This window comes from Phyllobates terribilis, unplaced genomic scaffold (genome assembly GCF_046119375.1).
Source record: "Phyllobates terribilis strain yellow unplaced genomic scaffold, ASM4611937v1 Scaffold_10__3_contigs__length_209671492, whole genome shotgun sequence".
NCBI lineage: Eukaryota > Metazoa > Chordata > Amphibia > Anura > Dendrobatidae > Phyllobates > Phyllobates terribilis.
This window is the reverse complement of record NW_027362770.1, coordinates 24,113,301-24,185,389: the sequence shown is the minus strand read 5'-3', so window position 1 is coordinate 24,185,389 and position 72,089 is coordinate 24,113,301.

Genomic DNA, 72,089 nt, shown 5'->3' with positions numbered 1-72,089 from the left:
TAACCCTAGTTGTCCTGACGGTAACCCTAGTTGTCCTGACGCTAACCCTAGTTGTCCTGACGCTAACCCTAGTTGTCCTGACGCTAACCCTAGTTGTCGTGACGCTAACCCTAGTTGTCCTGACGCTAACCCTAGTTGTCCTGACGCTAACCCTAGTTGTCCTGACGCTAACCCTAGTTGTCCTGATGCTAACCCTAGTTGTCGTGATGCCAACCCTAGTTGTCCTGATGCTAACCCTAGTTGTCGTGACGCTAACCCTAGTTGTCCTGACGCTAACCCTAGTTGTCCTGACGCTAACCCTACTTGTCCTGACGCTAACCCTAGTTGTCCTGACGCTAACCCTACTTGTCCTGACGCTAACCCTAGTTGTCCTGACGCTAACCCTAGTTGTCCTGACGCTAACCCTACTTGTCCTGACGCTAACCCTAGTCGTCCTGACGCTAACCCTAGTTGTCCTGACGCTAACCCTAGTTGTCCTGACGCTAACCTTAGTTGTCCTGACGCTAACCCTAGTTGTCCTGACGCTAACCCTAGTTGTCCTGACGCTAACCCTAGTTGTCCTGACGCAAACCCTAGTTGTCCTGACGCTAACCCTACTTGTCCTGACGCTAACCCTACTTGTCCTGACGCTAACCCTACTTGTCCTGACGCTAACCCTACTTGTCCTGACGCTAACCCTAGTTGTCCTGACGCTAACCGTAGTTGTCCTGACGCTAACCCTACTTGTCCTGACGCTAACCCTAGTTGTCCTGACGCTAACCCTACTTGTCCTGACGCTAACCCTACTTGTCCTGACGCTAACCCTAGTTGTCCTGACGCTAACCCTACTTGTCCTGACGCTAACCCTAGTTGTCCTGAAGCTAACCCTAGTTGTCCTGACGCTAACCCTAGTTGTCCTGACGCTAACCCTACTTGTCCTGACGCTAACCCTAGTTGTCCTGACGCTAACCCTAGTTGTCCTGACGCTAACCCTACTTGTCCTGACGCTAACCCTAGTTGTCCTGACGCTAACCCGAGTTGTCCTGACGCTAACCCGAGTTGTCCTGACGCTAATCCTAGTTGTCCTGACGCTAAGCCTAGTTGTCCTGACGCTAACCCTAGTTGTCCTGACGCTAACCCTAGTTGTCGTGACGCTAACCCTAGTTGTCCTGACGCTAACCCTAGTTGTCCTGACGCTAACCCTAGTTGTCGTGACGCTAACCCTAGTTGTCCTGACGCTAACCCTAGTTGTCCTGACGCTAACCCTAGTTGTCGTGACGCTAACCCTAGTTGTCCTGACGCTAACCCTAGTTGTCGTGACGCTAACCCTAGTTGTCCTGACGCTAACCCTCGTTGTCCTGACGCTAACCCTAGTTGTCCTGACGCTAACCTTAGTTGTCCTGACGGTAACCCTAGTTGTCCTGACGCTAACCCTAGTTGTCCTGACGCTAACCCTAGTTGTCCTGACGCTAACCCTAGTTGTCATGACGCTAACCCTAGTTGTCGTTACGCTAACCCTAGTTGTCCTGACGCTAACCCTAGTTGTCGTGACGCTAACCCTAGTTGTCGTGACGCTAACCCTAGTTGTCCTGACGCTAACCCTAGTTGTTGTGACGCTAACCCTACTTGTCCTGACGCTAACCCTAGTTGTCCTGACGCTAACCCTAGTTGTCGTGACGCTAACCCTACTTGTCCTGACGCTAACCCTACTTGTCCTGACACTAACCCTAGTTGTCCTGACGCTAACCCTAGTTGTCCTGACGCTAACCCTACTTGTCCTAACGCTAACCCTAGTTGTCCTGACGCTAACCCTAGTTGTCCTGACGATAACCCTAGTTGTCCTGACGCTAACCCTAGTTGTCCTGACACTAACCCGAGTTGTCCTGACGCTAACCCGAGTTGTCCTGACGCTAGCCCTAGTTGTCCTGACGCTAACCCTAGTTGTCCTGACGCTAACCCTAGTTGTCCTGACGCTAACCCTAGTTGTCCTGATGCTAACCCTAGTTGTCCTGACGCTAACCCTAGTTGTCCTGACACTAACCCTACTTGTCCTGATGCTAACCCTACTTGTCCTGACGCTAACCCTACTTGTCCTGACGCTAACCCTACTTGTCCTGACGCTAACCCTAGTTGTCCTGACGCTAACCGTAGTTGTCCTGACGCTAACCCTACTTGTCCTGACGCTAACCCTAGTTGTCCTGACGCTAACCCTACTTGTCCTGACGCTAACCCTACTTGTCCTGACGCTAACCCTAGTTGTCCTGACGCTAACCCTACTTGTCCTGACGCTAACCCTAGTTGTCCTGAAGCTAACCCTAGTTGTCCTGACGCTAACCCTAGTTGTCCTGATGCTAACCCTAGTTGTCCTGACGCTAACCCTAGTTGTCCTGACGCTAACCCTAGATGTCCTGACGCTAACCCTACTTGTCCTGACGCTAACCCTAGTTGTCCTGACGCTAACCCTAGTTGTCCTGACGCTAACCCTAGTTGTCCTGACGCTAACCCTAGTTGTCCTGACGCTAACCCTAGTTGTCGTGACGCTAACCCTAGTTGTCCTGACGCTAACCCTAGTTGTCGTGTCGCTAAACCTAGTTGTCCTGACGCTAACCCTAGTTGTCCTGACGCTAACCCTAGTTGTCCTGACGCTAACCCTAGTTGTCGTGACGCTAACCCTAGTTGTCCTGATGCTAACCCTAGTTGTCGTGACGCTAACCCTAGTTGTCGTGACGCTAACCCTAGTTGTCGTGAGGCTAACCCTAGTTGTCCTGACGCTAACCCTAGTTGTCCTGACGCTAAACCTAGTTGTCCTGACGCTAACCCTAGTTGTCCTGACGGTAACCCTAGTTGTCCTGACGCTAACCCTAGTTGTCCTGACGCTAACCCTAGTTGTCATGACGCTAACCCTAGTTGTCCTGACGCTAACCCTAGTTGTCGTGACGCTAACCCTAGTTGTCCTGACGCTAACCCTAGTTGTCCTGACGCTAACCCTAGTTGTCGTGACGCTAACTCTAGTTTTCCTGATGCTAACCCTAGTTGTCGTGACGCTATCCCTAGTTTTCCTGACGCTAACCCTAGTTGTAGTGACGCTAACCCGAGTTGTCCTGACACTAACCCTACTTGTCCTGACGCTAACCCGAGTTGTCCTGACGCTAACCCGAGTTGTCCTGATGCTAACCCGAGTTGTCCTGACGCTAACCCTACTTGTCCAGACGCTAACCCTAGTTGTCCTGACGCTAACCCTAGTTGTCCTGATGCTAACCCTAGTTGTCGTGATGCCAACCCTAGTTGTCCTGATGCTAACCCTAGTTGTCGTGACGCTAACCCTAGTTGTCCTGACGCTAACCCTAGTTGTCCTGACGCTAACCCTAGTTGTCCTGATGCTAACCCTAGTTGTCCTGACGCTAAACCTAGTTGTCCTGACGCTAACCCTAGTTGTCCTGACGCTAACCCTAGTTGTCCTGACGCTAACCTTAGTTGTCCTGACGCTAACCCTAGTTGTCCTGACGCTAACCCTAGTTGTCCTGACGCTAACCCTAGTTGTCCTGATGCAAACCCTAGTTGTCCTGACGCTAACCCTAGTTGTCCTGAAGCTAACCCTAGTTGTCCTGACGCTAACCCTAGTTGTCCTGACGCTAACCCTAGTTGTCCTGACGCTAACCCTAGTTGTCCTGACGCTAACCTTAGTTGTCCTGACGGTAACCCTAGTTGTCCTGACGCTAACCATAGTTGTCCTGACGCTAACCCTAGTTGTCCTGACGCTAACCCTAGTTGTCCTGACGCTAACCCTAGTTGTCCTGACGCTAAACCTAGTTGTCCTGACGCTATCCCTAGTTGTCCTGACGCTAACCCTAGTTGTCCTGACGGTAACCCTAGTTGTCCTGACGCTAACCCTAGTTGTCCTGACGCTAACCCTAGTTGTCCTGACGCTAACCCTAGTTGTCGTGACGCTAACCCTAGTTGTCCTGACGCTAACCCTAGTTGTCGTGACGCTAACCCTAGTTGTCCTGACGCTAACCCTAGTTGTCCTGACGCTAACCCTAGTTGTCGTGACACTAACCCTAGTTGTCCTGACGCTAACCCTAGTTGTCCTGACGCTAACCCTAGTTGTCCAGACGCTAACCCTAGTTGTCCTGACGCTAACCCTAGTTGTCCTGATGCTAACCCTAGTTGTCGTGATGCCAACCCTAGTTGTCCTGATGCTAACCCTAGTTGTCGTGACGCTAACCCTAGTTGTCCTGACGCTAACCCTAGTTGTCCTGACGCTAACCCTAGTTGTCCTGATGCTAACCCTAGTTGTCCTGACGCTAAACCTAGTTGTCCTGACGCTAACCCTAGTTGTCCTGACGCTAACCCTAGTTGTCCTGACGCTAACCCTAGTTGTCCTGACGGTAACCCTAGTTGTCCTGACGCTAACCCTAGTTGTCCTGACGCTAACCCTAGTTGTCGTGACGCTAACCCTAGTTGTCCTGACGCTAACCCTAGTTGTCCTGACGCTAACCCTAGTTGTCCTGACGCTAACCCTAGTTGTCCTGATGCTAACCCTAGTTGTCGTGATGCCAACCCTAGTTGTCCTGATGCTAACCCTAGTTGTCGTGACGCTAACCCTAGTTGTCCTGACGCTAACCCTAGTTGTCCTGACGCTAACCCTAGTTGTCCTGACGCTAACCCTAGATGTCCTGACGCTAACCCTAGTTGTCCTGACGCTAACCCTAGTTGTCCTGACGCTAACCCTAGTTGTCCTGACGCTAACCCTAGTTGTCCTGACGCTAACCCTAGTTGTCCTGACGCTAACCCTAGTTGTCATGACGCTAACCCTAGTTGTCCTGACGCTAACCCTAGTTGTCGTGACGCTAACCCTAGTTGTCCTGACGCTAACCCTAGTTGTCCTGACGCTAACCCTAGTTGTCCTGACGCTAACCCTAGTTGTCGTGACGCTAACTCTAGTTTTCCTGATGCTAACCCTAGTTGTCGTGACGCTATCCCTAGTTGTCCTGACGCTAACCCTAGTTGTAGTGACGCTAACCCGAGTTGTCCTGACACTAACCCTACTTGTCCTGACGCTAACCCGAGTTGTCCTGACGCTAACCCGAGTTGTCCTGATGCTAACTCTAGTTGTCCTGACGCTAACCCTAGTTGTCCTGACGCTAACCCTAGTTGTCCTGACGCTAACCCTAGTTGTCCTGACGCTAACCTTAGTTGTCCTGACGGTAACCCTAGTTGTCCTGACGCTAACCATAGTTGTCCTGACGCTAACCCTAGTTGTCCTGATGCTAACCCTAGTTGTCCTGACGCTAACCCTAGTTGTCCTGACGCTAAACCTAGTTGTCCTGACGCTATCCCTAGTTGTCCTGACGCTAACCCTAGTTGTCCTGACGCTAACCCTAGTTGTCCTGACGCTAACCCTAGTTGTCCTGATGCTAACCCTAGTTGTCCTGACGCTAACCCTAGTTGTCGTGACGCTAACCCTAGTTGTCCTGACGCTAACCCTAGTTGTCGTGGCGCTAACCCTAGTTGTCCTGACCCTAACCCTAGTTGTCCTGACGCTAACCCTAGTTGTCGTGACGCTAACCCTAGTTGTCCTGACGCTAACCCTAGTTGTCCTGACGCTAACCCTAGTTGTCCTGACGCTAACCCTAGTTGTCGTGACGCTAACTCTAGTTGTCCTGACGCTAACCCTAGTTGTCGTGACGCTATCCCTAGTTGTCCTGACGCTAACCCTAGTTGTCCTGACGCTAACCCTAGTTGTCGTGACGCTAACCCTAGTTGTCCTGACGCTAACCCTAGTTGTCCTGATGCTAACCCTAGTTGTCCTGACGCTAACCCTAGTTGTCATGATGCTAACCCTAGTTGTCCTGACGCTAAACCTAGTTGTCCTGACGCTAACCCTAGTTGTCCTGACGCTAACCCTAGTTGTCCTGACGCTAACCCTACTTGTCCTGACGCTAACCCTAGTTGTCCTGACGCTAACCCTAGTTGTCCTGACGCTAACCCTACTTGTCCTGACGCTAACCCTAGTTGTCCTGACGCTAACCCTACTTGTCCTGACGCTAACCCTAGTTGTCCTGACGCTAACCCTAGTTGTCCTGACGCTAACCCTACTTGTCCTGACGCTAACCCTAGTCGTCCTGACGCTAACCCTAGTTGTCCTGACGCTAACCCTAGTTGTCCTGACGCTAACCTTAGTTGTCCTGACGCTAACCCTAGTTGTCCTGACGCTAACCCTAGTTGTCCTGACGCTAACCCTAGTTGTCCTGACGCAAACCCTAGTTGTCCTGACGCTAACCCTACTTGTCCTGACGCTAACCCTACTTGTCCTGACGCTAACCCTACTTGTCCTGACGCTAACCCTACTTGTCCTGACGCTAACCCTAGTTGTCCTGACGCTAACCGTAGTTGTCCTGACGCTAACCCTACTTGTCCTGACGCTAACCCTAGTTGTCCTGACGCTAACCCTACTTGTCCTGACGCTAACCCTACTTGTCCTGACGCTAACCCTAGTTGTCCTGAAGCTAACCCTAGTTGTCCTGACGCTAACCCTAGTTGTCCTGACGCTAACCCTACTTGTCCTGACGCTAACCCTAGTTGTCCTGACGCTAACCCTAGATGTCCTGACGCTAACCCTACTTGTCCTGACGCTAACCCTAGTTGTCCTGACGCTAACCCGAGTTGTCCTGACGCTAACCCGAGTTGTCCTGACGCTAACCCTAGTTGTCCTGACGCTAAGCCTAGTTGTCCTGACGCTAACCCTAGTTGTCCTGACGCTAACCCTAGTTGTCGTGACGCTAACCCTAGTTGTCCTGACGCTAACCCTAGTTGTCCTGACGCTAACCCTAGTTGTCGTGACGCTAACCCTAGTTGTCCTGACGCTAACCCTAGTTGTCCTGACGCTAACCCTAGTTGTCGTGACGCTAACCCTAGTTGTCCTGACGCTAACCCTAGTTGTCGTGACGCTAACCCTAGTTGTCCTGACGCTAACCCTCGTTGTCCTGACGCTAACCCTAGTTGTCCTGACGCTAACCTTAGTTGTCCTGACGGTAACCCTAGTTGTCCTGACGCTAACCATAGTTGTCCTGACGCTAACCCTAGTTGTCCTGACGCTAACCCTAGTTGTCATGACGCTAACCCTAGTTGTCGTTACGCTAACCCTAGTTGTCCTGACGCTAACCCTAGTTGTCGTGACGCTAACCCTAGTTGTCGTGACGCTAACCCTAGTTGTCCTGACGCTAACCCTAGTTGTTGTGACGCTAACCCTACTTGTCCTGACGCTAACCCTAGTTGTCCTGACGCTAACCCTAGTTGTCGTGACGCTAACCCTACTTGTCCTGACGCTAACCCTACTTGTCCTGACACTAACCCTAGTTGTCCTGACGCTAACCCTAGTTGTCCTGACGCTAACCCTACTTGTCCTAACGCTAACCCTAGTTGTCCTGACGCTAACCCTAGTTGTCCTGACGATAACCCTAGTTGTCCTGACGCTAACCCTAGTTGTCCTGACACTAACCCGAGTTGTCCTGACGCTAACCCGAGTTGTCCTGACGCTAGCCCTAGTTGTCCTGACGCTAACCCTAGTTGTCCTGACGCTAACCCTACTTGTCCTGACGCTAACCCTAGTTGTCCTGATGCTAACCCTAGTTGTCCTGACGCTAACCCTAGTTGTCCTGACACTAACCCTACTTGTCCTGATGCTAACCCTACTTGTCCTGACGCTAACCCTACTTGTCCTGACGCTAACCCTACTTGTCCTGACGCTAACCCTAGTTGTCCTGACGCTAACCGTAGTTGTCCTGACGCTAACCCTACTTGTCCTGACGCTAACCCTAGTTGTCCTGACGCTAACCCTACTTGTCCTGACGCTAACCCTACTTGTCCTGACGCTAACCCTAGTTGTCCTGACGCTAACCCTACTTGTCCTGACGCTAACCCTAGTTGTCCTGAAGCTAACCCTAGTTGTCCTGACGCTAACCCTAGTTGTCCTGATGCTAACCCTAGTTGTCCTGACGCTAACCCTAGTTGTCCTGACGCTAACCCTAGATGTCCTGACGCTAACCCTACTTGTCCTGACGCTAACCCTAGTTGTCCTGACGCTAACCCTAGTTGTCCTGACGCTAACCCTAGTTGTCCTGACGCTAACCCTAGTTGTCGTGACGCTAACCCTAGTTGTCCTGACGCTAACCCTAGTTGTCGTGACGCTAAACCTAGTTGTCCTGACGCTAACCCTAGTTGTCCTGACGCTAACCCTAGTTGTCCTGACGCTAACCCTAGTTGTCGTGACGCCAACCCTAGTTGTCCTGATGCTAACCCTAGTTGTCGTGACGCTAACCCTAGTTGTCCTGATGCTAACCCTAGTTGTCCTGACGCTAACCCTAGTTGTCCTGACGCTAAACCTAGTTGTCCTGACGCTAACCCTAGTTGTCCTGACGGTAACCCTAGTTGTCCTGACGCTAACCCTAGTTGTCCTGACGCTAACCCTAGTTGTCGTGACGCTAACCCTAGTTGTCGTGACGCTAACCCTAGTTGTCGTGACGCTAACCCTAGTTGTCGTGAGGCTAACCCTAGTTGTCCTGACGCTAACCCTAGTTGTCCTGACGCTAACTCTAGTTGTCCTGACGCTAACCCTAGTTGTCGTGACGCTAACCCTAGTTGTCCTGACGCTAACCCTAGTTGTCCTGACGCTAACCCTAGATGTCCTGACGCTAACCCTAGTTGTCGTGACGCTAACCCTAGTTGTCCTGACGCTAACCCTAGTTGTCGTGACGCTAACCCTAGTTGTCCTGACGCTAACCCTACTTGTCCTGATGCTAACCCTAGTTGTCCTGACGCTAACCCTACTTGTCCTGACGCTAACCCTAGTTGTCCTGACGCTAACCCTAGTTGTCCTGACGATAACCCTAGTTGTCCTGACGCTAACCCTAGTTGTCCTGACACTAACCCGAGTTGTCCTGACGCTAACCCGAGTTGTCCTGACGCTAACCCGAGTTGTCCTGACGCTAGCCCTAGTTGTCCTGATGCTAACCCTACTTGTCCTGACGCTAACCCTAGTTGTCCTGACGCTAACCCTACTTCTCCTGACGCTAACCCTACTTGTCCTGACGCTAACCCTACTTGTCCTGACGCTAACCCTAGTTGTCCTGACGCTAACCCTAGTTGTCCTGACGCTAACCCTACTTGTCCTGACGCTAACCCTAGTTGTCCTGACGCTAACCCTACTTGTCCTGACGCTAACCCTACTTGTCCTGACGCTAACCCTAGTTGTTCTGACGCTAACCCTACTTGTCCTGACGCTAACCCTAGTTGTCCTGAAGCTAACCCTAGTTGTCCTGACGCTAACCCTAGTTGTCCTGACGCTAACCCTACTTGTCCTGACGCTAACCCTACTTGTCCTGACGCTAACCCTAGATGTCCTGACGCTAACCCCACTTGTCCTGACGCTAACCCTAGTTGTCCTGACGCTAACCCTAGTTGTCCTGAAGCTAACCCTAGTTGTCCTGACGCTAATCCTAGTTGTCCTGACGCTAACCCTAGTTGTCCTGACGCTAACCCTAGTTGTCCTGACGCTAACCCTACTTGTCCTGACGCTAACCCTAGTTGTCCTGACGCTAACCCTACTTGTCCTGACGCTAACCCTAGTTGTCCTGACGCTAACCCTAGTTGTCCTGACGCTAACCCTACTTGTCCTAACGCTAACCCTAGTTGTCCTGATGCTAACCCTACTTGTCCTGACGCTAACCCTACTTGTCCAGACGCTAACCCTAGTTGTCCTGACGCTAACCCTAGTTGTCCTTACGCTAACCCTACTTGTCCTAACGCTAACCCTAGTTGTCCTGACGCTAACCCTAGTTGTCCTGACGCTAACCCTACTTGTCCTGACGCTAACGCTAGTTGTCCTGACGCTAACCCTACTTGTCCAGACACTAACCCTAGTTGTCCTGACGCTAACCCTAGTTGTTCTGACGCTAACAATACTTGTCCTAACGCTAACCCTAGTTGTCCTGACGCTAACCCTAGTTGTCCTGACGCTAACCCTACTTGTCCTGACGCTAACCCTAGTTGTCCTGACGCTAACCCTACTTGTCCTGACGCTAACCCTAGTTGTCCTGACGCTAACCCTACTTGTCCTGACGCTAACCCTAGTTGTCCTGACGCTAACCCTAGTTGTCCTGACGATAACCCTAGTTGTCCTGACGCTAACCCTAGTTGTCCTGACGCTAACCCGAGTTGTCCTGACGCTAACCCGAGTTGTCCTGACGCTAGCCCTAGTTGTCCTGACGCTAACCCTAGTTGTCCTGACGCTAACCCTAGTTGTCCTGACGCTAACCCTAGTTGTCCTGATGCTAACCCTAGTTGTCCTGATGCTAACCCTAGTTGTCCTGACGCTAACCCTACTTGTCCTGACGCTAACCCTAGTTGTCCTGACGCTAACCGTACTTGTCCTGACGCTAACCCTACTTGTCCTGACGCTAACCCTACTTGTCCTGACGCTAACCCTAGTTGTCCTGACGCTAACCCTAGTTGTCCTGACTCTAACCCTACTTGTCCTGACGCTAACCCTACTTGTCCTGACGCTAACCCTACTTGTCCTGACGCTAACCCTAGTTGTCCTGACGCTAACCCTACTTGTCCTGACGCTAACCCTAGTTGTCCTGAAGCTAACCTTAGTTGTCCTGACGCTAACCCTAGTTGTCCTGACGCTAACCCTACTTGTCCTGACGCTAACCCTAGTTGTCCTGACGCTAACCCTAGATGTCCTGACGCTAACCCCACTTGTCCTGACGCTAACCCTAGTTGTCCTGACGCTAACCCGAGTTGTCCTGACGCTAACCCGAGTTGTCCTGACGCTAACCCTAGTTGTCCTGACGCTAACCCTAGTTGTCCTGACGCTAACCCGATTTGTCCTGACGCTAACCCTAGTTGTCCTGACGCTAACCCTAGTTGTCCTGACGCTAACCCGAGTTGTCCTGACGTTAACCCGAGTTGTCCTGACGCTAACCCGAGTTGTCCTGACGCTAACCCTAGTTGTCGTGACGCTAACCCTACTTGTCCTGACGCTAACCCTACTTGTCCTGACACTAACCCTAGTTGTCTTGACGCTAACCCTAGTTGTCCTGACGCTAATCCTACTTGTCCTAACGCTAACCCTAGTTGTCCTGACGCTAACCCTAGTTGTCCTGACGCTAACCCTACTTGTCCTGACGCTAACCCTAGTTGTCCTGACGCTAACCCTACTTGTCCTGACGCTAACCCGAGTTGTCCTGACGCTAACCCTAGTTGTCCTGACGCTAACCCTAGTTGTCCTGACGCTAACCCGATTTGTCCTGACGCTAACCCTAGTTGTCCTGACGCTAACCCTAGTTGTCCTGACGCTAACCCAAGTTGTCCTGACGTTAACCCGAGTTGTCCTGACGCTAACCCGAGTTGTCCTGACGCTAACCCTAGTTGTCGTGACGCTAACCCTACTTGTCCTGACGCTAACCCTACTTGTCCTGACACTAACCCTAGTTGTCCTGACGCTAACCCTAGTTGTCCTGACGCTAATCCTACTTGTCCTAACGCTAACCCTAGTTGTCCTGACGCTAACCCTAGTTGTCCTGACGCTAACCCTACTTGTCCTGACGCTAACCCTAGTTGTCCTGACGCTAACCCTACTTGTCCTGACGCTAACCCTAGTTGTCCTGACGCTAACCCTACTTGTCCTGACGCTAACCCTAGTTGTCCTGACGCTAACCCTAGTTGTCCTGACGATAACCCTAGTTGTCCTGACGCTAACCCTAGTTGTCCTGACACTAACCCGAGTTGTCCTGACGCTAACCCGAGTTGTCCTGACGCTAACCCGAGTTGTCCTGACGCTAACCCTAGTTGTCCTGACGCTAACCCTTCTTGTCCTGACGCTAACCCTAGTTGTCCTGACGCTAACCCTAGATGTCCTGACGCTAACCCTACTTGTCCTGACGCTAACCCTACTTGTCCTGAAGCTAACCCGAGTTGTCCTGACGCTAACCCGAGTTGTCCTGACGCTAACCCTAGTTGTCCTGACGCTAACCCTAGTTGTCCAGACGCTAACCCGATTTGTCCTGACGCTAACCCTAGTTGTCCTAACGCTAACCCTAGTTGTCCTGACGCTAACCCGAGTTGTCCTGACGTTAACCCGAGTTGTCCTGACGCTAACCCGAGTTGTCCTGACGCTAACCCGAGTTGTCCTGACGCTAACCCTAGTTGTCCTGACGCTAACCCTAGTTGTCCTGACGCTAACCCTACTTGTCCTGACGCTAACCCTAGTTGTCCTGACGCTAACCCTACTTGTCCTGACGCTAACCCTAGTTGTCCTGAAGCTAACCCTAGTTGTCCTGACGCTAACCCTAGTTGTCCTGACGCTAACCCTACTTGTCCTGACGTTAACCCTAGTTGTCCTGACGCTAACCCTAGATGTCCTGACGCTAACCCTACTTGTCCTGACGCTAACCCTAGTTGTCCTGACGCTAACCCGAGTTGTCCTGACGCTAACCCTAGTTGTCCTGACGCTAACCCTAGTTGTCCTGACGCTATCCCGATTTGTCCTGACGCTAACCCTAGTTGTCCTAACGCTAACCCTAGTTGTCCTGACGCTAACCCGAGTTGTCCTGACGTTAACCCGAGTTGTCCTGACGCTAACCCGAGTTGTCCTGACGCTAACCCTAGTTGTCGTGACGCTAACCCTACTTGTCCTGACGCTAACCCTACTTGTCCTGACACTAACCCTAGTTGTCCTGACGCTAACCCTAGTTGTCCTGACGCTAATCCTACTTGTCCTAACGCTAACCCTAGTTGTCCTGACGCTAACCCTAGTTGTCCTGACGCTAACCCTACTTGTCCTGACGCTAACCCTAGTTGTCCTGACGCTAACCCTACTTGTCCTGACGCTAACCCTAGTTGTCCTGACGCTAACCCTACTTGTCCTGACGCTAACCCTAGTTGTCCTGACGCTAACCCTAGTTGTCCTGACGATAACCCTAGTTGTCCTGACGCTAACCCTAGTTGTCCTGACACTAACCCGAGTTGTCCTGACGCTAACCCGAGTTGTCCTGACGCTAACCCGAGTTGTCCTGACGCTAACCCTAGTTGTCCTGACGCTAACCCTACTTGTCCTGACGCTAACCCTAGTTGTCCTGACGCTAACCCTAGATGTCCTGACGCTAACCCTACTTGTCCTGACGCTAACCCTAGTTGTCCTGAAGCTAACCCGAATTGTCCTGACGCTAACCCGAGTTGTCCTGACGCTAACCCTAGTTGTCCTGACGCTAACCCTAGTTGTCCTGACGCTAACCCGATTTGTCCTGACGCTAACCCTAGTTGTCCTAACGCTAACCCTAGTTGTCCTGACGCTAACCCGAGTTGTCCTGACGTTAACCCGAGTTGTCCTGACGCTAACCCGAGTTGTCCTGATGCTAACCCGAGTTGTCCTGACGCTAACCCTACTTGTCCTGACGCTAACCCTAGTTGTCCTGACGCTAACTCGATTTGTCCTGACGCTAACCCTACTTGTCCTGACGCTAACCCTACTTGTCCTGACGCTAACCCTAGTTGTCCTGACGCTAACCCTAGTTGTCCTGACGCTAACCCTAGTTGTCCTGACGCTAACCCTAGTTGTCCTGACGCTAACCCTAGTTGTCGTGACGCTAACCCTAGTTGTCGTGACGCTAACCCTAGTTGTCCTGACGCTAACCCTAGTTGTACTGATGCTAACCCTAGTTGTCCTGACGCTAACCCTAGTTGTCCTGATGCTAACCCTACTTGTCCTGAGGCTAACCCTAGTTGTCCTGACGCTAACCCTAGTTGTCCTGACGCTAACCCTACTTGTCCTGACGCTAACCCTAGTTGTCCTGACGCTAACCCTAGTTGTCCTGATGCTAACCCTACTTGTCCTGACGCTAACCCTAGTTGTCCTGACGCTAACCCTACTTGTCCTGACGCTAACCCTAGTTGTCCTGACGCTAACCCTACTTGTCCTGACGCTAACCCTAGTTGTCCTGACGCTAACCCTAGTTGTCGTGACGATAACCCTAGTTGTCCTGACGCTAACCCTAGTTGTCCTGACACTAACCCGAGTTGTCCTGACGCTAACCCGAGTTGTCCTGACGCTAACCCGAGTTGTCCTGACGCTAGCCCTAGTTGTCCTGATGCTAACCCTAGTTCTCCTGACGCTAACCCTAGTTGTCCTGACGCTAACCCTAGTTGTCCTGACGCTAACCCTAGTTGTCCTGACGCTAACCCTACTTGTCCTGACGCTAACCCTAGTTGTCCTGACGCTAACCCTACTTGTCCTGACGCTAACCCTACTTGTCCTGACGCTAACCCTAGTTGTCCTGACGCTAACGCTAGTTGTCCTGACGCTAACCCTACTTGTCCTGACGCTAACCCTAGTTGTCCTGACGCTAACCCTACTTGTCCTGACGCTAACACTAGTTGTCGTGACGCTAACTCTAGTTGTCCTGACGCTAACCCTAGTTGTCCTGACGCTAACCCTAGTTGTCCTGACGCTAACCCTAGTTGTCCTGACGCTAACCCTACTTGTCCTGACGCTAACCCTACTTGTCCTGACGCTAACCCTACTTGTCCTGACGCTAACCCTAGTTGTCCTGACGCTAACCCTAGTTGTCCTGACGCTAACCCTACTTGTCCTGACGCTAACCCTAGTTGTCCTGACGCTAACCCTAGTTGTCCTGACGCTAACCCTAGTTGTCCTGACGCTAACCCTACTTGTCCTGACGCTAACCCTAGTTGTCCTGACGCTAACCCTACTTGTCCTGACGCTAACCCTAGTTGTCCTGACGCTAACCCTACTTGTCCTGACGCTAACCCTAGTTGTCCTGACGCTAACCCTAGTTGTCCTGACGATAACCCTAGTTGTCCTGACGCTAACCCTAGTTGTCCTGACACTAACCCTAGTTGTCCTAACGCTAACCCGAGTTGTCCTGACGCTAACCCGAGTTGTCCTGACGCTAGCCCTAGTTGTCCTGACGCTAACCCTAGTTGTCCTGACGCTAACCCTAGTTGTCCTGACGCTAACCCTAGTTGTCCTGACGATAACCCTAGTTGTCCTGACTCTAACCCTAGTTGTCCTGACGCTAACCCTAGTTGTCCTGACGCTAACCCTAGATGTCCAGACGCTAACCCTACTTGTCCTGACGCTAACCCTAGTTGTCCTGACGCTAACCCTAGTTGTCCTGACGCTAACCCTACTTGTCCTGACGCTAACCCTAGTTGTCCTGACGCTAACCCTAGTTGTCCTGACGCTAACCCTAGTTGTCGTGACGCTAACTCTAGTTGTCCTGACACTAACCCTAGTTGTCCTGACGCTAACCCTAGTTGTCCTGACGCTAACCCTACTTGTCCTGACGCTAACCCTAGTTGTCCTGACGCTAACACTAGATGTCCTGACGCTAACCGTACTTGTCCTGACGCTAACCCTAGTTGTCCTGACGCTAACCCGAGTTGTCCTGACGCTAACCCGAGTTGTCCTGACGCTAACCCTAGTTGTCCTGACGCTAACCCTAGTTGTCCTGACGCTAACCCGATTTGTCCTGACGCTAACCCTAGTTGTCCTAACGCTAACCCTAGTTGTCCTGACGCTAACCCGAGTTGTCCTGACGTTAACCCGAGTTGTCCTGACGCTAACCCGAGTTGTCCTGACGCTAACCCTAGTTGTCGTGACGCTAACCCTACTTGTCCTGACGCTAACCCTACTTGTCCTGACACTAACCCTAGATGTCCTGACGCTAACCCTAGTTGTCCTGACGGTAATCCTACTTGTCCTAACGCTAACCCTAGTTGTCCTGACGCTAACCCTAGTTGTCCTGACGCTAACCCTACTTGTCCTGACGCTAACCCTAGTTGTCCTGACGCTAACCCTACTTGTCCTGACGCTAACCCTACTTGTCCTGACGCTAACCCTAGTTGTCCTGACACTAACCCGAGTTGTCCTGACGCTAACCCGAGTTGTCCTGACGCTAACCCGAGTTGTCCTGACGCTAACCCTAGTTGTCCTGACGCTAACCCTACTTGTCCTGACGCTAACCCTAGTTGTCCTGACGCTAACCCTAGATGTCCTGACGCTAACCCTACTTGTCCTGACGCTAACCCTAGTTGTCCTGAAGCTAACCCGAGTTGTCCTGACGCTAACCCGAGTTGTCCTGACGCTAACCCTAGTTGTCCTGACGCTAACCCTAGTTGTCCTGACGCTAACCCTACTTGTCCTGACGCTAACCCTAGTTGTCCTGACGCTAACCCTACTTGTCCTGACGCTAACCCTAGTTGTCCTGAAGCTAACCCTAGTTGTCCTGACGCTAACCCTAGTTGTCCTGACGCTAACCCTACTTGTCCTGACGTTAACCCTAGTTGTCCTGACGCTAACCCTAGATGTCCTGACGCTAACCCTACTTGTCCTGACGCTAACCCTAGTTGTCCTGACGCTAACCCGAGTTGTCCTGACGCTAACCCGAGTTGTCCTGACGCTAACCCTAGTTGTCCTGACGCTAACCCTAGTTGTCCTGACGCTATCCCGATTTGTCCTGACGCTAACCCTAGATGTCCTAACGCTAACCCTAGTTGTCCTGACGCTAACCCGAGTTGTCCTGACGTTAACCCGAGTTGTCCTGATGCTAACCCGAGTTGTCCTGACGCTAACCCTAGTTGTCGTGACGCTAACCCTACTTGTCCTGACGCTAACCCTACTTGTCCTGACACTAACCCTAGTTGTCCTGACGCTAACCCTAGTTGTCCTGACGCTAATCCTACTTGTCCTAACGCTAACCCTAGTTGTCCTGACGCTAACCCTAGTTGTCCTGACGCTAACCCTACTTGTCCTGACGCTAACCCTAGTTGTCCTGACGCTAACCCTACTTGTCCTGACGCTAACCCTAGTTGTCCTGACGCTAACCCTACTTGTCCTGACGCTAACCCTAGTTGTCCTGACGCTAACCCTAGTTGTCCTGACGATAACCCTAGTTGTCCTGACGCTAACCCTAGTTGTCCTGACACTAACCCGAGTTGTCCTGACGCTAACCCGAGTTGTCCTGACGCTAACCCGAGTTGTCCTGACGCTAACCCTAGTTGTCCTGACGCTAACCCTACTTGTCCTGACGCTAACCCTAGTTGTCCTGACGCTAACCCTAGATGTCCTGACGCTAACCCTACTTGTCCTGACGCTAACCCTAGTTGTCCTGAAGCTAACCCGAGTTGTCCTGACGCTAACCCGAGTTGTCCTGACGCTAACCCTAGTTGTCCTGACGCTAACCCTAGTTGTCCTGACGCTAACCCGATTTGTCCTGACGCTAACCCTAGTTGTCCTAACGCTAACCCTAGTTGTCCTGACGCTAACCCGAGTTGTCCTGACGTTAACCCGAGTTGTCCTGACGCTAACCCGAGTTGTCCTGACGCTAACCCTAGTTGTCCTGACGCTAACCCTAGTTGTCCTGACGCTAACTCGATTTGTCCTGACGCTAACCCTACTTGTCCTGACGCTAACCCTACTTGTCCTGACGCTAACCCTAGTTGTCCTGACGCTAACCCTAGTTGTCCTGACGCTAACCCTAGTTGTCCTGACGCTAACCCTAGTTGTCGTGACGCTAACCCTAGTTGTCGTGACGCTAACCCTAGTTGTCCTGATGCTAACCCTAGTTGTACTGATGCTAACCCTAGTTGTCCTGACGCTAACCCTAGTTGTCCTGATGCTAACCCTACTTGTCCTGAGGCTAACCCTAGTTGTCCTGACGCTAACCCTAGTTGTCCTGACGCTAACCCTACTTGTCCTGACGCTAACCCTAGTTGTCCTGACGCTAACCCTAGTTGTCCTGACGCTAACCCTACTTGTCCTGACGCTAACCCTAGTTGTCCTGACGCTAACCCTACTTGTCCTGACGCTAACCCTAGTTGTCCTGACGCTAACCCTACTTGTCCTGACGCTAACCCTAGTTGTCCTGACGCTAACCCTAGTTGTCGTGACGATAACCCTAGTTGTCCTGACGCTAACCCTAGTTGTCCTGACACTAACCCGAGTTGTCCTGACGCTAACCCGAGTTGTCCTGACGCTAACCCGAGTTGTCCTGACGCTAGCCCTAGTTGTCCTGATGCTAACCCTAGTTGTCCTGACGCTAACCCTACTTGTCCTGACGCTAACCCTATTTGTCCTGACGCTAACCCTACTGGTCCTGACGCTAACCCTACTTGTCCTGACGCTAACCCTAGTTGTCCTGACGCTAACCCTAGTTGTCCTGACGCTAACCCTACTTGTCCTGACGCTAACCCTAGTTGTCCTGACGCTAACCCTACTTGTCCTGACGCTAACCCTAGTTGTCGTGACGCTAACTCTAGTTGTCCTGACACTAACCCTAGTTGTCCTGACGCTAACCCGAGTTGTCCTGACGTTAACCCGAGTTGTCCTGACGCTAACCCGAGTTGTCCTGACGCTAACCCGAGTTGTCCTGACGCTAACCCTAGTTGTCCTGACGCTAACCCTAGTTGTCCTGACGCTAACCCTACTTGTCCTGACGCTAACCCTAGTTGTCCTGACGCTAACCCTACTTGTCCTGACGCTAACCCTAGTTGTCCTGAAGCTAACCCTAGTTGTCCTGACGCTAACCCTAGTTGTCCTGACGCTAACCCTACTTGTCCTGACGTTAACCCTAGTTGTCCTGACGCTAACCCTAGATGTCCTGACGCTAACCCTACTTGTCCTGACGCTAACCCTAGTTGTCCTGACGCTAACCCGAGTTGTCCTGACGCTAACCCTAGTTGTCCTGACGCTAACCCTAGTTGTCCTGACGCTATCCCGATTTGTCCTGACGCTAACCCTAGTTGTCCTAACGCTAACCCTAGTTGTCCTGACGCTAACCCGAGTTGTCCTGACGTTAACCCGAGTTGTCCTGACGCTAACCCGAGTTGTCCTGACGCTAACCCTAGTTGTCGTGACGCTAACCCTACTTGTCCTGACGCTAACCCTACTTGTCCTGACACTAACCCTAGTTGTCCTGACGCTAACCCTAGTTGTCCTGACGCTAATCCTACTTGTCCTAACGCTAACCCTAGTTGTCCTGACGCTAACCCTAGTTGTCCTGACGCTAACCCTACTTGTCCTGACGCTAACCCTAGTTGTCCTGACGCTAACCCTACTTGTCCTGACGCTAACCCTAGTTGTCCTGACGCTAACCCTACTTGTCCTGACGCTAACCCTAGTTGTCCTGACGCTAACCCTAGTTGTCCTGACGATAACCCTAGTTGTCCTGACGCTAACCCTAGTTGTCCTGACACTAACCCGAGTTGTCCTGACGCTAACCCGAGTTGTCCTGACGCTAACCCGAGTTGTCCTGACGCTAACCCTAGTTGTCCTGACGCTAACCCTACTTGTCCTGACGCTAACCCTAGTTGTCCTGACGCTAACCCTAGATGTCCTGACGCTAACCCTACTTGTCCTGACGCTAACCCTAGTTGTCCTGAAGCTAACCCGAATTGTCCTGACGCTAACCCGAGTTGTCCTGACGCTAACCCTAGTTGTCCTGACGCTAACCCTAGTTGTCCTGACGCTAACCCGATTTGTCCTGACGCTAACCCTAGTTGTCCTAACGCTAACCCTAGTTGTCCTGACGCTAACCCGAGTTGTCCTGACGTTAACCCGAGTTGTCCTGACGCTAACCCGAGTTGTCCTGATGCTAACCCGAGTTGTCCTGACGCTAACCCTACTTGTCCTGACGCTAACCCTAGTTGTCCTGACGCTAACTCGATTTGTCCTGACGCTAACCCTACTTGTCCTGACGCTAACCCTACTTGTCCTGACGCTAACCCTAGTTGTCCTGACGCTAACCCTAGTTGTCCTGACGCTAACCCTAGTTGTCCTGACGCTAACCCTAGTTGTCCTGACGCTAACCCTAGTTGTCGTGACGCTAACCCTAGTTGTCGTGACGCTAACCCTAGTTGTCCTGACGCTAACCCTAGTTGTACTGATGCTAACCCTAGTTGTCCTGACGCTAACCCTAGTTGTCCTGATGCTAACCCTACTTGTCCTGAGGCTAACCCTAGTTGTCCTGACGCTAACCCTAGTTGTCCTGACGCTAACCCTACTTGTCCTGACGCTAACCCTAGTTGTCCTGACGCTAACCCTAGTTGTCCTGACGCTAACCCTACTTGTCCTGACGCTAACCCTAGTTGTCCTGACGCTAACCCTACTTGTCCTGACGCTAACCCTAGTTGTCCTGACGCTAACCCTACTTGTCCTGACGCTAACCCTAGTTGTCCTGACGCTAACCCTAGTTGTCGTGACGATAACCCTAGTTGTCCTGACGCTAACCCTAGTTGTCCTGACACTAACCCGAGTTGTCCTGACGCTAACCCGAGTTGTCCTGACGCTAACCCGAGTTGTCCTGACGCTAGCCCTAGTTGTCCTGATGCTAACCCTAGTTCTCCTGACGCTAACCCTAGTTGTCCTGACGCTAACCCTAGTTGTCCTGACGCTAACCCTAGTTGTCCTGACGCTAACCCTACTTGTCCTGACGCTAACCCTAGTTGTCCTGACGCTAACCCTACTTGTCCTGACGCTAACCCTACTTGTCCTGACGCTAACCCTAGTTGTCCTGACGCTAACGCTAGTTGTCCTGACGCTAACCCTACTTGTCCTGACTCTAACCCTAGTTGTCCTGACGCTAACCCTACTTGTCCTGACGCTAACACTAGTTGTCGTGACGCTAACTCTAGTTGTCCTGACGCTAACCCTAGTTGTCCTGACGCTAACCCTAGTTGTCCTGACGCTAACCCTAGTTGTCCTGACGCTAACCCTACTTGTCCTGACGCTAACCCTACTTGTCCTGACGCTAACCCTACTTGTCCTGACGCTAACCCTAGTTGTCCTGACGCTAACCCTAGTTGTCCTGACGCTAACCCTACTTGTCCTGACGCTAACCCTAGTTGTCCTGACGCTAACCCTAGTTGTCCTGACGCTAACCCTACTTGTCCTGACGCTAACCCTAGTTGTCCTGACGCTAACCCTACTTGTCCTGACGCTAACCCTAGTTGTCCTGACGCTAACCCTACTTGTCCTGACGCTAACCCTAGTTGTCCTGACGCTAACCCTACTTGTCCTGACGCTAACCCTAGTTGTCCTGACGCTAACCCTAGTTGTCCTGACGATAACCCTAGTTGTCCTGACGCTAACCCTAGTTGTCCTGACACTAACCCTAGTTGTCCTAACGCTAACCCGAGTTGTCCTGACGCTAACCCGAGTTGTCCTGACGCTAGCCCTAGTTGTCCTGACGCTAACCCTAGTTGTCCTGACGCTAACCCTAGTTGTCCTGACGCTAACCCTAGTTGTCCTGACGATAACCCTAGTTGTCCTGACTCTAACCCTAGTTGTCCTGACGCTAACCCTAGTTGTCCTGACGCTAACCCTAGATGTCCAGACGCTAACCCTACTTGTCCTGACGCTAACCCTAGTTGTCCTGACGCTAACCCTAGTTGTCCTGACGCTAACCCTACTTGTCCTGACGCTAACCCTAGTTGTCCTGACGCTAACCCTAGTTGTCCTGACGCTAACCCTAGTTGTCGTGACGCTAACTCTAGTTGTCCTGACACTAACCCTAGTTGTCCTGACGCTAACCCTAGTTGTCCTGACGCTAACCCTACTTGTCCTGACGCTAACCCTAGTTGTCCTGACGCTAACACTAGATGTCCTGACGCTAACCGTACTTGTCCTGACGCTAACCCTAGTTGTCCTGACGCTAACCCGAGTTGTCCTGACGCTAACCCGAGTTGTCCTGACGCTAACCCTAGTTGTCCTGACGCTAACCCTAGTTGTCCTGACGCTAACCCGATTTGTCCTGACGCTAACCCTAGTTGTCCTAACGCTAACCCTAGTTGTCCTGACGCTAACCCGAGTTGTCCTGACGTTAACCCGAGTTGTCCTGACGCTAACCCGAGTTGTCCTGACGCTAACCCTAGTTGTCGTGACGCTAACCCTACTTGTCCTGACGCTAACCCTACTTGTCCTGACACTAACCCTAGTTGTCCTGACGCTAACCCTAGTTGTCCTGACGGTAATCCTACTTGTCCTAACGCTAACCCTAGTTGTCCTGACGCTAACCCTAGTTGTCCTGACGCTAACCCTACTTGTCCTGACGCTAACCCTAGTTGTCCTGACGCTAACCCTACTTGTCCTGACGCTAACCCTAGTTGTCCTGACACTAACCCGAGTTGTCCTGACGCTAACCCGAGTTGTCCTGACGCTAACCCGAGTTGTCCTGACGCTAACCCTAGTTGTCCTGACGCTAACCCTACTTGTCCTGACGCTAACCCTAGTTGTCCTGACGCTAACCCTAGATGTCCTGACGCTAACCCTACTTGTCCTGACGCTAACCCTAGTTGTCCTGAAGCTAACCCGAGTTGTCCTGACGCTAACCCGAGTTGTCCTGACGCTAACCCTAGTTGTCCTGACGCTAACCCTAGTTGTCCTGACGCTAACCCTACTTGTCCTGACGCTAACCCTAGTTGTCCTGACGCTAACCCTACTTGTCCTGACGCTAACCCTAGTTGTCCTGAAGCTAACCCTAGTTGTCCTGACGCTAACCCTAGTTGTCCTGACGCTAACCCTACTTGTCCTGACGTTAACCCTAGTTGTCCTGACGCAAACCCTAGATGTCCTGACGCTAACCCTACTTGTCCTGACGCTAACCCTAGTTGTCCTGACGCTAACCCGAGTTGTCCTGACGCTAACCCGAGTTGTCCTGACGCTAACCCTAGTTGTCCTGACGCTAACCCTAGTTGTCCTGACGCTATCCCGTTTTGTCCTGACGCTAACCCTAGATGTCCTAACGCTAACCCTAGTTGTCCTGACGCTAACCCGAGTTGTCCTGACGTTAACCCGAGTTGTCCTGACGCTAACCCGAGTTGTCCTGACGCTAACCCTAGTTGTCGTGACGCTAACCCTACTTGTCCTGACGCTAACCCTACTTGTCCTGACACTAACCCTAGTTGTCCTGACGCTAACCCTAGTTGTCCTGACGCTAATCCTACTTGTCCTAACGCTAACCCTAGTTGTCCTGACGCTAACCCTAGTTGTCCTGACGCTAACCCTACTTGTCCTGACGCTAACCCTAGTTGTCCTGACGCTAACCCTACTTGTCCTGACGCTAACCCTAGTTGTCCTGACGCTAACCCTACTTGTCCTGACGCTAACCCTAGTTGTCCTGACGCTAACCCTAGTTGTCCTGACGATAACCCTAGTTGTCCTGACGCTAACCCTAGTTGTCCTGACACTAACCCGAGTTGTCCTGACGCTAACCCGAGTTGTCCTGACGCTAACCCGAGTTGTCCTGACGCTAACCCGAGTTGTCCTGACGCTAACCCTAGTTGTCCTGACGCTAACCCTACTTGTCCTGACGCTAACCCTAGTTGTCCTGACGCTAACCCTAGATGTCCTGACGCTAACCCTACTTGTCCTGACGCTAACCCTAGTTGTCCTGAAGCTAACCCGAGTTGTCCTGACGCAACCCGAGTTGTCCTGACGCTAACCCTAGTTGTCCTGACGCTAACCCTAGTTGTCCTGACGCTAACCCGATTTGTCCTGACGCTAACCCTAGTTGTCCTAACGCTAACCCTAGTTGTCCTGACGCTAACCCGAGTTGTCCTGACGTTAACCCGAGTTGTCCTGACGCTAACCCGAGTTGTCCTGACGCTAACCCGAGTTGTCCTGACGCTAACCCTAGTTGTCCTGACGCTAACCCTAGTTGTCCTGACGCTAACTCGATTTGTCCTGACGCTAACCCTACTTGTCCTGACGCTAACCCTACTTGTCCTGACGCTAACCCTAGTTGTCCTGACGCTAACCCTAGTTGTCCTGACGCTAACCCTAGTTGTCCTGACGCTAACCCTAGTTGTCGTGACGCTAACCCTAGTTGTCGTGACGCTAACCCTAGTTGTCCTGATGCTAACCCTAGTTGTACTGATGCTAACCCTAGTTGTCCTGACGCTAACCCTAGTTGTCCTGATGCTAACCCTACTTGTCCTGAGGCTAACCCTAGTTGTCCTGACGCTAACCCTAGTTGTCCTGACGCTAACCCTAGTTGTCCTGACGCTAACCCTAGTTGTCCTGACGCTAACCCTAGTTGTCCTGACGCTAACCCTACTTGTCCTGACGCTAACCCTAGTTGTCCTGACGCTAACCCTACTTGTCCTGACGCTAACCCTAGTTGTCCTGACGCTAACCCTACTTGTCCTGACGCTAACCCTAGTTGTCCTGACGCTAACCCTAGTTGTCGTGACGCTAACCCTAGTTGTCCTGACGCTAACCCTAGTTGTACTGATGCTAACCCTAGTTGTCCTGACGCTAACCCTAGTTGTCCTGATGCTAACCCTACTTGTCCTGAGGCTAACCCTAGTTGTCCTGACGCTAACCCTAGTTGTCCTGACGCTAACCCTACTTGTCCTGACGCTAACCCTAGTTGTCCTGACGCTAACCCTAGTTGTCCTGACGCTAACCCTACTTGTCCTGACGCTAACCCTAGTTGTCCTGACGCTAACCCTACTTGTCCTGACGCTAACCCTAGTTGTCCTGACGCTAACCCTACTTGTCCTGACGCTAACCCTAGTTGTCCTGACGCTAACCCTAGTTGTCGTGACGATAACCCTAGTTGTCCTGACGCTAACCCTAGTTGTCCTGACACTAACCCGAGTTGTCCTGACGCTAACCCGAGTTGTCCTGACGCTAACCCGAGTTGTCCTGACGCTAGCCCTAGTTGTCCTGATGCTAACCCTAGTTCTCCTGACGCTAACCCTAGTTGTCCTGACGCTAACCCTAGTTGTCCTGACGCTAACCCTAGTTGTCCTGACGCTAACCCTACTTGTCCTGACGCTAACCCTAGTTGTCCTGACGCTAACCCTACTTGTCCTGACGCTAACCCTACTTGTCCTGACGCTAACCCTAGTTGTCCTGACGCTAACGCTAGTTGTCCTGACGCTAACCCTACTTGTCCTGACTCTAACCCTAGTTGTCCTGACGCTAACCCTACTTGTCCTGACGCTAACACTAGTTGTCGTGACGCTAACTCTAGTTGTCCTGACGCTAACCCTAGTTGTCCTGACGCTAACCCTAGTTGTCCTGACGCTAACCCTAGTTGTCCTGACGCTAACCCTACTTGTCCTGACGCTAACCCTACTTGTCCTGACGCTAACCCTACTTGTCCTGACGCTAACCCTAGTTGTCCTGACGCTAACCCTAGTTGTCCTGACGCTAACCCTACTTGTCCTGACGCTAACCCTAGTTGTCCTGACGCTAACCCTAGTTGTCCTGACGCTAACCCTACTTGTCCTGACGCTAACCCTAGTTGTCCTGACGCTAACCCTACTTGTCCTGACGCTAACCCTAGTTGTCCTGACGCTAACCCTACTTGTCCTGACGCTAACCCTAGTTGTCCTGACGCTAACCCTACTTGTCCTGACGCTAACCCTAGTTGTCCTGACGCTAACCCTAGTTGTCCTGACGATAACCCTAGTTGTCCTGACGCTAACCCTAGTTGTCCTGACACTAACCCTAGTTGTCCTAACGCTAACCCGAGTTGTCCTGACGCTAACCCGAGTTGTCCTGACGCTAGCCCTAGTTGTCCTGACGCTAACCCTAGTTGTCCTGACGCTAACCCTAGTTGTCCTGACGCTAACCCTAGTTGTCCTGACGATAACCCTAGTTGTCCTGACTCTAACCCTAGTTGTCCTGACGCTAACCCTAGTTGTCCTGACGCTAACCCTAGATGTCCAGACGCTAACCCTACTTGTCCTGACGCTAACCCTAGTTGTCCTGACGCTAACCCTAGTTGTCCTGACGCTAACCCTACTTGTCCTGACGCTAACCCTAGTTGTCCTGACGCTAACCCTAGTTGTCCTGACGCTAACCCTAGTTGTCGTGACGCTAACTCTAGTTGTCCTGACACTAACCCTAGTTGTCCTGACGCTAACCCTAGTTGTCCTGACGCTAACCCTACTTGTCCTGACGCTAACCCTAGTTGTCTTGACGCTAACACTAGATGTCCTGACGCTAACCGTACTTGTCCTGACGCTAACCCTAGTTGTCCTGACGCTAACCCGAGTTGTCCTGACGCTAACCCGAGTTGTCCTGACGCTAACCCTAGTTGTCCTGACGCTAACCCTAGTTGTCCTGACGCTAACCCGATTTGTCCTGACGCTAACCCTAGTTGTCCTAACGCTAACCCTAGTTGTCCTGACGCTAACCCGAGTTGTCCTGACGTTAACCCGAGTTGTCCTGACGCTAACCCGAGTTGTCCTGACGCTAACCCTAGTTGTCGTGACGCTAACCCTACTTGTCCTGACGCTAACCCTACTTGTCCTGACACTAACCCTAGTTGTCCTGACGCTAACCCTAGTTGTCCTGACGGTAATCCTACTTGTCCTAACGCTAACCCTAGTTGTCCTGACGCTAACCCTAGTTGTCCTGACGCTAACCCTACTTGTCCTGACGCTAACCCTAGTTGTCCTGACGCTAACCCTACTTGTCCTGACGCTAACCCTAGTTGTCCTGACACTAACCCGAGTTGTCCTGACGCTAACCCGAGTTGTCCTGACGCTAACCCGAGTTGTCCTGACGCTAACCCTAGTTGTCCTGACGCTAACCCTACTTGTCCTGACGCTAACCCTAGTTGTCCTGACGCTAACCCTAGATGTCCTGACGCTAACCCTACTTGTCCTGACGCTAACCCTAGTTGTCCTGAAGCTAACCCGAGTTGTCCTGACGCTAACCCGAGTTGTCCTGACGCTAACCCTAGTTGTCCTGACGCTAACCCTAGTTGTCCTGACGCTAACCCTACTTGTCCTGACGCTAACCCTAGTTGTCCTGACGCTAACCCTACTTGTCCTGACGCTAACCCTAGTTGTCCTGAAGCTAACCCTAGTTGTCCTGACGCTAACCCTAGTTGTCCTGACGCTAACCCTACTTGTCCTGACGTTAACCCTAGTTGTCCTGACGCTAACCCTAGATGTCCTGACGCTAACCCTACTTGTCCTGACGCTAACCCTAGTTGTCCTGACGCTAACCCGAGTTGTCCTGACGCTAACCCGAGTTGTCCTGACGCTAACCCTAGTTGTCCTGACGCTAACCCTAGTTGTCCTGACGCTATCCCGATTTGTCCTGACGCTAACCCTAGATGTCCTAACGCTAACCCTAGTTGTCCTGACGCTAACCCGAGTTGTCCTGACGTTAACCCGAGTTGTCCTGATGCTAACCCGAGTTGTCCTGACGCTAACCCTAGTTGTCGTGACGCTAACCCTACTTGTCCTGACGCTAACCCTACTTGTCCTGACACTAACCCTAGTTGTCCTGACGCTAACCCTAGTTGTCCTGACGCTAATCCTACTTGTCCTAACGCTAACCCTAGTTGTCCTGACGCTAACCCTAGTTGTCCTGACGCTAACCCTACTTGTCCTGACGCTAACCCTAGTTGTCCTGACGCTAACCCTACTTGTCCTGACGCTAACCCTAGTTGTCCTGACGCTAACCCTACTTGTCCTGACGCTAACCCTAGTTGTCCTGACGCTAACCCTAGTTGTCCTGACGATAACCCTAGTTGTCCTGACGCTAACCCTAGTTGTCCTGACACTAACCCGAGTTGTCCTGACGCTAACCCGAGTTGTCCTGACGCTAACCCGAGTTGTCCTGACGCTAACCCGAGTTGTCCTGACGCTAACCCTAGTTGTCCTGACGCTAACCCTACTTGTCCTGACGCTAACCCTAGTTGTCCTGACGCTAACCCTAGATGTCCTGACGCTAACCCTACTTGTCCTGACGCTAACCCTAGTTGTCCTGAAGCTAACCCGAGTTGTCCTGACGCAACCCGAGTTGTCCTGACGCTAACCCTAGTTGTCCTGACGCTAACCCTAGTTGTCCTGACGCTAACCCGATTTGTCCTGACGCTAACCCTAGTTGTCCTAACGCTAACCCTAGTTGTCCTGACGCTAACCCGAGTTGTCCTGACGTTAACCCGAGTTGTCCTGACGCTAACCCGAGTTGTCCTGACGCTAACCCGAGTTGTCCTGACGCTAACCCTAGTTGTCCTGACGCTAACCCTAGTTGTCCTGACGCTAACTCGATTTGTCCTGACGCTAACCCTACTTGTCCTGACGCTAACCCTACTTGTCCTGACGCTAACCCTAGTTGTCCTGACGCTAACCCTAGTTGTCCTGACGCTAACCCTAGTTGTCCTGACGCTAACCCTAGTTGTCGTGACGCTAACCCTAGTTGTCGTGACGCTAACCCTAGTTGTCCTGATGCTAACCCTAGTTGTACTGATGCTAACCCTAGTTGTCCTGACGCTAACCCTAGTTGTCCTGATGCTAACCCTACTTGTCCTGAGGCTAACCCTAGTTGTCCTGACGCTAACCCTAGTTGTCCTGACGCTAACCCTACTTGTCCTGACGCTAACCCTAGTTGTCCTGACGCTAACCCTAGTTGTCCTGACGCTAACCCTACTTGTCCTGACGCTAACCCTAGTTGTCCTGACGCTAACCCTACTTGTCCTGACGCTAACCCTAGTTGTCCTGACGCTAACCCTACTTGTCCTGACGCTAACCCTAGTTGTCCTGACGCTAACCCTAGTTGTCGTGACGATAACCCTAGTTGTCCTGACGCTAACCCTAGTTGTCCTGACACTAACCCGAGTTGTCCTGACGCTAACCCGAGTTGTCCTGACGCTAACCCGAGTTGTCCTGACGCTAGCCCTAGTTGTCCTGAAGCTAACCCTAGTTGTCCTGACGCTAACCCTACTTGTCCTGACGCTAACCCTAGTTGTCCTGACGCTAACCCTACTTGTCCTGACGCTAACCCTAGTTGTCCTGACGCTAACCCTACTTGTCCTGACGCTAACCCTAGTTGTCGTGACGCTAACTCTAGTTGTCCTGACACTAACCCTAGTTGTCCTGACGCTAACCCTAGTTGTCCTGACGCTAACCCTAGTTGTCCTGACGCTAACCCTACTTGTCCTGAGGCTAACCCGAGTTGTCCTGACGCTAACCCTAGTTGTACTGATGCTAACCCTAGTTGTCCTGACGCTAACCCTAGTTGTCCTGATGCTAACCCTACTTGTCCTGAGGCTAACCCTAGTTGTCCTGACGCTAACCCTAGTTGTCCTGACGCTAACCCTACTTGTCCTGACGCTAACCCTAGTTGTCCTGACGCTAACCCGAGTTGTCCTGACGCTAACCCGAGTTGTCCTGACGCTAACCCGAGTTGTCCTGACGCTAGCCCTAGTTGTCCTGATGCTAACCCTAGTTGTCCTGACGCTAACCCTACTTGTCCTGACGCTAACCCTAGTTGTCCTGACGCTAACCCTACTGGTCCTGACGCTAACCCTACTTGTCCTGACGCTAACCCTAGTTGTCCTGACGCTAACCCTAGTTGTCCTGACGCTAACCCTACTTGTCCTGACGCTAACCCTAGTTGTCCTGACGCTAACCCTACTTGTCCTGACGCTAACCCTAGTTGTCGTGACGCTAACTCTAGTTGTCCTGACACTAACCCTAGTTGTCCTGACGCTAACCCTAGTTGTCCTGACGCTAACCCTAGTTGTCCTGACGCTAACCCTACTTGTCCTGACGCTAACCCTACTTGTCCTGACGCTAACCCTACTTGTCCTGACACTAACCCTAGTTGTCCTGACGCTAACCCTAGTTGTCCTGACGCTAACCCTACTTGTCCTAACGCTAACCCTAGTTGTCCTGACGCTAAATCTAGTTGTCCTGACGCTAACCCTAGTTGTCCTGACGCTAACCCTAGTTGTCCTGACGCTAACCCTAGTTGTCGTGACGCTAACCCTAGTTGTCGTGACGCTAACCCTAGTTGTCCTGACGCTAACCCTAGTTGTACTGATGCTAACCCTAGTTGTCCTGACGCTAACCCTAGTTGTCCTGATGCTAACCCTACTTGTCCTGAGGCTAACCCTAGTTGTCCTGACGCTAACCCTAGTTGTCCTGACGCTAACCCTACTTGTCCTGACGCTAACCCTAGTTGTCCTGACGCTAACCCTAGTTGTCCTGACGCTAACCCTACTTGTCCTGACGCTAACCCTAGTTGTCCTGACGCTAACCCTACTTGTCCTGACGCTAACCCTAGTTGTCCTGACGCTAACCCTACTTGTCCTGACGCTAACCCTAGTTGTCCTGACGCTAACCCTAGTTGTCGTGACGATAACCCTAGTTGTCCTGACGCTAACCCTAGTTGTCCTGACACTAACCCGAGTTGTCCTGACGCTAACCCGAGTTGTCCTGACGCTAACCCGAGTTGTCCTGACGCTAGCCCTAGTTGTCCTGATGCTAACCCTAGTTGTCCTGACGCTAACCCTACTTGTCCTGACGCTAACCCTAGTTGTCCTGACGCTAACCCTACTTGTCCTGACGCTAACCCTACTTGTCCTGACGCTAACCCTAGTTGTCCTGACGCTAACCCTAGTTGTCCTGACGCTAACCCTACTTGTCCTGACGCTAACCCTAGTTGTCCTGATGCTAACCCTACTTGTCCTGACGCTAACCCTAGTTGTCGTGACGCTAACTCTAGTTGTCCTGACACTAACCCTAGTTGTCCTGACGCTAACCCTAGTTGTCCTGACACTAACCCTAGTTGTCCTGACGCTAACCCTACTTGTCCTGATGCTAACCCTACTTGTCTTGACGCTAACCCTACTTGTCCTGACACTAACCCTAGTTGTCCTGACGCTAACCCTAGTTGTCGTGACGCTAACCCTACTTGTCCTAACGCTAACCCTAGTTGTCCTGACGCTAACCCTAGTTGTCCTGACGCTAACCCTACTTGTCCTGACGCTAACCCTAGTTGTCCTGACGCTAACCCTACTTGTCCTGACGCTAACCCTAGTTGTCCTGACGCTAACCCTACTTGTCCTGACGCTAACCCTAGTTGTCCTGACGCTAACCCTAGTTGTCCTGACGATAACCCTAGTTGTCCTGACGCTAACCCTAGTTGTCCTGACACTAACCCGAGTTGTCCTGACGCTAACCCGAGTTGTCCTGACGCTAACCCGAGTTGTCCTGACGCTAACCCTAGTTGTCCTGACGCTAACCCTAGTTGTCCTGACGCTAACCCTAGTTGTCCTGACGCTAACCCTAGTTGTCCTGACGATAACCCTAGTTGTCCTGACTCTAACCCTAGTTGTCCTGACGCTAACCCTAGTTGTCCTGACGCTAACCCTAGATGTCCAGACGCTAACCCTACTTGTCCTGACGCTAACCCTAGTTGTCCTGACGCTAACCCTACTTGTCCTGACGCTAACCCTAGTTGTCCTGACGCTAACCCTACTTGTCCTGACGCTAACCCTAGTTGTCGTGACGCTAACTCTAGTTGTTCTGACACTAACCCTAGTTGTCCTGACGCTAACCCTAGTTGTCCTGACGCTAACCCTACTTGTCCTGACGCTAACCCTACTTGTCCTGACGCTAACCCTACTTGTCCTGACACTAACCCTAGTTGTCCTGACGCTAACCCTAGTTGTCCTGACGCTAACCCTACTTGTCCTAACGCTAACCCTAGTTGTCCTGACGCTAACCCTACTTGTCCTGACGCTAACCCTACTTGTCCTGACGCTAACCCTAGTTGTCCTGACGCTAACCCTACTTGTCCTGACGCTAACCCTAGTTGTCCTGACGCTAACCCTACTTGTCCTGACGCTAACCCTAGTTGTCCTGACGCTAACCCTAGTTGTCCTGACGATAACCCTAGTTGTCCTGACGCTAACCCTAGTTGTCCTGACACTAACCCGAGTTGTCCTGACGCTATCCCGAGTTGTCCTGACGCTAACCCGAGTTGTCCTGACGCTAGCCCTAGTTGTCCTGACGCTAACCCTAGTTGTCCTGACGCTAACCCTAGTTGTCCTGACGCTAACCCTAGTTGTCCTGACGATAACCCTAGTTGTCCTGACTCTAACCCTAGTTGTCCTGACGCTAACCCTAGTTGTCCTGACGCTAACCCTAGTTGTCCTGACGCTAACCCTACTTGTCCTGACGCTAACCCTAGTTGTCCTGACGCTAACCCTAGATGTCCTGACGCTAACCCTACTTGTCCTGACGCTAACCCTAGTTGTCCTGACGCTAACCCGAGTTGTCCTGACGCTAACCCGAGTTGTCCTGACGCTAACCCTAGTTGTCCTGACGCTAACCCTAGTTGTCCTGACGCTAACCCGATTTGTCCTGACGCTAACCCTAGTTGTCCTAACGCTAACCCTAGTTGTCCTGACGCTAACCCGAGTTGTCCTGACGTTAACCCGAGTTGTCCTGACGCTAACCCGAGTTGTCCTGACGCTAACCCTAGTTGTCGTGACGCTAACCCTACTTGTCCTGACGCTATCCCTACTTGTCCTGACACTAACCCTAGTTGTCCTGACGCTAACCCTAGTTGTCCTGACGCTAATCCTACTTGTCCTAACGCTAACCCTAGTTGTCCTGACGCTAACCCTAGTTGTCCTGACGCTAACCCTACTTGTCCTGACGCTAACCCTAGTTGTCCTGACGCTAACCCTACTTGTCCTGATGCTAACCCTAGTTGTCCTGACGCTAACCCTACTTGTCCTGACGCTAACCCTAGTTGTCCTGACGCTAACCCTAGTTGTCCTGACGATAACCCTAGTTGTCCTGACGCTAACCCTAGTTGTCCTGACCCTAACCCGAGTTGTCCTGACGCTAACCCGAGTTGTCCTGACGCTAACCCTAGTTGTCCTGACGCTAACCCTACTTGTCCTGACGCTAACCCTCGTTGTCCTGACGCTAACCCTAGATGTCCTGACGCTAACCCTACTTGTCCTGACGCTAACCCTAGTTGTCCTGAAGCTAACCCGAGTTGTCCTGACGCTAACCCGAGTTGTCCTGACGCTAACCCTAGTTGTCCTGACGCTAACCCTAGTTGTCCTGACGCTAACCCGATTTGTCCTGACGCTAACCCTAGTTGTCCTAACGCTAACCCTAGTTGTCCTGACGCTAACCCGAGTTGTCCTGACGTTAACCCGAGTTGTCCTGACGCTAACCCGAGTTGTCCTGACGCTAACCCGAGTTGTCCTGACGCTAACCCTAGTTGTCCTGACGCTAACCCTAGTTGTCCTGACGCTAACCCTACTTGTCCTGACGCTAACCCTAGTTGTCCTGACGCTAACCCTACTTGTCCTGACGCTAACCCTAGTTGTCCTGAAGCTAACCCTAGTTGTCCTGACGCTAACCCTAGTTGTCCTGACGCTAACCCTACTTGTCCTGACGTTAACCCTAGTTGTCCTGACGCTAACCCTAGATGTCCTGACGCTAACCCTACTTGTCCTGACGCTAACCCTAGTTGTCCTGACGCTAACCCGAGTTGTCCTGACGCTAACCCGAGTTGTCCTGACGCTAACCCTAGTTGTCCTGACGCTAACCCTAGTTGTCCTGACGCTATCCCGATTTGTCCTGACGCTAACCCTAGTTGTCCTAACGCTAACCCTACTTGTCCTGACGCTAACCCGAGTTGTCCTGACGTTAACCCGAGTTGTCCTGATGCTAACCCGAGTTGTCCTGACGCTAACCCTAGTTGTCGTGACGCTAACCCTACTTGTCCTGACGCTAACCCTACTTGTCCTGACACTAACCCTAGTTGTCCTGACGCTAACCCTAGTTGTCCTGACGCTAATCCTACTTGTCCTAACGCTAACCCTAGTTGTCCTGACGCTAACCCTAGTTGTCCTGACGCTAACCCTAGTTGTCCTGACGATAACCCTAGTTGTCCTGACGCTAACCCTAGTTGTCCTGACACTAACCCGAGTTGTCCTGACGCTAACCCGAGTTGTCCTGACGCTAACCCGAGTTGTCCTGACGCTAACCCTAGTTGTCCTGACGCTAACCCTACTTGTCCTGACGCTAACCCTAGTTGTCCTGACGCTAACCCTAGATGTCCTGACGCTAACCCTACTTGTCCTGACGCTAACCCTAGTTGTCCTGAAGCTAACCCGAGTTGTCCTGACGCTAACCCGAGTTGTCCTGACGCTAACCCTAGTTGTCCTGACGCTAACCCTAGTTGTCCTGACGCTAACCCGATTTGTCCTGACGCTAACCCTAGTTGTCCTAACGCTAACCCTAGTTGTCCTGACGCTAACCCGAGTTGTCCTGACGTTAACCCGAGTTGTCCTGACGCTAACCCGAGTTGTCCTGACGCTAACCCGAGTTGTCCTGACGCTAACCCTAGTTGTCCTGACGCTAACCCTAGTTGTCCTGACGCTAACTCGATTTGTCCTGACGCTAACCCTACTTGTCCTGACGCTAACCCTACTTGTCCTGACGCTAACCCTAGTTGTCCTGACGCTAACCCTAGTTGTCCTGACGCTAACCCTAGTTGTCCTGACGCTAACCCTAGTTGTCCTGACGCTAACCCTAGTTGTCCTGACGCTAACCCTAGTTGTCGTGACGCTAACCCTAGTTGTCGTGACGCTAACCCTAGTTGTCCTGACGCTAACCCTAGTTGTACTGATGCTCACCCTAGTTGTCCTGACGCTAACCCTAGTTGTCCTGATGCTAACCCTACTTGTCCTGAGGCTAACCCTAGTTGTCCTGACGCTAACCCTAGTTGTCCTGACGCTAACCCTACTTTGTCCTGATGCTAACCCTAGTTGTCCTGACGCTAACCCTAGTTGTCCTGACGCTAACCCTACTTGTCCTGACGCTAACCCTAGTTGTCCTGACGCTAACCCTACTTGTCCTGACGCTAACCCTAGTTGTCCTGACGCTAACCCTACTTGTCCTGACGCTAACCCTAGTTGTCCTGACGCTAACCCTACTTGTCCTGACGCTAACCCTACTTGTCCTGACGCTAACCCTACTTGTCCTGACGCTAACCCTAGTTGTCCTGACGCTAACCCTAGTTGTCCTGACGCTAACCCTACTTGTCCTAACGCTAACCCTAGTTGTCCTGACGCTAACCCTAGTTGTCCTGACGCTAACCCTACTTGTCCTGACGCTAACCCTAGTTGTCCTGACGCTAACCCTACTTGTCCTGACGCTAACCCTAGTTGTCCTGACGCTAACCCTACTTGTCCTGACGCTAACCCTAGTTGTCCTGACGCTAACCCTAGTTGTCCTGACGATAACCCTAGTTGTCCTGACGCTAACCCTAGTTGTCCTGACACTAACCCGAGTTGTCCTGACGCTAACCCTAGTTGTCCTGACACTAACCCGAGTTGTCCTGACGCTAACCCGAGTTGTCCTGACGCTAACCCGAGTTGTCCTGACGCTAGCCCTAGTTGTCCTGAAACTAACCCTAGTTGTCCTGACGCTAACCCTAGTTGTCCTGACGCTAACCCTAGTTGTCCTGACGCTAACCCTAGTTGTCGTGACGCTAACTCTAGTTGTCCTGACACTAACCCTAGTTGTCCTGACGCTAACCCTAGTTGTCCTGACGCTAACCCTAGTTGTCCTGACGCTAACCCTAGTTGTCCTGACGCAAACCCTAGTTGTCCTGACGCTAACCCTAGTTGTCCTGAAGCTAACCCTAGTTGTCCTGACGCTAACCCTAGTTGTCCTGACGATAACCCTAGTTGTCCTGACGCTAACCCTAGTTGTCCTGACGATAACCCTAGTTGTCCTGACGCTAACCCTAGTTGTCCTGACGCTAACCCTAGTTGTCCTGACGCTAACCCTAGTTGTCCTGACGCTAACCCTAGTTGTCCTGACGCTAAACCTAGTTGTCCTGACGCTAACCCTACTTGTCCTGACGCTAACCCTAGTTGTCCTGACGCTAACCCTAGTTGTCGTGACGCTAACTCTAGTTGTCCTGACACTAACCCTAGTTGTCCTGACGCTAACCCTAGTTGTCCTGACGCTAACCCTAGTTGTCCTGAAGCTAACCCTAGTTGTCCTGACGCTAACCCTACTTGTCCTAACGCTAACCCTAGTTGTCCTGACGCTAACCCTAGTTGTCCTGACGCTAACCCTACTTGTCCTGACGCTAACCCTAGTTGTCCTGACGCTAACCCTACTTGTCCTGACGCTAACCCTAGTTGTCCTGACGCTAACCCTACTTGTCCTGACGCTAACCCTAGTTGTCCTGACGCTAACCCTAGTTGTCCTGACGATAACCCTAGTTGTCCTGACGCTAACCCTAGTTGTCCTGACACTAACCCGAGTTGTCCTGACGCTAACCCGAGTTGTCCTGACGCTAACCCGAGTTGTCCTGACGCTAACCCTAGATGTCCTGACGCTAACCCTACTTGTCCTGACGCTAACCCTAGTTGTCCTGAAGCTAACCCGAGTTGTCCTGACGCTAACCCGAGTTGTCCTGACGCTAACCCTAGTTGTCCTGACGCTAACCCTAGTTGTCCTGACGCTAACCCGATTTGTCCTGACGCTAACCCTAGTTGTCCTAACGCTAACCCTAGTTGTCCTGACGCTAACCCGAGTTGTCCTGACGTTAACCCGAGTTGTCCTGACGCTAACCCGAGTTGTCCTGACGCTAACCCGAGTTGTCCTGACGCTAACCCTAGTTGTCCTGACGCTAACCCTACTTGTCCTGACGCTAACCCTAGTTGTCCTGACGCTAACCCTACTTGTCCTGACGCTAACCCTAGTTGTCCTGAAGCTAACCCTAGTTGTCCTGACGCTAACCCTAGTTGTCCTGACGCTAACCCTACTTGTCCTGACGTTAACCCTAGTTGTCCTGACGGTATCCCTAGATGTCCTGACGCTAACCCTACTTGTCCTGACGCTAACCCTAGTTGTCCTGACGCTAACCCGAGTTGTCCTGACGCTAACCCGAGTTGTCCTGACGCTAACCCTAGTTGTCCTGACGCTAACCCTAGTTGTCCTGACGCTATCCCGATTTGTCCTGACGCTAACCCTAGTTGTCCTAACGCTAACCCTACTTGTCCTGACGCTATCCCGAGTTGTCCTGACGTTAACCCGAGTTGTCCTGATGCTAACCCGAGTTGTCCTGACGCTAACCCTAGTTGTCGTGACGCTAACCCTACTTGTCCTGACGCTAACCCTACTTGTCCTGACACTAACCCTAGTTGTCCTGACGCTAACCCTAGTTGTCCTGACGCTAATCCTACTTGTCCTAACGCTAACCCTAGTTGTCCTGACGCTAACCCTAGTTGTCCTGACGCTAACCCTAGTTGTCCTGACGATAACCCTAGTTGTCCTGACGCTAACCCTAGTTGTCCTGACACTAACCCGAGTTGTCCTGACGCTAACCCGAGTTGTCCTGACGCTAACCCGAGTTGTCCTGACGCTAACCCTAGTTGTCCTGACGCTAACCCTACTTGTCCTGACGCTAACCCTAGTTGTCCTGACGCTAACCCTAGATGTCCTGACGCTAACCCTACTTGTCCTGACGCTAACCCTAGTTGTCCTGAAGCTAACCCGAGTTGTCCTGACGCTAACCCGAGTTGTCCTGACGCTAACCCTAGTTGTCCTGACGCTAACCCTAGTTGTCCTGACGCTAACCCTAGTTGTCCTGACGCTAACCCTAGTTGTCCTGACGCTAACCCTAGTTGTCGTGACGCTAACCCTAGTTGTCGTGACGCTAACCCTAGTTGTCCTGACGCTAACCCTAGTTGTACTGATGCTAACCCTAGTTGTCCTGACGCTAACCCTAGTTGTCCTGATGCTAACCCTACTTGTCCTGAGGCTAACCCTAGTTGTCCTGACGCTAACCCTAGTTGTCCTGACGCTAACCCTACTTGTCCTGACGCTAACCCTAGTTGTCCTGACGCTAACCCTAGTTGTCCTGACGCTAACCCTACTTGTCCTGACGCTAACCCTAGTTGTCCTGACGCTAACCCTACTTGTCCTGACGCTAACCCTAGTTGTCCTGACGCTAACCCTACTTGTCCTGACGCTAACCCTAGTTGTCCTGACGCTAACCCTACTTGTCCTGACGCTAACCCTACTTGTCCTGACGCTAACCCTACTTGTCCTGACGCTAACCCTAGTTGTCCTGACGCTAACCCTAGTTGTCCTGACGCTAACCCTACTTGTCCTAACGCTAACCCTAGTTGTCCTGACGCTAACCCTAGTTGTCCTGACGCTAACCCTACTTGTCCTGACGCTAACCCTAGTTGTCCTGACGCTAACCCTACTTGTCCTGACGCTAACCCTAGTTGTCCTGACGCTAACCCTACTTGTCCTGACGCTAACCCTAGTTGTCCTGACGCTAACCCTAGTTGTCCTGACGATAACCCTAGTTGTCCTGACGCTAACCCTAGTTGTCCTGACACTAACCCGAGTAGTCCTGACGCTAACCCTAGTTGTCCTGACACTAACCCGAGTTGTCCTGACGCTAACCCGAGTTGTCCTGACGCTAACCCGAGTTGTCCTGACGCTAGCCCTAGTTGTCCTGACGCTAACCCTAGTTGTCCTGACGCTAACCCTAGTTGTCCTGACGCTAACCCTAGTTGTCCTGACGCTAACCCTAGTTGTCCTGACGCTAACCCTAGTTGTCGTGACGCTAACTCTAGTTGTCCTGACTCTAACCCTAGTTGTCCTGACGCTAACCCTAGTTGTCCTGACGCTAACCCTAGATGTCCTGACGCTAACCCTAGTTGTCCTGACGCAAACCCTAGTTGTCCTGACGCTAACCCTAGTTGTCCTGAAGCTAACCCTAGTTGTCCTGACGCTAACCCTAGTTGTCCTGACGATAACCCTAGTTGTCCTGACGCTAACCCTAGTTGTCCTGACGATAACCCTAGTTGTCCTGACGCTAACCCTAGTTGTCCTGACGCTAACCCTAGTTGTCCTGACGCTAACCCTAGTTGTCCTGACGCTAACCCTAGTTGTCCTGACGCTAAACCTAGTTGTCCTGACGCTAACCCTACTTGTCCTGACGCTAACCCTAGTTGTCCTGACGCTAACCCTAGTTGTCGTGACGCTAACTCTAGTTGTCCTGACACTAACCCTAGTTGTCCTGACGCTAACCCTAGTTGTCCTGACGCTAACCCTAGTTGTCCTGAAGCTAACCCTAGTTGTCCTGACGCTAACCCTACTTGTCCTAACGCTAACCCTAGTTGTCCTGACGCTAACCCTAGTTGTCCTGACGCTAACCCTACTTGTCCTGACGCTAACCCTAGTTGTCCTGACGCTAACCCTACTTGTCCTGACGCTAACCCTAGTTGTCCTGACGCTAACCCTACTTGTCCTGACGCTAACCCTAGTTGTCCTGACGCTAACCCTAGTTGTCCTGACGATAACCCTAGTTGTCCTGACGCTAACCCTAGTTGTCCTGACACTAACCCGAGTTGTCCTGACGCTAACCCGAGTTGTCCTGACGCTAACCCGAGTTGTCCTGACGCTAGCCCTAGTTGTCCTGACGCTAACCCTAGTTGTCCTGACGCTAACCCTAGTTGTCCTGACGCTAACCCTAGTTGTCCTGACGCTAACCCTAGTTGTCCTGACGATAACCCTAGTTGTCCTGACGCTAACCCTAGTTGTCCTGACGCTAACCCTAGTTGTCCTGACGCTAACCCTAGTTGTCCTGACGCTAACCCTAGTTGTCCTGACGCTAACCCTAGTTGTCCTGACGCTAACCCTAGTTGTCCTGACGCTAACCCTAGTTGTCCTGACGCTAACCCTAGTTGTCGTGACGCTAACTCTAGTTGTCCTGACACTAACCCTAGTTGTCCTGACGCTAACCCTAGTTGTCCTGACGCTAACCCTAGTTGTCCTGACGCTAACCCTAGTTGTCCTGACGCAAACCCTAGTTGTCCTGACGCTAACCCTAGTTGTCCTGAAGCTAACCCTAGTTGTCCTGACGCTAACCCTAGTTGTCCTGACGATAACCCTAGTTGTCCTGACGCTAACCCTAGTTGTCCTGACGATAACCCTAGTTGTCCTGACGCTAACCCTAGTTGTCCTGACGCTAACCCTAGTTGTCCTGACGCTAACCCTAGTTGTCCTGACGCTAACCCTAGTTGTCCTGACGCTAAACCTAGTTGTCCTGACGCTAACCCTACTTGTCCTGACGCTAACCCTAGTTGTCCTGACGCTAACCCTAGTTGTCGTGACGCTAACTCTAGTTGTCCTGACACTAACCCTAGTTGTCCTGACGCTAACCCTAGTTGTCCTGACGCTAACCCTAGTTGTCCTGAAGCTAACCCTAGTTGTCCTGACGCTAACCCTACTTGTCCTAACGCTAACCCTAGTTGTCCTGACGCTAACCCTAGTTGTCCTGACGCTAACCCTACTTGTCCTGACGCTAACCCTAGTTGTCCTGACGCTAACCCTACTTGTCCTGACGCTAACCCTAGTTGTCCTGACGCTAACCCTACTTGTCCTGACGCTAACCCTAGTTGTCCTGACGCTAACCCTAGTTGTCCTGACGATAACCCTAGTTGTCCTGACGCTAACCCTAGTTGTCCTGACACTAACCCGAGTTGTCCTGACGCTAACCCGAGTTGTCCTGACGCTAACCCGAGTTGTCCTGACGCTAGCCCTAGTTGTCCTGACGCTAACCCTAGTTGTCCTGACGCTAACCCTAGTTGTCCTGACGCTAACCCTAGTTGTCCTGACGCTAACCCTAGTTGTCCTGACTCTAACCCTAGTTGTCCTGACGCTAACCCTAGTTGTCCTGACGCTAACCCTAGATGTCCAGACGCTAACCCTACTTGTCCTGACGCTAACCCTAGTTGTCCTGACGCTAACCCTAGTTGTCCTGACGCTAACCCTACTTGTCCTGACGCTAACCCTAGTTGTCCTGACGCTAACCCTAGTTGTCCTGACGCTAACCCTAGTTGTCGTGACGCTAACTCTAGTTGTCCTGACACTAACCCTAGTTGTCCTGACGCTAACCCTAGTTGTCCTGACGCTAACCCTAGTTGTCCTGACGCTAACCCTAGTTGTCGTGACGCTAACCCTAGTTGTCGTGACGCTAACCCTAGTTGTCCTGACGCTAACCCTAGTTGTACTGATGCTAACCCTAGTTGTCCTGACGCTAACCCTAGTTGTCCTGATGCTAACCCTACTTGTCCTGAGGCTAACCCTAGTTGTCCTGACGCTAACCCTAGTTGTCCTGACGCTAACCCTACTTGTCCTGACGCTAACCCTAGTTGTCCTGACGCTAACCCTAGTTGTCCTGACGCTAACCCTACTTGTCCTGACGCTAACCCTAGTTGTCCTGACGCTAACCCTACTTGTCCTGACGCTAACCCTAGTTGTCCTGACGCTAACCCTACTTGTCCTGACGCTAACCCTAGTTGTCCTGACGCTAACCCTACTTGTCCTGACGCTAACCCTACTTGTCCTGACGCTAACCCTACTTGTCCTGACGCTAACCCTAGTTGTCCTGACGCTAACCCTAGTTGTCCTGACGCTAACCCTACTTGTCCTAACGCTAACCCTAGTTGTCCTGACGCTAACCCTAGTTGTCCTGACGCTAACCCTACTTGTCCTGACGCTAACCCTAGTTGTCCTGACGCTAACCCTACTTGTCCTGACGCTAACCCTAGTTGTCCTGACGCTAACCCTACTTGTCCTGACGCTAACCCTAGTTGTCCTGACGCTAACCCTAGTTGTCCTGACGATAACCCTAGTTGTCCTGACGCTAACCCTAGTTGTCCTGACACTAACCCGAGTAGTCCTGACGCTAACCCTAGTTGTCCTGACACTAACCCGAGTTGTCCTGACGCTAACCCGAGTTGTCCTGACGCTAACCCGAGTTGTCCTGACGCTAGCCCTAGTTGTCCTGACGCTAACCCTAGTTGTCCTGACGCTAACCCTAGTTGTCCTGACGCTAACCCTAGTTGTCCTGACGCTAACCCTAGTTGTCCTGACGCTAACCCTAGTTGTCGTGACGCTAACTCTAGTTGTCCTGACACTAACCCTAGTTGTCCTGACGCTAACCCTAGTTGTCCTGACGCTAACCCTAGTTGTCCTGACGCAAACCCTAGTTGTCCTGACGCTAACCCTAGTTGTCCTGAAGCTAACCCTAGTTGTCCTGACGCTAACCCTAGTTGTCCTGACGATAACCCTAGTTGTCCTGACGCTAACCCTAGTTGTCCTGACGATAACCCTAGTTGTCCTGACGCTAACCCTAGTTGTCCTGACGCTAACCCTAGTTGTCCTGACGCTAACCCTAGTTGTCCTGACGCTAACCCTAGTTGTCCTGAAGCTAACCCTAGTTGTCCTGACGCTAACCCTACTTGTCCTAACGCTAACCCTAGTTGTCCTGACGCTAACCCTAGTTGTCGTGACGCTAACTCTAGTTGTCCTGACACTAACCCTAGTTGTCCTGACGCTAACCCTAGTTGTCCTGACGCTAACCCTAGTTGTCCTGAAGCTAACCCTAGTTGTCCTGACGCTAACCCTACTTGTCCTAACGCTAACCCTAGTTGTCCTGACGCTAACCCTAGTTGTCCTGACGCTAACCCTAGTTGTCCTGAAGCTAACCCTAGTTGTCCTGACGCTAACCCTAGTTGTCGTGACGCTAACTCTAGTTGTCCTGACACTAACCCTAGTTGTCCTGACGCTAACCCTAGTTGTCCTGACGCTAACCCTAGTTGTCCTGAAGCTAACCCTAGTTGTCCTGACGCTAACCCTACTTGTCCTAACGCTAACCCTAGTTGTCCTGACGCTAACCCTAGTTGTCCTGACGCTAACCCTACTTGTCCTGACGCTAACCCTAGTTGTCCTGACGCTAACCCTACTTGTCCTGACGCTAACCCTAGTTGTCCTGACGCTAACCCTACTTGTCCTGACGCTAACCCTAGTTGTCCTGACGCTAACCCTAGTTGTCCTGACGATAACCCTAGTTGTCCTGACGCTAACCCTAGTTGTCCTGACACTAACCCGAGTTGTCCTGACGCTAACCCGAGTTGTCCTGACGCTAACCCGAGTTGTCCTGACGCTAGCCCTAGTTGTCCTGACGCTAACCCTAGTTGTCCTGACGCTAACCCTAGTTGTCCTGACGCTAACCCTAGTTGTCCTGACGATAACCCTAGTTGTCCTGACTCTAACCCTAGTTGTCCTGACGCTAACCCTAGTTGTCCTGACGCTAACCCTAGATGTCCAGACGCTAACCCTACTTGTCCTGACGCTAACCCTAGTTGTCCTGACGCTAACCCTAGTTGTCCTGACGCTAACCCTACTTGTCCTGACGCTAACCCTAGTTGTCCTGACGCTAACCCTAGATGTCCTGACGCTAACCCTAGTTGTCGTGACGCTAACTCTAGTTGTCCTGACACTAACCCTAGTTGTCCTGACGCTAACCCTAGTTGTCCTGACGCTAACCCTAGTTGTCCTGACGCAAACCCTAGTTGTCCTGACGCTAACCCTAGTTGTCCTGAAGGTAACCCTAGTTGTCCTGACGCTAACCCTAGTTGTCCTGACGCTAACCCTAGTTGTCCTGACGATAACCCTAGTTGTCCTGACGCTAACCCTAGTTGTCCTGACGCTAACCCTAGTTGTCCTGACGCTAACCCTACTTGTCCTGACGCTAACCCTAGTTGTCCTGACGCTAACCCTACTTGTCCTGACGCTAACCCTAGTTGTCCTGACGCTAACCCTAGTTGTCGTGACGCTAACTCTAGTTGTCCTGACACTAACCCTAGTTGTCCTGACGCTAACCCTAGTTGTCCTGACGCTAACCCTAGTTGTCCTGACGCAAACCCTAGTTGTCCTGACGCAAACCCTAGTTGTCCTGACGCTAACCCTAGTTGTCCTGACGCTAACCCTAGTTGTCCTGACGCTAACCCTACTTGTCCTGACGCTAACCCTACTTGTCCTGACGCTAACCCTACTTGTCCTGACACTAACCCTAGTTGTCCTGACGCTAACCCTAGTTGTCCTGACGCTAACCCTACTTGTCCTAATGCTAACCCTAGTTGTCCTGACGCTAACCCTAGTTGTCCTGACGCTAACCCTACTTGTCCTGACGCTAACCCTAGTTGTCCTGACGCTAACCCTACTTGTCCTGACGCTAACCCTAGTTGTCCTGACGCTAACCCTACTTGTCTTGACGCTAACCCTAGTTGTCCTGACGCTAACCCTAGTTGTCCTGACGATAACCCTAGTTGTCCTGACGCTAACCCTAGTTGTCCTGACACTAACCCGAGTTGTCCTGACGCTAACCCGAGTTGTCCTGACGCTAACCCGAGTTGTCCTGACGCTAGCCCTAGTTGTCCTGATGCTAACCCTAGTTGTCCTGACGCTAACCCTAGTTGTCCTGACGCTAACCCTAGTTGTCCTGACGATAACCCTAGTTGTCCTGACTCTAACCCTAGTTGTCCTGACGCTAACCCTAGTTGTCCTGACGCTAACCCTAGATGTCCAGACGCTAACCCTACTTGTCCTGACGCTAACCCTAGTTGTCCTGACGCTAACCCTAGTTGTCCTGACGCTAACCCTACTTGTCCTGACGCTAACCCTAGTTGTCCTGACGCTAACCCTAGTTGTCCTGACGCTAACCCTAGTTGTCGTGACGCTAACTCTAGTTGTCCTGACACTAACCCTAGTTGTCCTGACGCTAACCCTAGTTGTCCTGACGCTAACCCTAGTTGTCCTGACGCTAACCCTAGTTGTCCTGACGCAAACCCTAGTTGTCCTGACGCTAACCCTAGTTGTCCTGAAGGTAACCCTAGTTGTCCTGACGCTAACCCTAGTTGTCCTGACGCTAACCCTAGTTGTCCTGACGCTAACCCTAGTTGTCCTGACGATAACCCTAGTTGTCCTGACGCTAACCCTAGTTGTCCTGACGCTAACCCTAGTTGTCCTGACGCTAACCCTACTTGTCCTGACGCTAACCCTAGTTGTCCTGACGCTAACCCTAGTTGTCCTGACGCTAACCCTACTTGTCCTGACGCTAACCCTAGTTGTCCTGACGCTAACCCTAGTTGTCGTGACGCTAACTCTAGGTGTCCTGACACTAACCCTAGTTGTCCTGACGCTAACCCTAGTTGTCCTGACGCTAACCCTAGTTGTCCTGACGCAAACCCTAGTTGTCCTGACGCAAACCCTAGTTGTCCTGACGCTAACCCTAGTTGTCCTGACGCTAACCCTAGTTGTCCTGACGCTAACCCTAGTTGTCCTGACGCTAACCCTAGTTGTCCTGACGCTAACCCTACTTGTCCTGACGCTAACCCTACTTGTCCTGACACTAACCCTAGTTGTCCTGACGCTAACCCTAGTTGTCCTGACGCTAACCCTACTTGTCCTAACGCTAACCCTAGTTGTCCTGACGCTAACCCTAGTTGTCCTGACGCTAACCCTAGTTGTCCTGACGCTAACCCTAGTTGTCCTGACGCTAACCCTACTTGTCCTGACGCTAACCCTACTTGTCCTGACGCTAACCCTACTTGTCCTGACGCTAACCCTACTTGTCCTGACGCTAACCCTAGTTGTCCTGACGCTAACCCTAGTTGTACTGACGCTAACCCTACTTGTCCTGACGCTAACCCTAGTTGTCCTGACGCTAACCCTACTTGTCCTGACGCTAACCCTAGTTGTCGTGACGCTAACTCTAGTTGTCCTGACACTAACCCTAGTTGTCCTGACGCTAACCCTAGTTGTCCTGACGCTAACCCTAGTTGTCCTGACGCTAACCCTACTTGTCCTGACGCTAACCCTACTTGTCCTGACGCTAACCCTACTTGTCCTGACACTAACCCTAGTTGTCCTGACGCTAACCCTAGTTGTCCTGACGCTAACCCTACTTGTCCTAACGCTAACCCTAGTTGTCCTGACGCTAACCCTAGTTGTTCTGACGCTAACCCTACTTGTCCTGACGCTAACCCTAGTTGTCCTGACGCTAACCCTACTTGTCCTGACGCTAACCCTAGTTGTCCTGACGCTAACCCTACTTGTCCTGACGCTAACCCTAGTTGTCCTGAAGCTAACCCTAGTTGTCCTGACGATAACCCTAGTTGTCCTGACGCTAACCCTAGTTGTCCTGACACTAACCCGAGTTGTCCTGACGCTAACCCGAGTTGTCCTGACGCTAGCCCTAGTTGTCCTGACGCTAACCCTAGTTGTCCTGACGCTAACCCTAGTTGTCCTGACGATAACCCTAGTTGTCCTGACTCTAACCCTAGTTGTCCTGACGCTAACCCTAGTTGTCCTGACGCTAACCCTAGATGTCCAGACGCTAACCCTACTTGTCCTGACGCTAACCCTAGTTGTCCTGACGCTAACCCTAGTTGTCCTGACGCTAACCCTACTTGTCCTGACGCTAACCCTAGTTGTCCTGACGCTAACCCTAGTTGTCCTGACGCTAACCCTAGTTGTCGTGACGCTAACTCTAGTTGTCCTGACACTAACCCTAGTTGTCCTGACGCTAACCCTAGTTGTCCTGACGCTAACCCTAGTTGTCCTGACGCAAACCCTAGTTGTCCTGACGCTAACCCTAGTTGTCCTGAAGCTAACCCTCGTTGTCCTGACGCTAACCCTAGTTGTCCTGACGCTAACCCTAGTTGTCCTGACGCTAACCCTAGTTGTCCTGACGATAACCCTAGTTGTCCTGACGCTAACCCTAGTTGTCCTGACGCTAACCCTAGTTGTCCTGACGCTAACCCTAGTTGTCCTGACGCTAACCCTAGTTGTCCTGACGCTAAACCTAGTTGTCCTGACGCTAACCCTACTTGTCCTGACGCTAACCCTAGTTGTCCTGACGCTAACCCTAGTTGTCGTGACGCTAACTCTAGTTGTCCTGACACTAACCCTAGTTGTCCTGACGCTAACCCTAGTTGTCCTGACGCTAACCCTAGTTGTCCTGACGCAAACCCTAGTTGTCCTGACGCTAACCCTAGTTGTCCTGAAGCTAACCCTAGTTGTCCTGACGCTAACCCTAGTTGTCCTGACGCTAACCCTAGTTGTCCTGACGCTAACCCTAGTTGACCTGACGCTAACCCTAGTTGTCGCGACGCTAACCCTAGTTGTCCTGACGCTAACCCTAGTTGTCGTGACGCTAACCCTAGTTGTCCTGACGCTAACCCTAGTTGTCCTGACGCTAACCCTAGTTGTCGTGACGCTAACTCTAGTTGTCCTGACGCTAACCCTAGTTGTCGTGACGCTAACCCTAGTTGTCCTGACGCTAACCCTAGATGTCCTGACGCTAACCCTAGTTGTCGTGACGCTAACCCTAGTTGTCCTGACGCTAACCCTAGTTGTCGTGACACTAAACCTAGTTGTCCTGACGCTAACCCTAGTTGTCCTGACGCTAACCCTAGTTGTCGTGACGCTAACCCTAGTTGTCGTGACGCTAACTCTAGTTGTCCTGACACTAACCCTAGTTGTCCTGACGCTAACCCTAGTTGTCCTGACGCTAACCCTAGTTGTCCTGACGCTAACCCTAGTTGTCCTGACGCTAACCCTAGTTGTCCTGACGCAAACCCTAGTTGTCCTGACGCTAACCCTATTTGTCCTGAAGAAAACCCTAGTTGTCCTGACGCTAACCCTAGTTGTCCTGACGCTAACCCTAGTTGTCCTGACGCTAACCCTACTTGTCCTGACGCTAACCCTACTTGTCCTGACGCTAACCCTACTTGTCCTGACACTAACCCTAGTTGTCCTGACGCTAACCCTAGTTGTCCTGACGCTAACCCTACTTGTCCTAACGCTAACCCTAGTTGTCCTGACGCTAACCCTAGTTGTCCTGACGCTAACCCTACTTGTCCTGACGCTAACCCTAGTTGTCCTGACGCTAACCCTACTTGTCCTGACGCTAACCCTAGTTGTCCTGACGCTAACCCTACTTGTCCTGACGCTAACCCTAGTTGTCCTGACGCTAACCCTAGTTGTCCTGACGATAACCCTAGTTGTCCTGACGCTAACCCTAGTTGTCCTGACACTAACCCGAGTTGTCCTGACGCTAACCCGAGTTGTCCTGACGCTAACCCGAGTTGTCCTGACGCTAGCCCTAGTTGTCCTGACGCTAACCCTAGTTGTCCTGACGCTAACCCTTGTTGTCCTGACGCTAACCCTAGTTGTCCTGACGATAACCCTAGTTGTCCTGACTCTAACCCTAGTTGTCCTGACGCTAACCCTAGTTGTCCTGACGCTAACCCTAGATGTCCAGACGCTAACCCTACTTGTCCTGACGCTAACCCTAGTTGTCCTGACGCTAACCCTAGTTGTCCTGACGCTAACCCTACTTGTCCTGACGCTAACCCTAGTTGTCCTGACGCTAACCCTAGTTGTCCTGACGCTAACCCTAGTTGTCGTGACGCTAACTCTAGTTGTCCTGACACTAACCCTAGTTGTCCTGACGCTAACCCTAGTTGTCCTGACGCTAACCCTAGTTGTCCTGACGCTAACCCTAGTTGTCCTGACGCAAACCCTAGTTGTCCTGACGCTAACCCTAGTTGTCCTGAAGGTAACCCTAGTTGTCCTGACGCTAACCCTAGTTGTCCTGACGCTAACCCTAGTTGTCCTGACGCTAACCCTAGTTGTCCTGACGATAACCCTAGTTGTCCTGACGCTAACCCTAGTTGTCCTGACGCTAACCCTAGTTGTCCTGACGCTAACCCTACTTGTCCTGACGCTAACCCTAGTTGTCCTGACGCTAACCCTAGTTGTCCTGACGCTAACCCTACTTGTCCTGACGCTAACCCTAGTTGTCCTGACGCTAACCCTAGTTGTCGTGACGCTAACTCTAGTTGTCCTGACACTAACCCTAGTTGTCCTGACGCTAACCCTAGTTGTCCTGACGCTAACCCTAGTTGTCCTGACGCAAACCCTAGTTGTCCTGACGCAAACCCTAGTTGTCCTGACGCTAACCCTAGTTGTCCTGACGCTAACCCTAGTTGTCCTGACGCTAACCCTAGTTGTCCTGATGCTAACCCTACTTGTCCTGACGCTAACCCTACTTGTCCTGACGCTAACCCTACTTGTCCTGACACTAACCCTAGTTGTCCTGACGCTAACCCTAGTTGTCCTGACGCTAACCCTACTTGTCCTAACGCTAACCCTAGTTGTCCTGACGCTAACCCTAGTTGTCCTGACGCTAACCCTACTTGTCCTGACGCTAACCCTAGTTGTCCTGACGCTAACCCTACTTGTCCTGACGCTAACCCTAGTTGTCTTGACGCTAACCCTAGTTGTCCTGACGCTAACCCTAGTTGTCCTGACGATAACCCTAGTTGTCCTGACGCTAACCCTAGTTGTCCTGACACTAACCCGAGTTGTCCTGACGCTAACCCGAGTTGTCCTGACGCTAACCCTAGTTGTCCTGACGCTAACCCTAGTTGTCCTGACGCTAACCCTACTTGTCCTGACGCTAACCCTAGTTGTCGTGACGCTAACTCTAGTTGTCCTGACGCTAACCCTAGTTGTCCTGACGCTAACCCTAGTTGTCCTGACGCTAACCCTAGTTGTCCTGACGCAAACCCTAGTTGTCCTGACGCTAACCCTAGTTGTCCTGAAGGTAACCCTAGTTGTCCTGACGCTAACCCTAGTTGTCCTGACGCTAACCCTAGTTGTCCTGACGCTAACCCTAGTTGTCCTGACGATAACCCTAGTTGTCCTGACGCTAACCCTAGTTGTCCTGACGCTAACCCTAGTTGTCCTGACGCTAACCCTACTTGTCCTGACGCTAACCCTAGTTGTCCTGACGCTAACCCTAGTTGTCCTGATGCTAACCCTACTTGTCCTGACGCTAACCCTAGTTGTCCTGACGCTAACCCTAGTTGTCGTGACGCTAACTCTAGTTGTCCTGACACTAACCCTAGTTGTCCTGACGCTAACCCTACTTGTCCTGACGCTAACCCTACTTGTCCTGACACTAACCCTAGTTGTCCTGACGCTAACCCTAGTTGTCCTGACGCTAACCCTACTTGTCCTAACGCTAACCCTAGTTGTCCTGACGCTAACCCTAGTTGTCCTGACGCTAACCCTACTTGTCCTGACGCTAACCCTAGTTGTCCTGACGCTAACCCTACTTGTCCTGACGCTAACCCTAGTTGTCCTGACGCTAACCCTAGTTGTCGTGACGCTAACCCTAGTTGTCCTGACGCTAACCCTAGATGTCCTGACGCTAACCCTAGTTGTCGTGACGCTAACCCTAGTTGTCCTGACGCTAACCCTAGTTGTCGTGACACTAAACCTAGTTGTCCTGACGCTAACCCTAGTTGTCCTGACGCTAACCCTAGTTGTCGTGACGCTAACCCTAGTTGTCGTGACGCTAACTCTAGTTGTCCTGACACTAACCCTAGTTGTCCTGACGCTAACCCTAGTTGTCCTGACGCTAACCCTAGTTGTCCTGACGCTAACCCTAGTTGTCCTGACGCTAACCCTAGTTGTCCTGACGCTAACCCTAGTTGTCCTGACGCTAACCCTAGTTGTCCTGACGCTAAACCTAGTTGTCCTGACGCTAACCCTACTTGTCCTGACGCTAACCCTAGTTGTCCTGACGCTAACCCTAGTTGTCGTGACGCTAACTCTAGTTGTCCTGACACTAACCCTAGTTGTCCTGACGCTAACCCTAGTTGTCCTGACGCTAACCCTAGTTGTCCTGACGCTAACCCTAGTTGTCCTGACGCTAGCCCTAGTTGTCCTGACGCTAACCCTAGTTGTCCTGACGCTAACCCTAGTTGTCCTGACGCTAACCCTACTTGTCCTAACGCTAACCCTAGTTGTCCTGACGCTAACCCTAGTTGTCCTGACGCTAACCCTACTTGTCCTGACGCTAACCCTAGTTGTCCTGACGCTAACCCTAGTTGTCGTGACGCTAACCCTAGTTGTCCTGACGCTAACCCTAGTTGTCCTGACGCAAACCCTAGTTGTCCTGACGCTAACCCTAGTTGTCCTGAAGGTAACCCTAGTTGTCCTGACGCTAACCCTAGTTGTCCTGACGCTAACCCTAGTTGTCCTGACGCTAACCCTAGTTGTCCTGACGCTAACCCTAGTTGTCCTGACGCAAACCCTAGTTGTCCTGACGCTAACCCTAGTTGTCCTGAAGCTAACCCTCGTTGTCCTGACGCTAACCCTAGTTGTCCTGACGCTAACCCTAGTTGTCCTGACGATAACCCTAGTTGTCCTGACGCTAACCCTAGTTGTCCTGACGCTAACCCTAGTTGTCCTGACGCTAACCCTAGTTGTCCTGACGCTAACCCTAGTTGTCCTGACGCTAAACCTAGTTGTCCTGACGCTAACCCTACTTGTCCTGACGCTAACCCTAGTTGTCCTGACGCTAACCCTAGTTGTACTGACGCTAACCCTACTTGTCCTGACGCTAACCCTATTTGTCCTGACGCTAACCCTACTTGTCCTGACGCTAACCCTAGTTGTCGTGACGCTAACTCTAGTTGTCCTGACACTAACCCTAGTTGTCCTGATGCTAACCCTAGTTGTCCTGACGCTAACCCTAGTTGTCCTGACGCTAACCCTACTTGTCCTGACGCTAACCCTACTTGTCCTGACGCTAACCCTACTTGAACTGACACTAACCCTAGTTGTCCTGACGCTAACCCTAGTTGTCCTGACGCTAACCCTACTTGTCCTAACGCTAACCCTAGTTGTCCTGACGCTAACCCTAGTTGTTCTGACGCTAACCCTACTTGTCCTGACGCTAACCCTAGTTGTCCTGACGCTAACCCTACTTGTCCTGACGCTAACCCTAGTTGTCCTGACGCTAACCCTACTTGTCCTGACGCTAACCCTAGTTGTCCTGACGCTAACCCTAGTTGTCCTGACGATAACCCTAGTTGTCCTGACGCTAACCCTAGTTGTCCTGACACTAACCCGAGTTGTCCTGACGCTAACCCGAGTTGTCCTGACGCTAACCCGAGTTGTCCTGACGCTAGCCCTAGTTGTCCTGACGCTAACCCTAGTTGTCCTGACGCTAACCCTAGTTGTCCTGACGATAACCCTAGTTGTCCTGACTCTAACCGTAGTTGTCCTGACGCTAACCCTAGTTGTCCTGACGCTAACCCTAGATGTCCAGACGCTAACCCTACTTGTCCTGATGCTAACCCTAGTTGTCCTGACGCTAACCCTAGTTGTCCTGACGCTAACCCTACTTGTCCTGACGCTAACCCTAGTTGTCCTGACGCTAACCCTAGTTGTCCTGACGCTAACCCTAGTTGTCGTGACGCTAACTCTAGTTGTCCTGACACTAACCCTAGTTGTCCTGACGCTAACCCTAGTTGTCCTGACGCTAACCCTAGTTGTCCTGACGCAAACCCTAGTTGTCCTGACGCTAACCCTAGTTGTCCTGAAGCTAACCCTCGTTGTCCTGACGCTAACCCTAGTTGTCCTGACGCTAACCCTAGTTGTCCTGACGATAACCCTAGTTGTCCTGACGCTAACCCTAGTTGTCCTGACGCTAACCCTAGTTGTCCTGACGCTAACCCTAGTTGTCCTGACGCTAACCCTAGTTGTCCTGACGCTAAACCTAGTTGTCCTGACGCTAACCCTACTTGTCCTGACGCTAACCCTAGTTGTCCTGACGCTAACCCTAGTTGTCGTGACGCTAACTCTAGTTGTCCTGACACTAACCCTAGTTGTCCTGACGCTAACCCTAGTTGTCCTGACGCTAACCCTAGTTGTCCTGACGCAAACCCTAGTTGTCCTGACGCTAACCCTAGTTGTCCTGAAGCTAACCCTAGTTGTCCTGACGCTAACCCTAGTTGTCCTGACGCTAACCCTAGTTGTCCTGACGCTAACCCTAGTTGACCTGACGCTAACCCTAGTTGTCGCGACGCTAACCCTAGTTGTCCTGACGCTAACCCTAGTTGTCGTGACGCTAACCCTAGTTGTCCTGACGCTAACCCTAGTTGTCCTGACGCTAACCCTAGTTGTCGTGACGCTAACTCTAGTTGTCCTGACGCTAACCCTAGTTGTCGTGACGCTAACCCTAGTTGTCCTGACGCTAACCCTAGATGTCCTGACGCTAACCCTAGTTGTCGTGACGCTAACCCTAGTTGTCCTGACGCTAACCCTAGTTGTCGTGACACTAACCCTAGTTGTCCTGACGCTAACCCTAGTTGTCCTGACGCTAACCCTAGTTGTCCTGACGCTAACCCTAGTTGTCGTGACGCTAACTCTAGTTGTCCTGACACTAACCCTAGTTGTCCTGACGCTAACCCTAGTTGTCCTGACGCTAACCCTAGTTGTCCTGACGCTAACCCTAGTTGTCCTGACGCTAACCCTAGTTGTCCTGACGCAAACCCTAGTTGTCCTGACGCTAACCCTATTTGTCCTGAAGAAAACCCTAGTTGTCCTGACGCTAACCCTAGTTGTCCTGACGCTAACCCTAGTTGTCCTGACGCTAACCCTACTTGTCCTGACGCTAACCCTACTTGTCTTGACGCTAACCCTACTTGTCCTGACACTAACCCTAGTTGTCCTGACGCTAACCCTAGTTGTCCTGACGCTAACCCTACTTGTCCTAACGCTAACCCTAGTTGTCCTGACGCTAACCCTAGTTGTCCTGACGCTAACCCTACTTGTCCTGACGCTAACCCTAGTTGTCCTGACGCTAACCCTACTTGTCCTGACGTTAACCCTAGTTGTCCTGACGCTAACCCTACTTGTCCTGACGCTAACCCTAGTTGTCCTGACGCTAACCCTAGTTGTCCTGACGATAACCCTAGTTGTCCTGACGCTAACCCTAGTTGTCCTGACACTAACCCGAGTTGTCCTGACGCTAACCCGAGTTGTCCTGACGCTAACCCGAGTTGTCCTGACGCTAGCCCTAGTTGTCCTGACGCTAACCCTAGTTGTCCTGACGCTAACCCTAGTTGTCCTGACGCTAACCCTAGTTGTCCTGACGATAACCCTAGTTGTCCTGACTCTAACCCTAGTTGTCCTGACGCTAACCCTAGTTGTCCTGACGCTAACCCTAGATGTCCAGACGCTAACCCTACTTGTCCTGACGCTAACCCTAGTTGTCCTGACGCTAACCCTAGTTGTCCTGACGCTAACCCTAGTTGTCCTGACGCTAACCCTAGTTGTCCTGACGCTAACCCTAGTTGTCCTGACGCTAACCCTAGTTGTCGTGACGCTAACTCTAGTTGTCCTGACACTAACCCTAGTTGTCCTGACGCTAACCCTAGTTGTCCTGACGCTAACCCTAGTTGTCCTGACGCTAACCCTAGTTGTCCTGACGCAAACCCTAGTTGTCCTGACGCTAACCCTAGTTGTCCTGAAGGTAACCCTAGTTGTCCTGACGCTAACCCTAGTTGTCCTGACGCTAACCCTAGTTGTCCTGACGCTAACCCTAGTTGTCCTGACGCTAACCCTAGTTGTCCTGACGCTAACCCTAGTTGTCCTGACGCTAACCCTACTTGTCCTGACGCTAACCCTAGTTGTCCTGACGCTAACCCTAGTTGTCCTGACGCTAACCCTACTTGTCCTGACGCTAACCCTAGTTGTCCTGACGCTAACCCTAGTTGTCGTGACGCTAACTCTAGTTGTCCTGACACTAACCCTAGTTGTCCTGACGCTAACCCTAGTTGTCCTGACGCTAACCCTAGTTGTCCTGACGCAAACCCTAGTTGTCCTGACGCAAACCCTAGTTGTCCTGACGCTAACCCTAGTTGTCCTGACGCTAACCCTAGTTGTCCTGACGCTAACCCTAGTTGTCCTGACGCTAACCCTACTTGTCCTGACGCTAACCCTACTTGTCCTGACGCTAACCCTACTTGTCCTGACACTAACCCTAGTTGTCCTGACGCTAACCCTAGTTGTCCTGACGCTAACCCTACTTGTCCTAACGCTAACCCTAGTTGTCCTGACGCTAACCCTAGTTGTCCTGATGCTAACCCTACTTGTCCTGACGCTAACCCTAGTTGTCCTGACGCTAACCCTACTTGTCCTGACGCTAACCCTAGTTGTCTTGACGCTAACCCTAGTTGTCCTGACGCTAACCCTAGTTGTCCTGACGATAACCCTAGTTGTCCTGACGCTAACCCTAGTTGTCCTGACACTAACCCGAGTTGTCCTGAGGCTAACCCGAGTTGTCCTGACGCTAACCCGAGTTGTCCTGACGCTAGCCCTAGTTGTCCTGATGCTAACCCTAGTTGTCCTGACGCTAACCCTAGTTGTCCTGACGCTAACCCTAGTTGTCCTGACGATAACCCTAGTTGTCCTGACTCTAACCCTAGTTGTCCTGACGCTAACCCTAGTTGTCCTGACGCTAACCCTAGATGTCCAGACGCTAACCCTACTTGTCCTGACGCTAACCCTAGTTGTCCTGACGCTAACCCTAGTTGTCCTGACGCTAACCCTACTTGTCCTGACGCTAACCCTAGTTGTCCTGACGCTAACCCTAGTTGTCCTGACGCTAACCCTAGTTGTCGTGACGCTAACTCTAGTTGTCCTGACACTAACCCTAGTTGTCCTGACGCTAACCCTAGTTGTCCTGACGCTAACCCTAGTTGTCCTGACGCAAACCCTAGTTGTCCTGACGCTAACCCTAGTTGTCCTGAAGGTAACCCTAGTTGTCCTGACGCTAACCCTAGTTGTCCTGACGCTAACCCTAGTTGTCCTGACGCTAACCCTAGTTGTCCTGACGATAACCCTAGTTGTCCTGACGCTAACCCTAGTTGTCCTGACGCTAACCCTAGTTGTCCTGACGCTAACCCTACTTGTCCTGACGCTAACCCTAGTTGTCCTGACGCTAACCCTAGTTGTCCTGATGCTAACCCTACTTGTCCTGACGCTAACCCTAGTTGTCCTGACGCTAACCCTAGTTGTCGTGACGCTAACTCTAGTTGTCCTGACACTAACCCTAGTTGTCCTGACGCTAACCCTAGTTGTCCTGACGCTAACCCTAGTTGTCCTGACGCAAACCCTAGTTGTCCTGACGCAAACCCTAGTTGTCCTGACGCTAACCCTAGTTGTCCTGACGCTAACCCTAGTTGTCCTGACGCTAACCCTACTTGTCCTGACGCTAACCCTACTTGTCCTGACGCTAACCCTACTTGTCCTGACGCTAACCCTAGTTGTCCTGACGCTAACCCTACTTGTCCTAACGCTAACCCTAGTTGTCCTGACGCTAACCCTAGTTGTCCTGACGCTAACCCTACTTGTCCTGACGCTAACCCTAGTTGTCCTGACGCTAACCCTACTTGTCCTGACGCTAACCCTAGTTGTCCTGACGCTAACCCTAGTTGTCCTGACGATAACCCTAGTTGTCCTGACGCTAACCCTAGTTGTCCTGACACTAACCCGAGTTGTCCTGACGCTAACCCGAGTTGTCCTAACGCTAACCCGAGTAGTCCTGACGCTAGCCCTAGTTGTAATGACGCTAACCCTAGTTGTCCTGACGCTAACCCTAGTTGTCCTGACGCTAACCCTAGTTGTCCTGACGATAACCCTAGTTGTCCTGACTCTAACCCTAGTTGTCCTGACGCTAACCCTAGTTGTCCTGACGCTAACCCTAGATGTCCAGACGCTAACCCTACTTGTCCTGACGCTAACCCTAGTTGTCCTGACGCTAACCCTAGTTGTCCTGACGCTAACCCTAGTTGTCCTGACGCTAACCCTAGATGTCCAGACGCTAACCCTACTTGTCCTGACGCTAACCCTAGTTGTCCTGACGCTAACCCTAGTTGTCCTGACGCTAACCCTACTTGTCCTGACGCTAACCCTAGTTGTCCTGACGCTAACCCTATTTGTCCTGACGCTAACCCTAGTTGTCGTGACGCTAACTCTAGTTGTCCTGACACTAACCCTAGTTGTCCTGACGCTAACCCTAGTTGTCCTGACGCTAACCCTAGTTGTCCTGACGCTAACCCTAGTTGTCCTGACGCAAACCCTAGTTGTCCTGACGCTAACCCTAGTTGTCCTGAAGCTAACCCTCGTTGTCCTGACGCTAACCCTAGTTGTCCTGACGCTAACCCTAGTTGTCCTGACGATAACCCTAGTTGTCCTGACGCTAACCCTAGTTGTCCTGACGCTAACCCTAGTTGTCCTGACGCTAACCCTAGTTGTCCTGACGCTAACCCTAGTTGTCCTGACGCTAAACCTAGTTGTCCTGACGCTAACCCTAGTTGTCCTGACGCTAACCCTAGTTGTCCTGACGCTAACCCTAGTTGTCCTGACGCAAACCCTAGTTGTCCTGACGCTAACCCTAGTTGTCCTGAAGCTAACCCTAGTTGTCCTGACGCTAACCCTAGTTGTCCTGACGCTAACCCTAGTTGTCCTGACGCTAACCCTAGTTGACCTGACGCTAACCCTAGTTGTCGTGACGCTAACCCTAGTTGTCCTGACGCTAACCCTAGTTGTCGTGACGCTAACCCTAGTTGTCCTGACGCTAACCCTAGTTGTCCTGACGCTAACCCTAGTTGTCCTGACGCTAACCCTAGTTGTCCTGACGCTAACCCTAGTTGTCCTGACGCAAACCCTAGTTGTCCTGACGCTAACCCTATTTGTCCTGAAGAAAACCCTAGTTGTCCTGACGCTAACCCTAGTTGTCCTGACGCTAACCCTAGTTGTCCTGACGCTAACCCTACTTGTCCTGACGCTAACCCTACTTGTCCTGATGCTAACCCTACTTGTCCTGACACTAACCCTAGTTGTCCTGACGCTAACCCTAGTTGTCCTGACGCTAACCCTACTTGTCCTAACGCTAACCCTAGTTGTCCTGACGCTAACCCTAGTTGTCCTGACGCTAACCCTACTTGTCCTGACGCTAACCCTAGTTGTCCTGACGCTAACCCTACTTGTCCTGACGCTAACCCTAGTTGTCCTGACGCTAACCCTACTTGTCCTGACGCTAACCCTAGTTGTCCTGACGCTAACCCTAGTTGTCCTAACGATAACCCTAGTTGTCCTGACGCTAACCCTAGTTGTCTTGACACTAACCCGAGTTGTCCTGACGCTAACCCGAGTTGTCCTGACGCTAACCCGAGTTGTCCTGACGCTAGCCCTAGTTGTCCTGACGCTAACCCTAGTTGTCCTGACGCTAACCCTAGTTGTCCTGACGCTAACCCTAGTTGTCCTGACGCTAACCCTAGTTGTTGTGACGCTAACCCGAGTTGTCCTGACGCTAACCCGAGTTGTCCTGACGCTAACCCGAGTTGTCCTGACGCTAGCCCTAGTTGTCCTGACGCTAACCCGAGTTGTCCTGACGCTAGCCCTAGTTGTCCTGACGCTAACCCTAGTTGTCCTGACGCTAACCCTAGTTGTCCTGACGCTAACCCTAGTTGTCCTGACGATAACCCTAGTTGTCCTGACTCTAACCCTAGTTGTCCTGACGCTAACCCTAGTTGTCCTGACGCTAACCCTAGATGTCCAGACGCTAACCCTACTTGTCCTGACGCTAACCCTAGTTGTCCTGACGCTAACCCTAGTTGTCCTGACGCTAACCCTACTTGTCCTGACGCTAACCCTACTTGTCCTGACGCTAACCCTAGTTGTCCTGACGCTAACCCTAGTTGTCCTGACGCTAACCCTAGTTGTCGTGACGCTAACTCTAGTTGTCCTGACGCTAACCCTAGTTGTCCTGACGCTAACCCTAGTTATCCTGACGCTAACCCTAGTTGTCCTGACGCTAACCCTAGTTGTCCTGACGCAAACCCTAGTTGTCCTGACGCTAACCCTAGTTGTCCTGAAGGTAACCCTAGTTGTCCTGACGCTAACCCTAGTTGTCCTGACGCTAACCCTAGTTGTCCTGACGCTAACCCTAGTTGTCCTGACGATAACCCTAGTTGTCCTGACGCTAACCCTAGTTGTCCTGACGCTAACCCTAGTTGTCCTGACGCTAACCCTACTTGTCCTGACGCTAACCCTAGTTGTCCTGACGCTAACCCTAGTTGTCCTGACGCTAACCCTACTTGTCCTGACGCTAACCCTAGTTGTCCTGACGCTAACCCGAGTTGTCCTGACGCTAGCCCTAGTTGTCCTGACGCTAACCCTAGTTGTCCTGACGCTAACCCTAGTTGTCCTGACGCTAACCCTAGTTGTCCTGACGCTAACCCTAGTTGTTGTGACGCTAACCCGAGTTGTCCTGACGCTAACCCGAGTTGTCCTGACGCTAACCCGAGTTGTCCTGACGCTAGCCCTAGTTGTCCTGACGCTAACCCTAGTTGTCCTGACGCTAACCCTAGTTGTCCTGACGCTAACCCTAGTTGTCCTGACGATAACCCTAGTTGTCCTGACTCTAACCCTAGTTGTCCTGACGCTAACCCTAGTTGTCCTGACGCTAACCCTAGATGTCCAGACGCTAACCCTACTTGTCCTGACGCTAACCCTAGTTGTCCTGACGCTAACCCTAGTTGTCCTGACGCTAACCCTACTTGTCCTGACGCTAACCCTAGTTGTCCTGACGCTAACCCTAGTTGTCCTGACGCTAACCCTAGTTGTCGTGACGCTAACTCTAGTTGTCCTGACACTAACCCTAGTTGTCCTGACGCTAACCCTAGTTATCCTGACGCTAACCCTAGTTGTCCTGACGCTAACCCTAGTTGTCCTGACGCTAACCCTAGTTGTCCTGACGCTAACCCTAGTTGTCCTGAAGGTAACCCTAGTTGTCCTGAAGGTAACCCTAGTTGTCCTGACGCTAACCCTAGTTGTCCTGACGCTAACCCTAGTTGTCCTGACGATAACCCTAGTTGTCCTGACGCTAACCCTAGTTGTCCTGACGCTAACCCTAGTTGTCCTGACGCTAACCCTACTTGTCCTGACGCTAACCCTAGTTGTCCTGACGCTAACCCTAGTTGTCCTGACGCTAACCCTACTTGTCCTGACGCTAACCCTAGTTGTCCTGACGCTAACCCTAGTTGTCCTGACGCTAACCCTAGTTGTCCTGACGCTAACCCTACTTGTCCTGACGCTAACCCTACTTGTCCTGACACTAACCCTAGTTGTCCTGACGCTAACCCTAGTTGTCCTGACGCTAACCCTACTTGTCCTAACGCTAACCCTAGTTGTCCTGACGCTAACACTAGTTGTCCTGACGCTAACCCTACTTGTCCTGACGCTAAGCCTAGTTGTCCTGACGCTAACCCTACTTGTCCTGACGCTAACCCTAGTTGTCTTGACGCTAACCCTAGTTGTCCTGACGCTAACCCTAGTTGTCCTGACGATAACCCTAGTTGTCCTGACGCTAACCCTAGTTGTCCTGACACTAACCCGAGTTGTCCTGACGCTAACCCGAGTTGTCCTGACGCTAACCCGAGTTGTCCTGACGCTAGCCCTAGTTGTCCTGATGCTAACCCTAGTTGTCCTGACGCTAACCCTAGTTGTCCTGACGCTAACCCTAGTTGTCCTGACGCTAACCCTAGTTGTCCTGACTCTAACCCTAGTTGTCCTGACGCTAACCCTAGTTGTCCTGACGCTAACCCTAGATGTCCAGACGCTAACCCTACTTGTCCTGACGCTAACCCTAGTTGTCCTGACGCTAACCCTAGTTGTCCTGACGCTAACCCTAGTTGTCCTGACGCTAACCCTAGTTGTCGTGACGCTAACGCTAGTTGTCCTGACACTAACCCTAGTTGTCCTGACGCTAACCCTAGTTGTCCTGACGCAAACCCTAGTTGTCCTGACGCTAACCCTAGTTGTCCTGAAGGTAACCCTAGTTGTCCTGACGCTAACCCTAGTTGTCCTGACGCTAACCCTAGTTGTCCTGACGATAACCCTAGTTGTCCTGACGCTAACCCTAGTTGTCCTGACGCTAACCCTAGTTGTCCTGACGCTAACCCTACTTGTCCTGACGCTAACCCTAGTTGTCCTGACGCTAACCCTAGTTGTCCTGACGCTAACCCTACTTGTCCTGACGCTAACCCTAGTTGTCCTGACGCTAACCCTAGTTGTCGTGACGCTAACTCTAGTTGTCCTGACGCTAACCCTAGTTGTCCTGACGCTAACCCTAGTTGTCCTGACGCTAACCCTAGTTGTCCTGACGCAAACCCTAGTTGTCCTGACGCTAACCCTAGTTGTCCTGAAGGTAACCCTAGTTGTCCTGACGCTAACCCTAGTTGTCCTGACGCTAACCCTAGTTGTCCTGACTCTAACCCTAGTTGTCCTGACGCTAACCCTAGTTGTCCTGACGCTAACCCTAGATGTCCAGACGCTAACCCTACTTGTCCTGACGCTAACCCTAGTTGTCCTGACGCTAACCCTAGTTGTCCTGACGCTAACCCTAGTTGTCCTGACGCTAACCCTAGTTGTCGTGACGCTAACGCTAGTTGTCCTGACACTAACCCTAGTTGTCCTGACGCTAACCCTAGTTGTCCTGACGCTAACCCTAGTTGTCCTGACGCAAACCCTAGTTGTCCTGACGCTAACCCTAGTTGTCCTGAAGGTAACCCTAGTTGTCCTGACGCTAACCCTAGTTGTCCTGACGCTAACCCTAGTTGTCCTGACGATAACCCTAGTTGTCCTGACGCTAACCCTAGTTGTCCTGACGCTAACCCTAGTTGTCCTGACGCTAACCCTACTTGTCCTGACGCTAACCCTAGTTGTCCTGACGCTAACCCTAGTTGTCCTGACGCTAACCCTACTTGTCCTGACGCTAACCCTAGTTGTCCTGACGCTAACCCTAGTTGTCGTGACGCTAACTCTAGTTGTCCTGACGCTAACCCTAGTTGTCCTGACGCTAACCCTAGTTGTCCTGACGCTAACCCTAGTTGTCCTGACGCAAACCCTAGTTGTCCTGACGCTAACCCTAGTTGTCCTGAAGGTAACCCTAGTTGTCCTGACGCTAACCCTAGTTGTCCTGACGCTAACCCTAGTTGTCCTGACGATAACCCTAGTTGTCCTGACGCTAACCCTAGTTGTCCTGACGCTAACCCTAGTTGTCCTGACGCTAACCCTACTTGTCCTGACGCTAACCCTAGTTGTCCTGACGCTAACCCTAGTTGTCCTGACGCTAACCCTACTTGTCCTGACGCTAACCCTAGTTGTCCTGACGCTAACCCTAGTTGTCGTGACGCTAACTCTTGTTGTCCTGACGCTAACCCTAGTTGTCCTGACGCTAACCCTAGTTGTCCTGACGCTAACCCTAGTTGTCCTGACGCAAACCCTAGTTGTCCTGACGCAAACCCTAGTTGTCCTGACGCTAACCCTAGTTGTCCTGACGCTAACCCTAGTTGTCCTGACGCTAACCCTACTTGTCCTGACGCTAACACTAGTTGTCCTGACGCTAACCCTAGATGTCCTGATGCTAACCCTACTTGTCCTGACGCTAACCCTAGTTGTCCTGACGCAAACCCTAGTTGTCCTGACGCTAACCCTAGTTGTCCTGACGCTATCCCGAGTTGTCCTGACGCTAACCCGAGTTGTCCTGACGCTAACCCTAGATGTCCAGACGCTAACCCTACTTGTCCTGACGCTAACCCTAGTTGTCCTGACGCTAACCCTAGTTGTCCTGACGCTAACCCTACTTGTCCTGACGCTAACCCTAGTTGTCCTGACGCTAACCCTAGTTGTCGTGACGCTAACTCTAGTTGTCCTGACGCTAACCCTAGTTGTCCTGACGCTAACCCTAGTTGTCCTGACGCTAACCCTAGTTGTCCTGACGCTAACCCTAGTTGTCCTGATGCAAACCCTAGTTGTCCTGACGCTAACCCTAGTTGTCCTGAAGGTAACCCTAGTTGTCCTGACGCTAACCCTAGTTGTCCTGACGCTAACCCTAGTTGTCCTGACGCTAACCCTAGTTGTCCTGACGCTAACCCTAGTTGTCCTGACGCTAACCCTACTTGTCCTGACGCTAACCCTAGTTGTCCTGACGCTAACCCTAGCTGTCCTGACGCTAACCCTACTTGTCCTGACGCTAACCCTAGTTGTCCTGACGCTAACCCTAGTTGTCGTGACGCTAACTCTAGTTGTCCTGACGCTAACCCTAGTTGTCCTGACGCTAACCCTAGTTGTCCTGACGCTAACCCTAGTTGTCCTGACGCTAACCCTAGTTGTCCTGACGCAAACCCTAGTTGTCCTGACGCAAACCCTAGTTGTCCTGACGCTAACCCTAGTTGTCCTGACGCTAACCCTAGTTGTCCTGACGCTAACCCTAGTTGTCCTGACGCTAACCCTACTTGTCCTGACGCTAACCCTACTTGTCCTGACGCTAACCCTACTTGTCCTGACGCTAACCCTAGTTGTCCTGACGCTAACCCTAGTTGTCCTGACGCTAACCCTACTTGTCCTGACGCTAACCCTAGTTGTCCTGACGCTAACCCTAGTTGTCCTGACGCTAACCCTACTTGTCCTGACGCTAACCCTAGTTGTCCTGACGCTAACCCTACTTGTCCTGACGCTAACCCTAGTTGTCCTGACGCTAACCCTACTTGTCTTGATGCTAACCCTAGTTGTCCTGACGCTAACCCTAGTTGTCCTGACGATAACCCTAGTTGTCCTGACGCTAACCCTAGTTGTCCTGACGCTAACCCGAGTTGTCCTGACGCTAACCCGAGTTGTCCTGACGCTAACCCGAGTTGTCCTGACGCTAGCCCTAGTTGTCCTGATGCTAACCCTAGTTGTCCTGACGCTAACCCTAGTTGTCCTGACGCTAACCCTAGTTGTCCTGACGATAACCCTAGTTGTCCTGACTCTAACCCTAGTTGTCCTGACGCTAACCCTAGTTGTCCTGACGCTAACCCTAGATGTCCAGACGCTAACCCTACTTGTCCTGACGCTAACCCTAGTTGTCCTGACGCTAACCCTAGTTGTCCTGACGCTAACCCTACTTGTCCTGACGCTAACCCTAGTTGTCCTGACGCTAACCCTAGTTGTCCTGACGCTAACCCTAGTTGTCGTGACGCTAACTCTAGTTGTCCTGACGCTAACCCTAGTTGTCCTGACGCTAACCCTAGTTGTCCTGACGCTAACCCTAGTTGTCCTGACGCAAACCCTAGTTGTCCTGACGCTAACCCTAGTTGTCCTGAAGGTAACCCTAGTTGTCCTGACGCTAACCCTAGTTGTCCTGACGCTAACCCTAGTTGTCCTGACGCTAACCCTAGTTGTCCTGACGATAACCCTAGTTGTCCTGACGCTAACCCTAGTTGTCCTGACGCTAACCCTAGTTGTCCTGACGCTAACCCTACTTGTCCTGACGCTAACCCTAGTTGTCCTGACGCTAACCCTAGTTGTCCTGACGCTAACCCTACTTGTCCTGACGCTAACCCTAGTTGTCCTGACGCTAACCCTAGTTGTCGTGACGCTAACTCTAGTTGTCCTGACGCTAACCCTAGTTGTCCTGATGCTAATCCTAGTTGTCCTGACGCTAACCCTAGTTGTCCTGACGCTAACCCTAGTTGTCCTGACGCTAACCCTACTTGTCCTGACGCTAACCCTACTTGTCCTGACGCTAACCCTAGTTGTCCTGACGCTAACCCTACTTGTCCTGACGCTAAACCTAGTTGTCCTGACGCTAACCCTAGTTGTCCTGACGCTAACCCTAGTTGTCCTGACGCTAACCCTACTTGTCCTGACGCTAACACTAGTTGTCCTGACGCTAACCCTAGATGTCCTGACGCTAACCCTACTTGTCCTGACGCTAACCCTAGTTGTCCTGATGCTAACCCGAGTTGTCCTGACGCTAACCCTAGTTGTCCTGACGCTAACCCTAGTTGTCCTGACGCTAACCCGATTTGTCCTGATGCTAACCCTAGTTGTCCTAACGCTAACTCTAGTTGTCCTGACGCTAACCCGAGTTGTCCTGACGTTAACCCGAGTTGTCCTGACGCTAACCCTAGCTGTCCTGACGCTAACCCTAGTTGTCCTGACGATAACCCTAGTTGTCCTGACTCTAACCCTAGTTGTCCTGACGCTAACCCTAGTTGTCCTGACGCTAACCCTAGATGTCCAGACGCTAACCCTACTTGTCCTGACGCTAACCCTAGTTGTCCTGACGCTAACCGTAGTTGTCCTGACGCTAACCCTACTTGTCCTGACGCTAACCCTACTTGTCCTGACGCTAACCCTAGTTGTCCTGACGCTAACCCTAGTTGTCGTGACGCTAACTCTAGTTGTCCTGACGCTAACCCTAGTTGTCCTGACGCTAACCCTAGTTGTCCTGACGCTAACCCTAGTTGTCCTGACGCAAACCCTAGTTGTCCTGACGCTAACCCTAGTTGTCCTGAAGGTAACCCTAGTTGTCCTGACGCTAACCCTAGTTGTCCTGACGCTAACCCTAGTTGTCCTGACGCTAACCCTAGTTGTCCTGACGATAACCCTAGTTGTCCTGACGCTAACCCTAGTTGTCCTGACGCTAACCCTAGTTGTCCTGACGCTAACCCTACTTGTCCTGACGCTAACCCTAGTTGTCCTGACGCTAACCCTAGTTGTCCTGACGCTAACCCTAGTTGTCCTGACGCTAACCCTAGTTGTCCTGACGCTAACCCTAGTTGTCGTGACGCTAACTCTAGTTGTCCTGACGCTAACCCTAGTTGTCCTGACGCTAACCCTAGTTGTTCTGACGCTAACCCTAGTTGTCCTGACGCAAACCCTAGTTGTCCTGACGCAAACCCTAGTTGTCCTGACGCTAACCCTAGTTGTCCTGACGCTAACCCTAGTTGTCCTGACGCTAACCCTAGTTGTCCTGACGCTAACCCTACTTGTCCTGACGCTAACCCTACTTGTCCTGACGCTAACCCTAGTTGTCCTGACGCTAACCCTAGTTGTCCTGACGCTAACCCTACTTGTCCTAACGCTAACCCTAGTTGTCCTGACGCTAACCCTAGTTGTCCTGACGCTAACCCTACTTGTCCTGACGCTAACCCTAGTTGTCCTGACGCTAACCCTACTTGTCCTGACGCTAACCCTAGTTGTCCTGACGCTAACCCTACTTGTCTTGACGCTAACCCTAGTTGTCCTGACGCTAACCCTAGTTGTCCTGACGATAACCATAGTTGTCCTGACGCTAACCCTAGTTGTCCTGACGCAAACCCGAGTTGTCCTGACGCTAACCCGAGTTGTCCTGACGCTAACCCGAGTTGTCCTGACGCTAGCCCTAGTTGTCCTGATGCTAACCCTAGTTGTCCTGACGCTAACCCTAGTTGTCCTGACGCTAACCCTAGTTGTCCTGACGATAACCCTAGTTGTCCTGACGCTATCCCTAGTTGTCCTGACGCTAACCCTAGTTGTCCTGACGCTAACCCTAGTTGTCCTGACGCTAACCCTACTTGTCCTGACGCTAACCCTAGTTGTCCTGACGCTAACCCTAGTTGTCCTGACGCTAACCCTAGTTGTCCTGACGCTAACCCTACTTGTCCTGACGCTAACCCTAGTTGTCCTGACGCTAACCCTAGTTGTCGTGACGCTAACTCTAGTTGTCCTGACGCTAACCCTAGTTGTCCTGACGCTAACCCTAGTTGTTCTGACGCTAACCCTAGTTGTCCTGACGCAAACCCTAGTTGTCCTGACGCAAACCCTAGTTGTCCTGACGCTAACCCTAGTTGTCCTGACGCTAACCCTAGTTGTCCTGACGCTAACCCTACTTGTCCTGACGCTAACCCTACTTGTCCTGACGCTAACCCTAGTTGTCCTGACGCTAACCCTAGTTGTCCTGACGCTAACCCTACTTGTCCTAACGCTAACCCTAGTTGTCCTGACGCTAACCCTAGTTGTCCTGACGCTAACCCTACTTGTCCTGACGCTAACCCTAGTTGTCCTGACGCTAACCCTACTTGTCCTGACGCTAACCCTAGTTGTCCTGACGCTAACCCTACTTGTCTTGACGCTAACCCTAGTTGTCCTGACGCTAACCCTAGTTGTCCTGACGATAACCATAGTTGTCCTGACGCTAACCCTAGTTGTCCTGACGCAAACCCGAGTTGTCCTGACGCTAACCCGAGTTGTCCTGACGCTAACCCGAGTTGTCCTGACGCTAGCCCTAGTTGTCCTGATGCTAACCCTAGTTGTCCTGACGCTAACCCTAGTTGTCCTGACGCTAACCCTAGTTGTCCTGACGATAACCCTAGTTGTCCTGACGCTATCCCTAGTTGTCCTGACGCTAACCCTAGTTGTCCTGACGCTAACCCTAGTTGTCCTGACGCTAACCCTACTTGTCCTGACGCTAACCCTAGTTGTCCTGACGCTAACCCTAGTTGTCCTGACGCTAACCCTAGTTGTCCTGATGCTAACCCTACTTGTCCTGACGCTAACCCTAGTTGTCCTGACGCTAACCCTAGTTGTCCTGACGCTAACCCTAGTTGTCCTGACGCTAACCCTAGTTGTCCTGACGCTAACCCTAGTTGTCCTGACGCTAACCCTACTTGTCCTGACGCTAACCCTACTTGTCCTGACGCTAACCCTAGTTGTCCTGACGCTAACCCTACTTGTCCTGACGCTAACCCTAGTTGTCCTGACGCTAACCCTAGTTGTCCTGACGCTAACCCTACTTGTCCTGACGCTAACCCTAGTTGTCCTGACGCTAACCCTAGATGTCCTGACGCTAACCCTACTTGTCCTGACGCTAACCCTAGTTGTCCTGATGCTAACCCGAGTTGTCCTGACGCTAACCCTAGTTGTCCTGACGCTAACCCTAGTTGTCCTGACGCTAACCCGATTTGTCCTGATGCTAACCCTAGTTGTCCTAACGCTAACTCTAGTTGTCCTGACGCTAACCCGAGTTGTCCTGACGTTAACCCGAGTTGTCCTGACGCTAACCCGAGTTGTCCTGACGCTAACCCGAGTTGTCCTGACGTTAACCCGAGTTGTCCTGACGCTAACCCTAGTTGTCCTGACGCTAACCCTAGTTGTCGTGACGCTAACCCTAGTTGTCCTGACGCTAACCCTAGTTGTCCTGACGCTAACCCTAGTTGTCGTGACGCTAACTCTAGTTGTCCTGACGCTAACCCTAGTTGTCCTGACGCTAACCCTAGTTGTCCTGACGCTAACCCTAGTTGTCCTGACGCTAACCCTAGTTGTCCTGACGCAAACCCTAGTTGTCCTGACGCTAACCCTAGTTGTCCTGAAGCTAACCCTAGTTGTCCTGATGCTAACCCTAGTTGTCCTGACGCTAACCCTAGTTGTGCTGACGCTAACCCTACTTGTCCTGACGCTAACCCTACTTGTCCTGACGCTAACCCTACTTGTCCTGACGCTAACCCTAGTTGTCCTGACGCTAACCCTAGTTGTCCTGACGCTAACCCTACTTGTCCTGACGCTAACCCTACTTGTCCTAACGCTAACCCTAGTTGTCCTGACGCTAACCCTAGTTGTCCTGACGCTAACCCTAGTTGTCCTGACGCTAACCCTAGTTGTCCTGACGCTAACCCAAGTTGTCCTGACGCTAACCCTAGTTGTCCTGACGCTAACCCTAGTTGTCCTGACGCTAACCCAAGTTGTCCTGACGCTAACCCTACTTGTCCTGACGCTAACCCTAGTTGTCCTGACGCTAACCCTAGATGTCCTGACGCTAACCCTACTTGTCCTGACGCTAACCCTAGTTGTCCTGACGCTAACCCGAGTTGTCCTGACGCTAACCCTAGTTGTCCTGACGCTAACCCTAGTTGTCCTGACGCTAACCCGAGTTGTCCTGACGTTAACCCGAGTTGTCCTGACGCTAACCCGAGTTGTCCTGACGCTAACCCTAGTTGTCCTGACGCTAACCCTAGTTGTCGTGACGCTAACCCTAGTTGTCGTGACGCTAACCCTAGTTGTCCTGACGCTAACCCTAGTTGTCGTGACGCTAACCCTAGTTGTCCTGACGCTAACCCTAGTTGTCCTGACGCTAACCATAGTTGTCGTGACGCTAACCCTAGTTGTCGTGAAGCTAACCCTAGTTGTCCTGACGCTAAACCTAGTTGTCGTGACGCTAACCCTAGTTGTCCTGACGCTAACCCTAGTTGTCCTGACGCTAACCCTAGTTGTCCTGACGCTAACCCTAGTTGTCCTGATGCTAACCCTAGTTGTCGTGATGCCAACCCTAGTTGTCCTGATGCTAACCCTAGTTGTCGTGACGCTAACCCTAGTTGTCCTGACGCTAACCCTAGTTGTCTTGACGCTAACCCTAGTTGTCCTGACGCTAACCCTAGTTGTCCTGACGGTAACCCTAGTTGTCCTGACGCTAACCCTAGTTGTCCTGACGCTAACCCTAGTTGACCTGACGCTAACCCTAGTTGTCGTGACGCTAACCCTAGTTGTCCTGACGCTAACCCTAGTTGTCGTGACGCTAACCCTAGTTGTCCTGACGCTAACCCTAGTTGTCCTGACGCTAACCCTAGTTGTCGTGACGCTAACTCTAGTTGTCCTGACGCTAACCCTAGTTGTCGTGACGCTAACCCTAGTTGTCCTGACGCTAACCCTAGTTGTCCTGACGCTAACCCTAGTTGTCCTGAGGCTAACCCTAGATGTCCTGACGCTAACCCTAGTTGTCGTGACGCTAACCCTAGTTGTCCTGACGCTAACCCTAGTTGTCGTGACGCTAACCCTAGTTGTCCTGACGCTAACCCTAGTTGTCCTGACGCTAACCCTAGTTGTCCTGACGCTAACCCTAGTTGTCGTGACGCTAACTCTAGTTGTCCTGACACTAACCCTAGTTGTCCTGACGCTAACCCTAGTTGTCCTGACGCTAACCCTAGTTGTCCTGACGCTAACCCTATTTGTCCTGAAGAAAACCCTAGTTGTCCTGACGCTAACCCTAGTTGTCCTGACGCTAACCCTAGTTGTCTTGACGCTAACCCTACTTGTCCTGACGCTAACCCTACTTGTCCTGACGCTAACCCTACTTGTCCTGACGCTAACCCTAGTTGTCCTGACGCTAACCCTAGTTGTCCTGACGCTAACCCTACTTGTCCTGACGCTAACCCTAGTTGTCCTGACGCTAACCCTAGTTGTCCTGACGCTAACCCTACTTGTCCTGACGCTAACCCTAGTTGTCCTGACGCTAACCCTACTTGTCCTGACGCTAACCCTAGTTGTCCTGACGCTAACCCTACTTGTCCTGACGCTAACCCTAGTTGTCCTGACGCTAACCCTAGTTGTCCTGACGATAACCCTAGTTGTCCTGACGCTAACCCTAGTTGTCCTGACACTAACCCGAGTTGTCCTGACGCTAACCCGAGTTGTCCTGACGCTAACCCGAGTTGTCCTGACGCTAGCCCTAGTTGTCCTGACGCTAACCCTAGTTGTCCTGACGCTAACCCTAGTTGTCCTGACGATAACCCTAGTTGTCCTGACTCTAACCCTAGTTGTCCTGACGCTAACCCTAGTTGTCCTGACGCTATCCCTAGATGTCCAGACGCTAACCCTACTTGTCCTGACGCTAACCCTAGTTGTCCTGACGCTAACCCTAGTTGTCCTGACGCTGTCCCTACTTGTCCTGACGCTAACCCTAGTTGTCCTGACGCTAACCCTAGTTGTCCTGACGCTAACCCTAGTTGTCGTGACGCTAACTCTAGTTGTCCTGACACTAACCCTAGTTGTCCTGACGCTAACCCTAGTTGTCCTGACGCTAACCCTAGTTGTCCTGACGCTAACCCTAGTTGTCTTGACGCTAACCCTACTTGTCCTGACGCTAACCCTACTTGTCCTGACGCTAACCCTACTTGTCCTGACGCTAACCCTAGTTGTCCTGACGCTAACCCTAGTTGTCCTGACGCTAACCCTACTTGTCCTGACGCTAACCCTAGTTGTCCTGACGCTAACCCTAGTTGTCCTGACGCTAACCCTACTTGTCCTGACGCTAACCCTAGTTGTCCTGACGCTAACCCTACTTGTCCTGACGCTAACCCTAGTTGTCCTGACGCTAACCCTACTTGTCCTGACGCTAACCCTAGTTGTCCTGACGCTAACCCTAGTTGTCCTGACGATAACCCTAGTTGTCCTGACGCTAACCCTAGTTGTCCTGACACTAACCCGAGTTGTCCTGACGCTAACCCGAGTTGTCCTGACGCTAACCCGAGTTGTCCTGACGCTAGCCCTAGTTGTCCTGACGCTAACCCTAGTTGTCCTGACGCTAACCCTAGTTGTCCTGACGATAACCCTAGTTGTCCTGACTCTAACCCTAGTTGTCCTGACGCTAACCCTAGTTGTCCTGACGCTATCCCTAGATGTCCAGACGCTAACCCTACTTGTCCTGACGCTAACCCTAGTTGTCCTGACGCTAACCCTAGTTGTCCTGACGCTGTCCCTACTTGTCCTGACGCTAACCCTAGTTGTCCTGACGCTAACCCTAGTTGTCCTGACGCTAACCCTAGTTGTCGTGACGCTAACTCTAGTTGTCCTGACACTAACCCTAGTTGTCCTGACGCTAACCCTAGTTGTCCTGACGCTAACCCTAGTTGTCCTGACGCTAACCCTAGTTGTCCTGACGCAAACCCTAGTTGTCCTGACGCTAACCCTAGTTGTCCTGAAGCTAACCCTAGTTGTCCTGACGCTAACCCTAGTTGTCCTGACGCTAACCCTAGTTGTCCTGACGCTAACCCTAGTTGTCCTGACGATAACCCTAGTTGTCCTGACGCTAACCCTAGTTGTCCTGACGCTAACCCTAGTTGTCCTGACGCTAACCCTACTTGTCCTGACGCTAACCCTAGTTGTCCTGACGCTAACCCTAGTTGTCCTGACGCTAACCCTACTTGTCCTGACGCTAACTATAGTTGTCCTGACGCTAACCCTAGTTGTCGTGACGCTAACTCTAGTTGTCCTGACACTAACCCTAGTTGTCCTGACGCTAACCCTAGTTGTCCTGACGCTAACCCTAGTTGTCCTGACGCTAACCCTAGTTGTCCTGACGCAAACCCTAGTTGTCCTGACGCTAACCCTAGTTGTCCTGAAGCTAACCCTAGTTGTCCTGACGCTAACCCTAGTTGTCCTGATGCTAACCCTAGTTGTCCTGACGCTAACCCTAGTTGTCCTGACGATAACCCTAGTTGTCCTGACGCTAACCCTAGTTGTCCTGACGCTAACCCTAGTTGTCCTGACGCTAACCCTACTTGTCCTGACGCTAACCCTAGTTGTCCTGACGCTAACCCTAGTTGTCCTGACGCTAACCCTACTTGTCCTGACGCTAACCCTAGTTGTCCTGACGCAAACCCTAGTTGTCCTGACGCTAACCCTAGTTGTCCTGACGCTAACCCTAGTTGTCCTGACGCTAACCCTAGTTGTCCTGACGCTAACCCTAGTTGTCCTGACGATAACCCTAGTTGTCCTGACGCTAACCCTAGTTGTCCTGACGCTAACCCTAGTTGTCCTGACGCTAACCCTACTTGTCCTGACGCTAACCCTAGTTGTCCTGACGCTAACCCTACTTGTCCTGACGCTAACCCTAGTTGTCCTGA